This window comes from Mytilus galloprovincialis, chromosome 4, assembly GCF_965363235.1.
Source record: "Mytilus galloprovincialis chromosome 4, xbMytGall1.hap1.1, whole genome shotgun sequence".
NCBI lineage: Eukaryota > Metazoa > Mollusca > Bivalvia > Mytilida > Mytilidae > Mytilus > Mytilus galloprovincialis.
The window spans coordinates 313691-385779 of NC_134841.1; the positions used below are offsets into that span (position 1 = coordinate 313691).

General features: G+C 32.0%; 1 protein-coding gene across 1 annotated transcript; it reads left to right on the plus strand.

Annotated features, from left to right (window-relative positions):
- The first annotated feature begins 6602 nt into the window (after nucleotides 1-6602).
- LOC143070449 (zwei Ig domain protein zig-8-like) lies at nucleotides 6603-27515 on the plus strand. The gene is made up of 7 exons (XM_076244735.1): nucleotides 6603-6888; nucleotides 21495-21610; nucleotides 23207-23420; nucleotides 24195-24218; nucleotides 24608-24910; nucleotides 25987-26010; nucleotides 26389-27515. The coding sequence occupies exons 1-7, from the start codon at nucleotides 6834-6836 to the stop codon at nucleotides 26496-26498; spliced, it is 846 nt and encodes a 281-aa protein (XP_076100850.1). The 5' UTR covers nucleotides 6603-6833; the 3' UTR covers nucleotides 26499-27515.
- Nucleotides 27516-72089: the final 44574 nt, after the last annotated feature.

The window sequence follows — 72089 nt, forward strand, 5'->3', positions numbered from 1 at the left end:
TCGACCAACGCATATACAGAGGAGATGATAATGCTGGTGGGGTTGTGGTACGTGCAAAGAAAGCGGCGCATACACAGATGCAGTAATTAAAAAATGGGATGTACAGAGCCACCATTTTTAAAGCGTTAATGATATCTTTTCATACTGTATATTCTTTAGGTCTGGAGGACATTGTGAACTGATGGAGTTACACAGAGTCACTGCTTAAGCGCATTTATGTCATTTCGTTAATATGAGGTGTAAATATGCTTTAAACGATCTGAGTCAGGTATGAACATTGGATCAAAATTTTTACTGTTTTTATTGATGTGTTCATGTGTCTGTGAAAACAAGAGTGAAACCCGATTTGTTAGCTGCATGGCATTTGGGTTAGGGTTAGCGTTGGGGTTGTTCATATATATTTCGTTTGGGCTTGTATTATATTTTCTCTTCGGTTTATATAATCCGTTCATCCTATTTTGACTCTTAAAAATTCAAGGGTCTATCCTAAATTGAGGTAAAAAAAAAGAGCCTTCCAAATTCTTTTCGATCCCTTACATCACTGAAGTTACGTTTTATTTTTTCGAAATCCGTATATGGTGTAAAAAAAATAGCACCTCATGTTGTGGTTTACCATCTTTGCAGCAAGTTTATTGTTTCCTACTTGGTATTAAATTCGTCAATGGCAGTCATCAGGGTTTAAGAACATCAGTTGTTCGACCAGTTATTGAAATGCGTTTTGTTAAAATAAATTGTTTAACTCTTTTTGTCTTATATATATACGGGACGGATTTGTCAGAAGGGAATCTAACTCTAACACTGTTTGATGTAATGTTCAGACTTATATAAATATTTGTATTAACCATATATCTCTATCACTCTGAGATCCAGTGGACATATATATTTCATGGTTTGTCACTTGTTTAGACTTGTTTGTATAATATACTTATTTCTAGTGACTGTATAATGAAATGAATATGATCCCATATTATATATAAAAATTGTCGAGTTAAATTGCTGACAAATGAAAAATACATTGTGTATTAAAACAATAATATAACATATACATAAGCTTGAATAACACGTGTCCATGTTTATCTCTAGATTTGCCTTCCGTGACAAGGTAACACTACGATTATTGAAGTTTTATTTAGATACCGGATGGGGTCGAGTGGTCTAGAGCGCTGGACATGAGGCTAATTGATTGATGCTGTAGTGTATCAAAGGTGTTACTTTGAATCCCGCTAAGGGACGGAAAAAATTGTCAGTAGAAAATCTAACTCTAACACTTGTAATCTTTAGACTTATAAATATACACATACATGTATTCATATAAACAAGTCTAAACTGAAAACTACGTTCAACCCTATAATTACGTTGGATAAAAACCGCAATTTTTATACGTGTGCAGGTAAAACGAATTTAGTTGTAGAAGAGTCTAAATACAGCACAAGCAACATTTTTCCAAAAGACCAAAAAAGCGATAAAGAGATATTGTGACACCAAATCGCTTGCACTGTAACCACCACACAACCACCTGGGCTTCATAAAAATGAAGCTTTCGATGGTCGGGTGTTACCTTTCCACGTCAGTTTTAATCTAGCGTCGTATTACAGTACATGATATGTTAGGCATGAAGATGATATTTTTACAGATCAGCTAAATTATCTATTGTAAAGAATACTTAATATATATATATATATATATATTTGTAGACTCCTCTGCACATATTTTCCATTTAAATGCCAGAGTATTCATGTCGACCAAAAAAAACGCAAAAATAGTTTTTTTCCGTTAGCAGTCTTGTCCTTTATTAAGAACTGTTAATATAATAAATTTATAAATTATTGTGTTAAGGGCGATACTATTTCCTTATTTTGTTTTATTTCTGTCATCATTGAACTGATGAGCTGTTTTCACTCACTTTTTAATAAACCACAATACTTATATATCATATTATTTGATCTCTGTCCATCTGTCCGTCCTAATAACGATATCTTGCTGTACCCTCATAAGTTTTGGAGGTATTTTATTGATTGTTTGTAGGATGCTCATTCAAATAATGAAGTAGTGCATGGCCACATGCTTGTGATTGTTTTCCAAACATTCTTATAATTTTTTTGGGAATTTTGGATCCTCATTGCTCTTCTTAACGGATTTATAAATATGTTGATATGAGCGTCACTGATGAGTCTTATGTAGACAAAACGCGCGTCTGGCGTCATAAATTATAATCCTGGTACCTATGATAACTATTCAGAAAATGACAGGTAGTTGGACCTAGTAATGTTTGTTGTACTAGCTGCAGAAGAGATCGTGTATTGTTCGGCTATCTCCGCCAATAGATGTGACATACAGCTTTAATATGATATAGTTATCAAGACAAACAAGTACAAAGTTGAGGACCATTAAGTACCCAAAATTCCTTAAAGTTGTGCCGAATACGGATAAGATTTATTGGGATAAGAAAATCCTAAGCTAAGGAACTTTTATGCGTTTATGGTCAATGTCTTATTTTATTGAATACAGTTTTTAATCAATGCATGTACTTTTTTATACGAATCGATTTGTCTTGTATCAGAACACGAAACCATAGAAGAGTCTCGAATATGTAACAGATAAAGTAGGATAATATTCATCAGATCAAGGTCAAAGATATCTAAAAATAGTCAATGTTAACAAAAGATCTTTTAAAATAACTATAAGTTGACGTTCCAATGAACACACCTTTCCTTCAATTAAAACAATATACAGCATTAGATATTTTGTAAAGAACATTGCCTCGTTTTACAAGAAATAGCCGACACAAGGAAAGGCGTTGAGCCATGGAATCAATATTGCAAGTAAGTTTTTTGGAAATTGAATAGTATGAAAACTAGTTTTTTAAGAATAACTGACTATTTGTCTGACAATTCTGTATGACTTTTTGTCTCATGTTATTTATTGATGTTCATTGGTTTTAGTTTGATATTGTTGTTGTTTGTGTTTGCTTTATTGTTGGTTTTTTATCTTTATTTATTTTTTTTTTGTTTTGGGGAAGGGGTGCTGAAGCGTTGCTGGCATATATTTGATTAATTCTCTTATACTTATTCCTACCGACTAATAGAGGTCGGTCATTTAAAGACGTATCAACCGTATCATCTGCAGATATACCAACAAACAGTCCCGAGCTTTAATTTTATGTACTTTCAATAATGCAAATTGGCGACTGATTAATTTCTTATGCAGAAATTTACAAAACCAATTAGGACATATCGAGTTTTTGTGGAATATGTAAACCGACTTTTAAAACTGTTCCGGATATTTGGGACAGTTTACAGGCATGATAGGAGTGAATACGGTAAAATCGTTTGTTTGTGTATGAACTTGTTCTCACGCAGAACAAAATTGCTAATTGACAAACAGAGTGATACTCGGTACTCTTCTATTACCTTTTATGTTAAATTGCAAATGAACACTATACAAAGTTCATTACATGTACATAAGTAGTACATTTGATTTTTTTGGCGTTTATTCATCATAAGAACTTGAAATATTTTTTTAACTAGACTATTAAAGAATAGAGTACAATAGTCGTGTACCTGCCCTACATTGGCTCCTTTTTAAGGGCATGTAAAAGTAGTTGATAGAACCCCTTATTTTACAAAAAACCACTATCACAAATATTGAAAGTGTATGTTTGATTGTTTCGAAGAGATTCCAATTATTTTTTTTATTATTTTTTAAAATGAAGCATGGTCTTATTACTAAGCTCGGGATAACATAATATTTTTTGACAGATCTAAAGATGTGGATAGGTCAACGTATACGATACGGTTGATAACGTTTGTAACTGACCGACCTCTAGTAGCATGACATATTGCATAACCATGAAAATAGAAACATTTGACATTTTATTAGACAGAGCGAACATATTTGATAATAAAATTATATGAACATTTCTTATAACTTTAATTTATTACTAGATTTGACTTTAATCAAGCATGGTGTTCTTTTATTTTTGCCGTATCGATTTTATACGCATTCGTTTAACCTATCCTTAATAGAGCATTTGCATTAATCCAGTATTTGCTGGCGTATCCGTATCGACGTTTCGTATGAGGAAAGAATAAATTAAGGCTAGTTGGTCCTGATGAAAATATTTTATAATGCATTAAATTTTAATTGAAATCGGGGTAAAATCATTATTTTAAGCAAATCTGTTCGATGCGTTTACGTCGATCCGTGCACGTATCCTGATACGTTAATAATGCAAATGCTCTATTACTGTGTCGATCGGTAAATCCATCAAATAATATTTCATTATAGAATAGAAAGAAATGTTCGTGACTGTAGTGTGATTTGTGCCAAAGTAATTAGACGTATGATGTGTATGAACTACATTTACCGAGCAATATTTATGTTTATCATGGGATAGCTAATAATGTTTAATTAAATTTACAATTATCTTCACCATAAATCGGACAGAACATTCAACGTAAAGTGATTGTTGAAAAGAAAAAAGTTTTCCCATCAAAATTTTGTTTTTACTTGTTTATTTTTGTTTCTTTAAACATTTCGATTACCAATGAAAAAGAGCGTTCCGGGTTCTTTTGTGTATTACAAATGTATAGTTTTCAAACAAAAGCCAAAGACAAACTTACAAACTCATTACAAAGCACTAACTGGAAAAGCGAAATAATAACAAAGAACATAATAAAACTTTCTTAGGAATGAAGTTTACCTTGAGCAATTCCAGATTATCAGTATCCAACGAATGTAGGACCGTAAGTGGTTAAAGTACTGTTACGTACATGTTAAAATGAAAGTGTGAAAAAAGATGCCTTTGCTTTATCAAATTAGTGTTTTAATCAGGTTAATCTTGTTTTGACAAATAAGAGTTACAATAGAAAATATCAAGATTTGCATGTAGTGTTCAAATGAAAGTTCTATTGCTTTGTTCAGTTAGTCTTCCACAAGTCAAGAGCCTATAGACAATATTAGTTTTGTGTGTGTGTTTATCCCCCTAAATTTACAACATTTTTTTAGTAATATTAGTATGTGAAGTCCATTTCGCTTTGGCGCAAGTCCCGTTACCATTCCCTATATATTGCTTTGTCAAGTTAGTGTTTCAATAAATGTAATCTTGCTTTGTAAATTTTCTGTTCATTTTCATAAATTTTTATAAAAGAATTCCTGCTAACAAAACTTTGAATTTTCGAAAAACTAAGAATTTTCGTATCTCAGGAATATATTACCTCAGCCGTATTTGGCACCACGTTTTGGAATTTTGGATCCTCAATGCACTTCAACTTTGAACTTGTTTGGCTTTATATCTATTTTGATATGGGCGTCACTGATGAGTCTCATGTAGACGAAACGCTCGTCTGACGTACTAAATTATAATCCTGGTACCTTTGATAACTGTTTTTCAAGTAAGGGTTTCCATAAAGGTAAGTTTGCTTTGTCGAGTTAATGTTTGCATTGTGTTTAACTGGCTTTGCTAGTCTGCCAATACATTAATTTCTATTTATAATGGGTTTTATGTATGGAATATGGAGTATGTCTTGTTGTTGTTGTTTTTATGTATATCATACTATATTGATAGGTTTGACATTTGCTAGTAGGATACAAATATTATCGGAATTTTTTAACATTCTTCCAGGATTAGTAGCCAGGGGTACAAGTATATGTTGGCCATGTAAAACTTGTTATGTCGTTAGGGTGATGTTTATGTTCTGTAAAATGTTTCTAATAAAACATTACACACATCTTTTGATCCTGTATTTGTTAATATTCGTTAGTTGGCTTATATTATTTAAAAGAATTGGTCATTGAATTTTGTGGAAAACTATAGAAAGAGATATTATATTTCTGAGATTATTTTTTATTATATTGCTGATATGTCACCATATGTTTTTGCAGTTTTTGTTGTCCTTGGCAACACTACGCATATATTTACACCATGATACATCATATAACATATTAAGTATACATACGTATAAGATGGAAAAGAAATTCAATTGAGATGCATAAATTCATTATTCAATACTGAAGAAGCATTAATCTTTATTCCATTAAATGTTGCTTTATTTTCATTAAAACCCTACCTAATTATTGTGACCCTGCATAATCCTTTTGTTCCTACGTAATCATTTTATGATAGAATAGTAATAAAAAACGAACTATTCTTATAATAAGTTTGGGTAGTCTAACGGACTTTAGAATAAAGTAATATGCCAAGTCATGCTATCAAACGATAAATCAATATTGACCCAGTGAAATTAATCTGGACATTTTGCTGTAGTGGAAATATAAGTACATAATTTAGAAATATACAACATTTTAGATAGATTTATATTGAAGTTCCAAGTCGCGTGGTTTGTTTTTTTGTCGTTTAAATATTTAAGCTGCAACGGATATCTGCAAAAAAGAGTTCGTTTTATTGCTACTTACTTATTCAATATTGATTCAATGAAGCGTTCAAGAAGTATGCTAAAGGTTATAATTTGTAATTGATAATTCATGTATTTTGTCTCATTGGAATACTGCAGTTCAATGAAAGCCTATCGTTCCATAGCATAAAGAATTGTATAACTTACGCTCTGTTTCAATTGTGTTTTAAGGTTTTGTTCTATGAACAATGAAGGATGAATATACTAATTAAAACTTCTTGACAATATTTATTAATTTCTGATAGATTTTTGTCTAGTCATGTAAAGTGAACGATAGCTGATATTATCTACCAGAAACAAGTAAAGGAAGTAATCATGTCGTTTCCATCTGAACTATCAAAGACATCATAAAGTGTAATTTTCATTTTAAAATGGACACCTGAGTAATTTGGAAGTTTTTATTCACTAGTGGATTTACTAATGGCAGCTGATATAGTATTATGGATTATGATAACATTGTTAACACAACTTAGTGGTAAGTATATATGCATAAAGTCAACCATCTCCTGATTATCAGGATAAGATAACATAAGAAAATAATATTTTGCTGTGTTTGAGCTTTTGATTTTGCAATTTGTTACATACGTTTTTCCAAGTTCGGTACCCCGGTCTTTCTGCCATTTTACTTTTGATAGAGTATTGACGAACAAAAACGTTTAATGCTTTATATTTCAGCTTGGCAACTTAGTAAATGTATTATAAATCAACAAGCCCCCATGTCATATACTGACTGACAAGTTTGTTAATGTATAATAAATCACCCAGCCCCCATGTCATATACTGACTGACAAGTTTGTTAATGTATTATAAATCACCAAGTCCCCTATGTTATATACTGACTGGCAAGTTTGTTATTGTGTTATAAATCCCCATGTCCCCTATGTCTTATACTGACTGACAAGTTTGTTAATGTATTATAAATCACCAAGTCTCCTACGTCATATACTGACTGACAAGTTTGTTAATATATTATAAATCACCAAGTCCCCTATGTTATATACTGAGTGACAAGTCTGTTAATATATTATAAATCACCAAGTCCCCTATGTTATATACTGACTGACAAGTTTGTTTATATATTATAAATCACCAAGTCCCCTATGTCATATACTGACTGACAAGTTTGTTAATATATTATAAATCACCAAGTCCCCTATGTCATATACTGACTGGAAAGTTTGTTATTGTGTTATAAATCCCCATGTCCCCTATGTCTTATACTGACTGACAAGTGTGTCAATGTATTATAAATCACCAAGTCCCTGTGTCATATACTGACTGACAAGTTTGTTAATGTATAATGAATCACCAAGCCCCCATGTCATATACTGACTGACACTTTTGTAATTGTATTATAAATCACCAAGCCCCTATGTCATATGCTTACTGGAAAGTTTGTTAATGTATTATAAATCACCATGTCCTCTATGTCATATACTGACTGACAAGTTTGTAATTGTAATATAAATCACCCAGCCTCCATGTCATATACTGACTGACAAGTTTGTAATTGTATTATAATTCACAAAGCCCCCATGTCATATACTGACTGGCAAGTTTGTTAATATATTATAAATCACCAAGTCCCCTATGTCATATACTGACTGACAAGTTTGTCAATGTATTATAAATCACCAAGCCCCCATGTCATATACTGACTGACAAGTGTGTTAATATATTATAAATCACCAAGCCCCCATGTCATATACTGACTGACAAGTTTGTCAATGTATTATAAATCACCAACCCCCCATATCATATCCTGACTGACAAGTTTGATAATGTATTATAAATCACCAAGTCCCTCTGTCATATACTGACTGGCAAGTTTCTTATTGTATTATAAATCCCCATGTCCCCTATGTCTTATATTGACTGCAAAGTTTGTTAATGCATTATAAATCACCAAGCCCCCATGTCATATACTGACTGACAAGTTTGTTAAGGTAGTATAAATCACCAAGTCCGCTATTTCATATACTGAGTGAAAAGTTTGTTAATGTATTATAAATCACCAAGCCCCCATGTCATATACTGACTGACAAGTTTGTTAATGTATTATAAATCACCAAGTCCGCTATTTCATATACTGAGTGAAAAGTTTGTTAATGTATTATAAATCACCAAGCCCCCATGTCATATACTGACTGACAAGTTTGTTAATGTATAATAAATCACCCAGCCCCCATGTCATATACTGACTGACAAGTTTGTTAATGTATTATAAATCACCAAGTCCCCTATGTCATATACTGACTGACAAGTTTGTTAATGTATTATAAATCACCAAGTCCCCTATGTTATATACTGACTGACAAGTGTGTTAATATATTATAAATCACCAAGTCCCCTATGTCATATACTGACTGACAAGTGTGTTAATATATTATAAATCACCAAGTCCCCTATGTCATATACTGACTGGAAAGTTTGTTATTGTGTTATAAATCCCCATGTCCCCTATGTCTTATACTGACTGACAAGTGTGTTAATATATTATAAATCACCAAGTCCTCTATGTTATATACTGACTGACAAGTTTGTTAATATATTATAAATCACCAAGTCCCCTATGTTATATACTGACTGACAAGTGTGTTAATATATTATAAATCACCAAGTCCCCTATGTCATATACTGACTGACAAGTGTGTTAATATATTATAAATCACCAAGTCCCCTATGTCATATACTGACTGACAAGTTTGTTAATATATTATAAATCACCAAGTCCCCTATGTTATATACTGACTGACAAGTGTGTTAATATATTATAAATCACCAAGTCCCCTATGTCATATACTGACTGACAAGTGTGTTAATATATTATAAATCACCAAGTCCCCTATGTCATATACTGACTGGAAAGTTTGTTATTGTGTTATAAATCCCCATGTCCCCTATGTCTTATACTGACTGACAAGTGTGTTAATATATTATAAATCACCAAGTCCCCTATGTTATATACTGACTGGCAAGTTTGTTATTGTGTTATAAATCCCCATGTCCCCTATGTCTTATACTGACTGACAAGTGTGTTAATATATTATAAATCACCAAGTCCCCTATGTTATATACTGACTGGCAAGTTTGTTATTGTGTTATAAATCCCCATGTCCCCTATGTCTTATACTGACTGACAAGTGTGTCAATGTATTATAAATCACCAAGTCCCTGTGTCATATACTGACTGACAAGTTTGTTAATGTATAATGAATCACCAAGCCCCCATGTCATATACTGACTGACACTTTTGTAATTGTATTATAAATCACCAAGCCCCTATGTCATATGCTTACTGGAAAGTTTGTTAATGTATTATAAATCACCATGTCCTCTATGTCATATACTGACTGACAAGTTTGTAATTGTATTATAAATCACCCAGCCCCCATGTCATATACTGACTGACAAGTTTGTAATTGTATTATAAATCACCAAGCCCCCATGTCATATACTGACTGGCAAGTTTGTTAATATATTATAAATCACCAAGTCCCCTATGTCATATACTGACTGACAAGTTTGTCAATGTATTATAAATCACCAAGCCCCCATGTCATATACTGACTTACAAGTTTGTAATTCTTTAATGAATCATCAAGTCCCCTGTGTCATATACTGACTGACAAGTTTGTTAATGTATTATAAATCATCAAGTCCCTTATGTCATATTCTGAGTGACAAGTTTGTTTATGTATTATAAATCAACAAGCCCCCATGTCATATACTGATTGATAAGTTGGTTAATGTATTATAAATCATCAAGCCCTCATGTCATATACTGACTGACAAGTTTGTTAATTTATTATTAATCACCCAGCCCCCATGTCATATATTAACTGACAAGTTTGTTAATGTATTGTAAATCATCAAGCCCGCTGTCATATACTGACTGACAAGTTTGTTTCTGTATTATAAATCAACAAGCCCCCATGTCATATACTGATTGACAAGTTTGTTAATGTATTATAAATTATCAAGCCCCCATGTCATATACTGACTGACAAGTTTGTTAATGTATTATAAATCATCAAGTCCCCTATGTCATATTCTGAGTGACAAGTTTGTTTATGTATTATAAATCAACAAGCCCCCATGTCATATACTGATTGATAAGTTTGTTAATGTTTTATAAATTAATAAGCCCCCATGTCATATACTGACTGACAAGTTTGTTAATGTATTATAAATCATCAAGTTCCCTATGTCATATACTGACTGACAAGTTTGTTAATGTATTATATGTCATCAAGTCCCTTATTTCATATACTGAGTGAAAAGTTTGTTAATGTATTATAAATCACCAAGCCCTTATGTCATATACTGACTGCAAAGTTTGTTAATGTATTATAAGTCATCAAGCCCCCATGTCATATACTGACTGACAAGTTTGTTAACGTATTATTAATCACCAAGCCCCCATGTCATATACTGACTGACAAGTTTGTTAACGTATTATAAATCATCAAGTCTCCTATGTCATATACTGACTGACAAGTTTGTAATTGAATTGTAAATCACCAAGCCCCCATGCCATATACTGACTGACAAGTTTGTAAATGTATTATAAATCACCAAGTCCCCATGTTATATACTGACTGACAAGTTTGTTAATGAATTATTAATCATCAAGTCCCCTATGTCATATACTGACTGAAAAGTTTGTTAATGAATTATTTTATCACCAAGCCCCCAATATCATATACTGACTGGCAAGTTTGTTAATGTATTATAAATCATCAAGTCCCATATGTCATATACTGACTGACAAGTTTGTTAATGAATTATTTTATCACCAAGCCCCCAATATCATATACTGACTGGCAAGTTTGTTAATGTATTATAAATCACCAAGCACCCATGTCATATACTGACTGGCAAGTTTGTTAATGTATTATAAATCATCAAGTCCACTATGTCATATACTGACTGACAAGTTTGTAATTGTGTTATAAATTTTCAAGTCCCCTATGTCATATACTAACTGGCAAGTTTGTTATTGTATCATAAATCGCCAAGTACCTCTGTCATATACTGACTTGCAAGTCTGTTATTGTATTATAAATCACCAAGTCCCCTATGTAATATACTGACTGACAAGTTTGTTAATGTTTTATAAATCACCAAGCTCCCATGTCGTAAACTGACTGGCAAGTTTTGTATTGTTTTATAACTCACCATGTACACTATGTCAAATACTGACTGTCAAGTTTTATTGCATCATAAATCACCATGTCTCTGATGTTATATACTGGTTTTATTATAATTCAACCCATTTTTTATGTTGATTACTATTTGACAGGTGTTATTGTACTAAAATTCACCATTTACTCTATCCTAAAACTGGCTGTCAAGTGTTATTGTATTTTAAATTACCATGTACTCATTGTCCCATCGATCCAAAACTGATGATTTACACGAATATTATGTTTCTTTTTTTCAGATAATATGTAGTTTATGTTTTACAAGACTTATTCAGTCTAAGAACTTTGCTTTAATGATAAATTACCGTTCTCTTGGTATAACCAGTGATCGATTCAGGTTGAAAAGACTGATTCAGTCTACGAAGTTTATTTTATTAGAAATCATCGTTATCTTGTTATCACGACTGGTTTGCTAGTTTTTTTTTTTTTTGTTTTTTTTTTATCCTTGGTTGACACAAGTCACTGTTATGTATGTCAATTTATTAACAAGTTATACTTGCCTTGGTTGACACAACTCACTGTTATGTATGTAGATTTATTTACAAGTCATCTTTTCCTTGGTTGACACAACTCACTGTTATGTATCTAGATTACTATAAGTCTTCATTTCTTGTTTGACACGACTCACTGTTATGTATCTAGATTACTATAAGTCTTCATTTCTTGTTTGACACGACTCACTGTTATGTATGTTTATTTAATATAAGTCATTCTTTCCTTAAATGACACGATTAACTGTTATGTATGTCGATTTATTTACAAGTCATCATTTCCTTGGTTGACACAATTCCCTGCTATGTGTGTTTATTCATTACATGTCATCCTTTCTTTGTTTGACGCGATTCACTGTTATGTATGCCTGTCTTAAGCCTTTTGCTGCTACAGGATATTTTCAGGTTTCCCCTTGCCTCTTTTAATTCTTTTGCTGCTACCGGAAATGTCGAATACATTCATCAGTACTGTATGTGCTTACACCGTTCGGGGTTTTGTTTTGCAGTTTAGAACTGTTGTTTTTGTTTTCAATAGATAAAACTCGGAAAATATCTTTCTGATTTTCGAAGGATCTCTAATGCAAACGCGCCTCCCACCATAGTACTACGTCAATTAACTTTCTGTGCATCACCTTGTATAGATGTACACATTGATTTTTCTAGTTTTTGCAGTAATAATTCTTTGATCTCTGAGGTATTTTGTTATTCTGAACTATTGTTATCGGAAAGATTGGTTTTGTTAATGAAGCACACAGGACCAGTCCCGACGGAACAATGATAAAATTGCTGTGTATCAGGACGAATTAAGATATATACATGCATTATCCCTTAACTGTTTGTATCAGGACGAACTAAGATATATGTACATACATTAAATAATTATCCCTTCACTGTCGGTATCAGGACGATCTAAGATATATGGATACATATTTTATTACTTTGATATCCACGAGGAAATAATATATATATATATACATACATTTTTTCTTTACTGTGTGTATCAAAAAGGTCAAATTCAAATTTGTACACACATTATCCCTTTGATTGGATTATCACAACAAACCAAGGACGTGTTCACTCCAAATGCTATGAACAGTAAGCATGTGTATTATGAGTTCAATTTAATGTACACTGGTATAACATTAAAATTGTTCACATCTAAACACCTTGTTCAATTGCCTAGCGTGTACACATGGTTTGTTCACACTTGTAAACCTTATTTCATTTAAATGATCATTACATAGAATCGAACTCTGATTTGTAGCAGTTATCAAAGCCATTTTGTTGATTGCAGTACTTTAATAAGAAAAAGGAAAATTGGATTAGAACATACTCACCCCTTCTCGTCCAATGAAAAGTCAGTTTTTCACCCTCTAATTTTCATAGTACATGGTTTTCCATGCACTATGAAATGCTATACATGAATGACTTTTCATTGTCAGTTAATTATGAAAGTGAACTCTTAATAACTGCACTAATGAAGTGTACAATCACCTGAGGCATTTTCCCTTGGAAAAGAGCCTACTGATTAAAGAGCAAAGATTAAAACAAATTATTTTGAATTTTGCAAATTTTCATTAATGTTCTAATGGTACACATATATAGAATAAACAAAAACAATGGGGGTAAGGATGTAAGTAAAATAATATTTATTTATTATAAACCGGGCATTTGAGGGATTTTTTTTTCTTTCAAGAAAACAATTTCAGGCTGCTGATATATAAAGCAAAGGATTTTTTTGCGGAGAAACACACAATACATATAAAGTTATCAATAAAAAAGTAAGCATTTAACGTTGAATGGTCTGGATTTAAATGCTTATACAGAGTTTTATATTTATAAAAAAAAATCAAATTTCAAAAAGGGGATTAATATAACATTCTGTTGCTTTTTAAAATAAAAAAATCTCAAGATATATTAGTATCAAATTTTACCTGAAGCAAAAGAAAAACAATCTATCCGTTCGGTCCTCACAAACTATGTCAGTCCTATTTCATTCCATCCATTGAAATGATGATTACCTATGTGTTGGTTCATTATAAAATGTGAACTCTTTTTAAGGTTTGAATATTACAATGGGAAAGGCTAATTTTGTAAGGCCACTCGAAAGTGTGAATATGTTCTAAATTGGTCAGACAATACTTGATCATGTTTTATGAAGATTTAAGCCCTCGGCTTCGCCTTGGGCTTAAATCTTCATAAAACATGACCAAGTATTGTCTAACCTATAATTATACAATATGCTTAGGGGCTATCATTTGATTTATGTGGAAGGGGCTAGTATGAAATTTAAAAAAAAAACAATGAATGGCAGGAGTTGTATTAAGGAATAGTGTTGATTAAAGTACAATTTCAGACCCTTTTGTTTTCCACAAAATCAATTTCACCAAAAATTTATTTTGACTTTTTGTTGACTGTTCTTAAAATGCCGCACCACTACCAGTAAACATGATATCCATCCACTTTTCTTGATTCAACCCCTCTAAATATGCAGCTTTTTCCTATAATAAATATGTGTTTCAATTCAGCATAAACTTTGATTAAAACTGGCAGCAGAAAAATGTTAAACCTGCAAACTTGAGAGTGCATTTTTTTTTGTTTCTTCCGTCGCCAGGATTAAAAAAAAACTCGTGCTATTGGGATATCGAGACAACACCCCTTCCTCAGTGTCCATCGCTCTATGCAACTCTGCCGTCTATACTGAACAGATATAGACTATTTCTTTCCTCTTTTTATCAGTATGGAGTAAACATATACATACAGAATCCTTTACTGTTTCGCGAACCTGTTAACACACGTCTATTTAATATAAACAGGCAATCGAAAGCGTTTCTGACTCACGACCATTGATTAAATTCTTTATCAGAACCAGCAGTACTGTGCTATATTAATTCAATGGCCAGTGAATTATTTACATCTTTTCGCAAAGTTCTCTAGGCGTTGTCAATTATTAAGCACTAAATATTATTAAATACTGCCGCTTTTACACATAACTCAGTCATTGTTTTTGTTTGTTTTTTTGTTTGTTTTTTTTTTTTTTTTCTTAACGTAATTTAGGTTTGCTGTGTACAAATGGGTCATTCATGTATGTAATTACATTGGTTATAATTAACCATTACTACCCTTGGATGGTGTAAACTTCTCAAAAAGGTGTATGGTGTGATGATGTACGGCATATGGTGTAATGGTAGAAGGTGTATGGTGTTATGGTGTATGATGGAAAAATAATTGTGTAATAGTGTATGATGAATGGTGCGATTGTGTAACGTGTATATATTGAGTGGTAAATAAAGTTTAAAACTATGCAAAATATAAATCTGCGGTTTTTTTTTTATTTTTATTCATTAATTTTCAATATTGTGATCAAAATTCGTCTTCTAAAAAAAATAAAAAAAATTGTAGTCGCACTCTTTCTTTAAAATCAAATTACATTATGGGGAATATCGGATGGTGTAGATATATGTGTAAGGTGTATTGTGCAAAGTTAAAACGTGTATGGTGTCATAACACAAGGTGTATAGGGTAATGGTGTTAGTGGTTAGCTGTGTGGTAATTAAAGTTTAAAACTATGCAAAATATAAATCTACGTTTTTTTTTTTTAATTTTATTCATTAATTTACAATATTGTGATCAAAATTCGTCTTCTTAAATAAATAAAAACAAAATGACGTCGCACTCTTTCTTTAAAATCAAATTACATTATGGGGAATATCGGATGGTGTAGATATTTGTGTTAGGTGTATTGTGCAAAGGTAAAACGTGTATGGTGTCATAACGCAGGGTGTATAGAGTAATGGTGTATGGTGTTACACCATCCAAGGTCTGTACTTAACATAATGATAGTAATTACATTACTTTGTCGAATATCCGTTAAACCATTTGTGGATATAAAGAAAAACCCAGAAGTTACAAGACCTATTGAGTATATGTATTTTCATATAAAACTTTCATATTCTAATAATATGTATGTAATTAATTTTCTAAACAGTGTATGCTATAACAATGATTGTGTCGTCATACTATGATTAATAACAGAAACACTTTTTGGTTGTTTCTTTTTAACGAACAGAGATCAGTGGCTGCTCATTATACAAGGCATAAATAATGCGGTTGCCGCAGCAAATGGAATACATTTCCAAAATGTTTGATATGTGACAATTGATTTCGTACTAGACCTGGCTCATCATTTTCATGTCTTTTACAATCAGTCTGACAAATGAAGTAATCTTTGAAAGAATTTTAGTAGAGTTAAATTGCTGCAATCGAAAACTGTACTTAAGGTCTCCTCGTTAGCTCTGAAGTATCTTTAGAAGAGGATGATATTATTGTAACTATGCGTATTGTCAATAGGATTACTGTGACCTAATATTAAACCATATTAAACTATAAGTTTATAAGATTTGAAAAAAAAGCAATAATTATAAAAATTCTTATTGGATTGATCGCTTGTTTACTTATATTCGTTTATACAATCGCATTTTCTATCACAATACCCGCTTGATTTTATACCTACTTTCTGTTTTCTACTTGATTTTATTTATCCAATACAATACAGTGTCCATCTTATACTTGATACTATAACTGATCTTTTTTTTATCAAGTCCTACGTTCAGGGATGATACTGCTTTGTTTTGAAGCAGTTGATGTTTATTGATCCACATTAAAAATTTTGTTTAAATGAAATATAACTATTGAATGGCATTGTATCGTTGTTGCTTTTATTTTTTAAATTTATGTATATCATGATATGTTTAAGTAATAAATAATGCATCAAATAATATACTATTAAATTTAGCAATTGGTTCAACATTGGCAATCTGGCTGTCAGGTTTCAATTAAATGTATGTCATATGATGATTTTTTTTTTATTTCGTATACATTACCAACTGCTTTGTTAAAGATAAGAAATATCAATTCTTTAATGTGAACAATTGATTTGTCTGCTGTTTCATCCCGACAGAAGTTTAACCAAATAAAGGTTAATCTCTAAGTGATTTACAGTTCAGAAAAAGAAATTTTGATACTTCAAGCTCTATAATCAAGTGTAACTGCATCTATTTACGTATCAGACCGTCGTTTAATCTGACATAACTGTTGCAAATCAAGACCTTTAATAAATGTACCTTTCGATCGCCGTTTAATATGACGTCATCTTTTTCAAAAGTATTTCACAAAATTCAACTACAAGTCATAGAAGAATGATATCTTTTAGATCGAACTTCTTTGATACCAATAGACCTTGAAAAAAGATTCAAATTTGTGTTAAGGTCCAGATGATAGCAGCAACACAAAAAAGAGGAATGACATTTGTTAATGAGCACTTCTTTGATTTTATTGAAGGTCCACACACATTTTTTGTTACAGAGGCACAAAAAACACGATACTCGTTATTATGTCAATATATAATTGTAATATTTATATTAATTGAGAACTACTAGTAGTGTTTTACTGTGAATTCTTCTTGTTGTTGTTATTGGCGTTCTAAGTCTTCTCACAAACAAGCTTGTCTATAGTCTGGGATTTTTGCTAAAAAAAGTTGAAAATTTCATATCTGAATATTTGTCGTTACCTGGAAAGTTACTTTTGACGATGGATCTTGATTGTTTCTGTGGGGATGTTTTTCTCCTGTATATGGCTCACTCACGAGGTAAAAATTGGAAAATTGTCGAAACTAATTTGACTTTTATGTATAGCATAGTCCGAATTATATACTTAAAAGGATTTCAATTAACAAACTAGTTATTTTGCCTTTTTAAAATAAGATTGAAAATCGTAAATGTTTAAGTAAAATTCTGTCTCGAATATCATCGCTGACCAACATTAATAAAACAAAAAATAAGAAAATGCAATGAACAGTAAACTTCTGACAGATATTTGGTTCTCCTTGAAAAAATAATGGGTCATAACATATCTTAATTGCAGTCCCGAGTAATCTAAAGATATTTATTTAGATTTCAATGATCAAAAATGCACAATTATATATGTGTATAAATCTATATGTTTTAATACGACTGCAAAATTTTTTTTTAAAAAATGTCGTATATTGCTATCATGTCGTCGTCGGCGTCACCAAAGACAGATGGTTTCCGGATAATAACTTTTGTATAAGTAAATAGAAATCAATTAAACTTTAACACAAGGTTTATAACCACTTAAGAAAGTTTGGGATTGATTTAGGGGTTATGGTCTTAACTGTTTAGGAATTAGGGGCCAAAAAGGGGGTCCAGATAAACATTTTTGTAGTTTCCTGTCCTTAAGTGTATAAATATCTCTGTAATTATACCACAAGTTTCCATAAAACACAAAGGAATGGTTATGATTTGCTTGGAAAGGTGGATGGAGGGGAGGTGTTAAGACATCGAAAGGTGTACTTGACACACTCAGTCAAATATTCGAAAGGAAATGTATGTGCATTTTTATTCATAGGTATATGTTTAAGTTGGTCCGTTTGTTCATATGTTTTTGTGTCAATATTTGTTTTTTTAAGTGTGTTCATGAACACATAAAACCTTTCAATCGTTTATGGGTGGATTTAACATACATAAATAGAATTCAAAACTAAGAAAGCAATGAATAAGGTTGTTTCATTTGATATATGACTTGAAGTGATACCTCGAAAACCAGTTTGTTCCTCGTCTTTCATTTTTTTTTTTCTATATGCCTTTTAATGTTTCTTCATTGCGTATATAGCGTGAATCATTACTTTTACATGCCGTTATTGCACTATGGTAAATTTGTGTATTCTTGTCTTTAATTGTCACTAACATGCTTGGTCTCTATGCCATTTTTTGCTTCTTTGTTACATATTTGTTTGTTGTGTACGTCATAAGGATTATAGTATAATGTTGCCTGTTGTATTATTTACATTTACGGAGGACATCACGAGTTGGTTTACGGTAGATCCGTTTCACAGATGCACATGATATCGGATATGTTCCTTATGTCGTAATTACAATGCTGTTCCCTTTTCACGAATATGACCTACTGAATTAGACTGTTTACCGGCTTCGTAATAACATTAGTATCACGACGTGTGTCACATGATGAGCAGGATCTGCTTACCCTTCTTGAAAACCTGAGATAACTCCCAGCTTTTGGTGGGGTTCGTGTTGCTGTAGTACCTCTATATGTGACATTTTTACCTATTGTGTCTGTTTGTTTTTATCACACATCGTTGTCAATATAGTGGAATTTGATGCGACTCTCATACAAGTGGGATGTTTGGTCAACTTTAAAACCAGGTGTAATCGACTATTTTGTCATTTGACTAGAGAGTTTCATCGGAGCTCATGTTTTTTGTGATTTTACTTTTTCATTTTGTTTTCAAACTAGAGTTTAAAGCCATCAGACCTTACAGATACATTATATCGCTTGTATATGATTAGTCCATTGTATAAGCATGATTTCCAACATGACACTACACGAATGCTACATAGAAATCAAGCTTTTACAAACCTATAAAATACATGACAATCAATGAACGAAGTTTAAGCTGTTTCAATTGTCATCACATGTTTTGGTTAGGGACGACATCAAAAGTTCAATGTTCAATGTAGGATAAAAAAAAAACTTAGTTCATACAGTTTTTTTCACTGACCCCCTACCCCCTTTCTTACTTGATTTTGGAAAAATTGATTGATCAATAAGGATATATATAAAATCGGTGTCAATTAAACAAGAAAACAAAAGTTGCAGCAAAAAAGTTTTCTAAGCCTTGGTAACATTTGTTGGTGATTTAGTTATATTTTGTGTATGAAGTCTTCATAATATTGGATGTGATCTGATGAGATATGGTTTTGAATTCCTGGTTGGATGCAACTAAATGTAGTATTCAATCTCTTGTTTATATTAGTGACGTGAGGAGGTGTAGTATTCGAACTCTTGGAAATATTGGATGGTGATATAGTTAGGTGTATTATTCAAACTCTTGTTTATATTGGTGATGTGAGGATGTGTAGTATTCGAACTCTTGGAAATATTGGATGGTGATATAATTAAGTGTAGTATTAGATATAATTAAGTGTAGTATTAGATATTAATTCAATCCACCATGTTCTGCATAAGAAAATGCCAGTACCAAGTCAGGAATATGACAGTTGTTATCCATTCGTTTGACGTATTTGAACTTTTGATTTTGCCATTTGATGTGGGACTTCTTTTATATTTTTGTGTTTTTACTTTTTATTCAAACTCTTGATTCCGTGAAATGAAGTATTTGCACTACTCGCTGCATTCGAATGTAGTTTAATAAAACGTACTTTGATGACATTGCAAGATTGTTTATAGAATTGTAATATCATTGGTAACAGTTGTCGATATTGAAGAGTTATTTCGAGTTTTCCTTGCAATTATTTTTTGACAGTGTTTAATTAGACAAAGTTTCATTAGATGTTTCTTAACTCAGATGAAAATCAATTCGGAAAGTCTATAATCACATTGCAAAATCAAATAACAAAACGTATCAAAAACGAATGGACTTAGAAGTGTTATGAACTTAAGTCTTCAAATTACGTGTTAACGTACAGAAAATAGGAAAACATGTTTCAAGAGTATACCATATCAAAAGTGCAGAAATTTGTATAAGCTTTGACAGCTCTGGTGCAAGTTGTCTTGTTTGTTGTGTTTGTGAGTACATATACAGTGATCATATTGCAGTACAACTGGTAAATATTGTCCCCAATTTGCACCGATATATTTACAATGGAAAAGATAAAAACAAACTTTTAAAAACGGACGTAGCGTCGATAATATAATTTTTTATTTTTATTGAGTAAAATGATAGCATATTACACGCTTACATTTTGCTACGTTCAGTGGGCATTGTTATTCTGCTATACTATATCCTGATATTCAAAGATGTTTACTTCTTAAAATGTCTTAAGCATATATCACCACTGCACTATCAAACTACTGAATTTATTTGAAGTTTCCATACTTTTTTTTAATGATAGACGTATGTTGGTCAAAACTGTTAAGGCAATGCGTTTCACTTAATCAAACATAGCTTGGTCATATAAATAAACTGTCTGATATTTTAACAGTAGAACGCCAAAAAAACGAACTTTGTGTTTCCGTTTTTTTTTTCCATCATGCAATACTTTTTGTATTTGAAACATTTTGGCTTAGGTACACGTATAATCAAGATGAAAAGAGTGTTTATTGTTTCTTGCAATTTACAATTCTATCTTTATTACGAGCTATGTGTATTTTAACAGTACTAAGTGGCGTCAGTAAAATTTTGAAAAAAGAGTAAATATTTTCATTGTGAGTATTTTTCTGTTTTTTTTTAAGGACATCACACATTGGATACACCATCTTGATGATGTTTATCACATTTGTTCCTATAAAATATTTATCTTTTTCTTTTTTTTTTTCTATTTTAGCATTTTCTTTGCATTCACATTACCCTCGACTTTTGCCTGTTAATACAACCGTGAATTTTCACAGAGAGGAAACTGCAACACTGAAATGTGCAATAGACCACTTAGGGAGAAAAACAGTGAGTAAAATATTTGTAGCTTTGATTAGAATACCTAAGCAATTCAAGAACTTGAACGACTTATCAATGTATTTAAAGTTAGTATAGAACAGTATTAAGGATTCCGATGACATATAATCAAAGAAAAGATAAAAATAACATAATTTGATAGGACCTAACTATATGATACTGTCTTCCACATGATGATACTGTAGCGAAAATGAAATCTTTAACCATTAGCATCTGTCATATACGTTGATCCCATTTTTATATTTTAATACAGATAGGTTCACAAAGTATTCGAAGTTTGTTATCATGTATTATAAGTAACACAATTTTAATGAATTGTTATGTTACAATCACACAAATTGACCAAAATAAAGTCACTTGTTATTGTTATAGTAATCATCAAATAATTCAATCGTATTACCAATCTTATTTCAACTGATCGGGCGGACCTTACGTACGTTTTAATTTGCATTAAGACAGTCTATTTGAAGATGTGAGTGATAAGGATTATTGTCGTTATAATAATGGTTGATTTTTAGTCACCTATCAGTGTGATCAAAGGAATTTACAAAAGAATGACTGGACACTTCATTAATGATTTTATCTTAAAACACCTAACTATAGATGGAGTGGTTTGTTATGAGCGAACCGGTTAAACCCTCCAAGTCAAGTGAAATAAATCGAGTAATAGCAGTGGTTTTGTTTACACCCTTTACTGAAACTTAAATTATATATTTTTAATGCAAAAAAGCTTGAATAAATGGTTAGATAAATAATTCTTTTTTTAAAGGAGGTCAAACATGAAACCATCTTAGTAAATTGCACTATTATTGTTAATAAAACAAGATGCAAATGTGATGATAACTCGCTTTCAACTATCACGGCGGACGAATTGATTGGAGCGTTCTAACATATTTTAAAATGAGCTGTAAATACTCCTAGTATCTGCAATTGTATATGCCATACCGCCTTAGTGGCAGCACTTATCACTTTTAAAGTAAATGTTCAATATACTTATCACCTGTTAACAGCTGTTTTTATGGAAGTGATTGGAGATGCTACTCTGTTGGATTACCGTCAATGTAGCATCTCCAATCACTTTCAAAATGCATCTGCTCAATATTCTTATAAAATGTTAACACTTATGTAATACCGTTAGAGTGACACCTCCAATGACTTCCAAAAATAGCTGTTATTTATTCGTGATAGCACCAATCACTTACAAAAGTGGCGACTGAATTTCCTGATCATCTCTTTACAATATGCCATAACTCAAAACACTTACAAACGCTGCTGTTTGATATCCCTGTTAATTTTTAACATACAATAAATACTGTCAGAGTAGTAGCTCTAATAAATTCCATAAATGAACTGTTCAATATCACTGTCATCTGTTAACATATATGTCACACAGGCAGAGCGGCAACCGCAAATGGAATTAATATTCTGTAGTGTTAATTTCACAGAAAAATATAGCAGAATGTATTTCTTGCAAAATGAAGATTGTAGGAATATGTATTCCAATAGAACAGATATTTTTGCGTTTTGAAGACAACTGTAACATATAAATAAAACAATGGGATTTATACATTGATTCTATGTTTTAAGGTATCCTGGCGAAAGCTTCCATACATTACTCCAATAACAACAGGAGTGACACGTTTTGCACAAGATAGCAGGTATGAAGCAGTTCACGTTCCATGGAAAAAACAGTGGAATTTAAGAATCAAAAGCGTACAGTTACATGACGCAGGTGTATATGAATGTCAAGTAGGAACTCATCGAAAAAAAATACGACAAAAAATAACGCTGCATGTTAAAGGTAAGTGTGTTAGTTATAGGGAAGTCAACAAATAAAAAAAAAACGCTGCATGTAAAAAGGGAGTGTGTAATTACTAGGGATATCAACAATTCCGACAAAAAAAAACGCTGCATGTAAAAGGGGAGTGTGTAATTAGTAGGGCTGTCAACAATTACGACAAAAATAACGCTGCATGTAAAAGGGCAGTGTGTAACTACTAGAGATGTCAACAATTACGACAAAAATAACGCTGCATGTAAAAGGGCAGTGTGTAACTACTAGAGATGTCAACAATTACGACAAAAATAACGCTGCATGTAAAAGGGCAGTGTGTAACTACTAGAGATGTCAACAATTCCGGCAAAAAATAACGCTAATAACCCTAATAACAACAACACCTGTGTTTTCCGACTTTCTTTTTGCAACACAATGGAGATACCAAATCACGATAAAAGGATATTACAAAAAAAATGACTAAACAGTAGAGAAAAAATATATACTACAACACTCACAAAAAACGCTGAAACATGTATTTATTAAGATAACCGTGAACAACGTCAGTACCTAGAATTTATACTTCAGGACCAGCATTTATGTTTTGTGAAGTTGGTATTTGTATTTGTCTTTAGTCGAATTGGAGGTATAATTCTACATAATGAGGCGGAAAAGCCTTGGCTGTTGTTTTTTTTTTTTTTATTTCTAGTTCTGATGGTTTCTTAACGGAAGCAATCAGAAAAAAATACACTATCTTATTAACAGGAAAATACAATATTTATGTTGATATTTACATTACAGATGCTGTTTTATATAGGAAAGCTGGTATGTTGTAAATTTATTGAAATCATTTAGATAATAAAACTAAAAATGATCTGTAATTTAAACCAATATGTATATGTTTGTATTTCATTTAAATAATGTTGAAGGTTCTTTTGGTCGATTTGACGGCCTAGTTTTATTTTATATTTGACATACCCGGTTTGATCCTTAAATGTTCAACCGACACTAATAAAAAGCAAGCGCGTCTTAAAATAAAAAAGAATACGAATTAAAATACAGATAACGAATATTCTCGTTTTGTAAGCAGTATGTGCATGCCTTCGCTTTTATCAGACACTTACATGTATTGTTTTGTTAAAACGAATGTTCTTTTGTCGAAGCAAATATGTTTTATGACATATTTTTATATATCTGATATAATTTATTTGCAGACATAAAAATAACAGGAACGCAGTTTCCTGAAAAGGGAGGTATCATGTTTCTGTTTTGTAACGCAACAGGCAGGAAACATGCTCCCAATAGAATCGATTGGTTTAAAAATGGAGAGAGACTGTTTTCTAAACGATTAGAAAAGATGGCCATTAAAAAGACTATATCTATTAATGCCGGTGTCATGACCAGCTCATTAGTGATAACAGATGTACAACCTGACGATAACGGAACCTATGTATGTAGGGCAACTAGTCTGGAGGATGAAACTCTCATAACAAGTTTGAAGGTCAATGTTTCAAATGGTATGTAGTCGATATTATCGTCTAGTTATTAAACTGTGATACTTACGTTTTTTGTATTGTATACTCTTTATTATAGGAAAGCTTACAATACTTATGGGGGTTGATAAGTTCATAGTTTTGTCTTGGAAAATGTTTTCTGAATTTCTTAAGATGAAACTTAGAACAAACGTTTAAATATTTTCAATTAAACATAGTCCTTATTTTATCTTCAATACATTGTAGTTTTTTGCGCTCATTTGTGTATACAAGTCAAACCCTTGTCTTATGATTTAAACAGTATACTGTTTCTAAAGATTACAAGATACACATGTAGTTAGTTGCATTTTTAAACAAACAGTATTGGTTTGTTGTAATATAACCAAACATGGATTTTTAGTTGCTTCAAACATAGGTATTTCTATGGAAAGTTGTCTCTTTTTAAACCATAAAATATATTTTATTTTGATTTTTATAAGAAAGAAAGTTCATGTTTGTTTTTAAAAATACCCAGTCATATTGTATAATTCAATGATTATATTCTAATGGATATGCGTAGTAGTTTTGTTGGGTTTTGATGGTCTTTTGTTATTAGCATACCATTTGTTTCGAACGTCAATATTAACTTCATAACACAAAATGTAAATACAAGATTTGGAATTCATTATAATGTAGATAAAAGGAGATGTGAAATGAATGCAAATAATACAGTCCCCCATGTGACAACTAAATGTTATATTGAGCCTTCCCCAACTAGAAAAGAGCATACTGTATAGCTAGCTATAAAAAATTCCGACATAGGAAATTTGAAAGCTAAAATAAAGAATATACTGGACAAATAAAGGCTGGAAAGGGGTATGTATCTCTCAAACAACATTATAGCTATCACAAAGGTTCCTGGTTCGATCCCGCTCCGGGGAGAACATTTCAGGGACTGAATTTTCAAATCTCCTTTGATATCTTTGATTCTTGAGAAACGATGATAGTCCATCGGAGGGTGCGATAATTTGCTGAACCGAGTTAAGAAGGAGGTTATAACATTTACATTTTGTCAAAGGTTTTGCTAATTATTATTGTAATATTTAATTTTCAATTTTCAGGTGGATCAAGTTATCCAAAAAGAGGTAATTATGTTTGCCATATATTTTGATTAAAGTTTAAAGTAATCATCTTCTTCATATATAAAAAGTTATTACATCCAAAACTGTATAATATCCTATCAGTATATATGTATTTCTACCTTACAAAATTGTCTGGACTTGTTTCTTGTCCAATTTCATACTTTTAGAAGCTTCGTCCAGATCTGAAACATCGAAACAGCTCTTAAACTGCTGAGCTTATTACGTCAAAACATAAGCCGTCTGAAAAACATAACTGAATATTAATTGTACAGACTTTTCAGATCCTGTTAAGTTAAGAAGAAGAAAAAAACTTTTCAGAATAATATTCCTTTACTAATGTTTTCTTCCTATAAACTATGTTACATGTTAACCATTTTTCAGATGTCACAAGAACAGATACTCTTGAATCCAATTCTGCTCAAATAACTGGTATGCATCTAAAAGTCGGATTGATTTATTTCTTCCTGACATTTGTACTTTTGGTATGGTGATACAATATATGCAGTAACATATAATTCTAAGGTGCCTTAATAACTATATTTATTCTCCGAAAGACACATTTTGTCGATGCTTGCCAACAAAATTCTTCTCGAAACAGAACTTGACGTTGAGTACTCGAGCGAATATGTATGACGACATACAAAATAGAGAACATGCAGTATTACTAGATCGAAGAGCACGAAGTTCATCGATGAGCTTAAAGCAAAAGTTATGTGAACGTAATCGAGGATGAAATACACAAATGTTATCGATTAGTTTGATGTATAAGCAATGTAGATTTGAAATTATGAGACTATCCTAAAACATGCACATAATTATTTGAGAAGTTTGAAGTAAAGATTATGTAAACGTGAACGCATTAGATTACTACAATAAAATGCACAAAGTTATTCGAGGAGTATGAAGTCAAAGCATTTTCACCAGGTAAGACAACTAGAACACAATTAACATTAACGACAGAACCATGATCAGTCACATCAGAGTGATTTATGAAAATGCGCCATACATGGACTTACATATTTTGCAACTTGTAACAGATTGAAAATAAATATGTAAATGACAGTGAACACAAAGACAATTATTTCAAGGATGCAAAGACTAAACCAGCAAATGAATAGTCAGTTATCAAATTGTATTTTGTGTGCTCCTTATATAAAGGAAAGTAATAATAATGTGGCTTAATATTGTATGACCTAATTTCTTTAGTTTAAATGAAAGAAAAATAAATATGAATAAAAGCGCTAGCTAAATATAGACAACCTAAAGGTAAATGAAACACATTTTAAGCTCACCTGGCCCGAAGGGCCAAGTAAGCTTTTCCCATCACTTTGTGTCCGGCGTCCGTCGTCTTTACCTTTTACAAAAATCTTCTCCTCTGAAACTACTGGGCCAAATTAAACCAAACTTGGCCACAATCATCATTGAGGTAGCTAGTTTAGAAAATGTGTCCGGTGACCCGGCCAACCAACCAAGATGATCGACATGGCTAAAAATAGAACATGGGGGTAAAATGCAGTTTTTGGCTTATAACTCAAACACAAAGCATTAAGAGCAAATCTGACATTGGATAAAATTGTTTATATTGGTTATTATCTTGAATATTATAATAGATATAGATAAACTGTAAACAGCAATAATGTTCAGCAAAGTAAGATTTACAAATAAGTCAACATGACCGAAATGGTCAGTTGACCCCTTTAGGAGTTATTGTCCTTTATAGTCAATTTGTAACCATTTTTCGTTAATCTTAGTAATCTGTTACAAAAATCTTCTCCTCTGAAACTACTGGGTCAAATTAATCCAAACTTGGCCACAATCATCATTGGGGTATCTAGTTTTAAAAATGTGTGGCTTGACCCTGCCAATCAACCAAGACGGCCTCCATGGCTAAAAATAGAACATAGGGGTAAAATGTAGATTTCGGCTTATAACTCTAAAACCAAAGCATTTAGAGCAAATCTGATATGGGATAAAATAATCTATTAGGTCAAGATCTATCTCCTCTGAAATTTTCATACAAATCGGACATTTTTGGGTTGCTGCCCCTGAATTGGTAATTTTAAGGAAATTTTGCAGTTTTAACATATTATCTTGAATATTATTATAGATAGAGATAAACTGTAAACAGCAATAATGTTCAGAAAAGTAAGATCTACAAATAAGTCAAATGACCAAAATTGTCAGTTGAGCCATTAAAGAGTTATTGCCCTTTATAGTCAATTTTTAACCATTTTTCTAAAATTTTAGTATTCTTTTAAAAAATCTTCTCCTCTGAAACTACTTGGCCAAATTTAACCAAACTTGGCCACCCACAATCATCATTTAGGTATCTAGTTTAGAAAATGTGTGGCTTGACCCTGCTGACCAACTAAGATGGCCGCCATGGCTAAACAAAGTACATAGGGGCGAAATGTAGATTTTGGCCTATATCTCTGAAATCAAAGCATTTAGAGCAAATCTGACAGGAGATTAATTGTTTATAAGGTCAAGATCTATCTGCCCTGAAATTTTCAGACAAAACAGACAACCTGTTGTTGGGTCTGCCCCAGAATTAGTAATTTTAAGGAAATTTTGCAGTTTTTGGTTATTATCTTGAATATTATAATAGACAGAGGTAAACTGTAAACAGCAGTAATGTTAAGCAAAGTAAGATCTACAAATACGTCAACATGACCAAAATTTTCAGTTGACCCATAAAGGAGTTATTGCCCTTTATAGTCATTTTTTAACAATTTTCATAAATTTTTGTAAATTTTTGTAAATTTTTAGAATATATTTTATATATTTTATATATTTCCACTTAAGTATTGGGCCAAGTTCATTATAGATAGAAATAATTGTAGCAAGAAGAATGTCCAGTAAAGTAATATCTACAAACACATCATGATAACAAAAACACAATATTGTCATGAATTTATCTGTGTCCATTGTTTAATATGCACATAGACCAAGGTGAGCGAAACAGGCTCATAAGAGCCTCTAGTTGTAGTAACCTATTCAAACCATAAAACTATAAAACACAATGAGACATTATAGGTTTACACGTACATATGCGTAAAAATGAGTATTTTTACATTTATAAGTATTCCTGTACATTTTGAAGTGAACCCAAAGGTTGTACAGGGTACTGAATAGTGTTGAATTGGTAACCTTTTATAAAGAGTTTATTTAAAGGATCGATAAATTTACCAGGATCGTTTCTGAACTGCATGGTACGGTAAACAACATTTCGAAAAAATGAGGATGTCTCATCTCGTTTGAAATAAGAATTTTACAGGTACAACCGAACTTCAAATCATTTTTTTATATATCTATGGACAAATTTAGTAAAAGTTTTAAGCAATTTATGATAACGAAATTCATAATTAAACTGTAACACATTTGAAAATGCCTGTATCAAGTCAGGAATATGACAGTTGTTGTCTGTTTTGTCGTTTGATTTTGCCATTTGATTAAGGACTTTCCTTTTTGAATTTTCATCGGATTAAGTATTTTTATCATTTTACTTTTTTCATATAATATTTAATTTTAGTTTCTTGTGTACAATTTGGAAATTAGTGTGGCGTTCATTATCACTGAACTAGTATATATCTGTTTAGGGTTCAGCTGAAGGACGCCTCCGGGTACGGGAATTTCTCGCTACATTGAAGACCTGTTCGTGACCTTCTGCTGTTGTTTTTTCTATGGTCGGGTTGTCTTTGACACATTCCCCATTTCCATTCTCAATTCTATATATACAAATTTTGAAAAGAGATTGACAGGTAAATAGTAAAGGAGCGAAAGAAATATGTAGAAAAAACTATGCATTCCTTCTAATCCATTTCAATCATACATTGATAGCTAATATATTATATAAACTGATTCATTAATAAATGCAATTTGTTATTTAATAAATTCATAGTAACAAACCTGTTTTAAGAATACAATTTGTAAGATCTGTTGTTTTTCAGAAATTGTAAAGAGGAACTGTTAGTATGTTATATTTTACAACTGCAAAACTTTGTTAAGGGCAGAACCGTCATAACTTATTGTTTCGTAGAACTATCAGGATCAGAAGTATATTAAAACTATAAGAAATAAAGTCATCATAGATACCAGGATTGACATTTTATGTTTGCGCCAGACGACCGTTCCGTCTACAAAAGATTTTTCAGATACGCTAGAATCAAAACATATTTAAAAAGTTGGTTGAAATCTCAAAAAACATGTTAAACCCCACCGCATGTTTGAACCTGTAGCAAATCAGGAGTTTCTGACCTTTGTTAGTCGTGTATGCTTTTCAAATTTCGTTTATATATTTTTGAGGTTAGTGTGACTTCTATAGATATTTTCGCTGAACTGGTACAAAATTTTATTAAGGGACCAGCTGAGGACCACCACCGGATGCGGGGATTTTTTCACGGCGCTGAAGACCCATTAGTGGCCTTCGGCTGTTGTCTGCTCTTTGATATATTCCCAATTTCCTTTCTCAATTTTATTAAAAGGCAAAACAATGTCTCTTTCTAAGGTCATGTTGGTAGAAAAGCCTTAGTATTTCAGTAGTTCAAAGTTTTTCAAACCCTTTTTTACATTAAAACTTCGTCTGTTCTAAACTATTATGCTAACAGATTGTCAAAAAGAAGTGAGAACTAATCCCAATAGAAAACGTACGTATTTTGGCAATAAGTCTTTTGATCATAATAGTGAAATGAATAAACAAACACATATTGTATAATCTTGTTCAACGATCAGATATTTGTACATTTATTATATTTAGTACAACATTCATAATCAATGTCAATTATTTTTTTACACTTTTGTACAGCATTACCTGATAAGGAATTGATATTGATGTTAGCGTACTTATTGATGTGGTTTGTAATTGATTGCAGCTTATAATTTTGTTCCTCATTATCATCTCATTTCTCTACATCATCTTTCTTTTAAAAATGAACGAGTGTTTAGTGGTTTAGATGAAGAAACCTCTTTCGATGATTGATACAAGCTTTTATCTCTAAAGTATCACTTGAATCTAAAACACTCAAGTGATATATATCTATCCATGTTGATTGATTCTATAAAGGAAGCTAATAACAAAAGGGGATTAGACCAGTGTCAAACACCTCACTATTGTCTAATTAAACATTCAACAGCATGGTCAAAGTAAATCGACGATATGACCAACAGCATGTCAACAACTAAAACATAACAGCTAAGATATATAAGTCTGCCATATATAAGTTAAATTATTATTTCTTTTGTTTACACTTCAATTTCTTTATGTCAGTATAATCTTCAACAGATTGAAGAACTTACATCGACTATTAAAAAGTGTTTTTTAAGCATCCATCACACATGCACCGTCGCTAGACGTTAAATAAGGACTACAATGACACTGAATAATTTGTTTAAACTTTGTATCAGCAATACAAACATGTCGGCCCTAGTAACTACTTTTAAGAACGGCAGACATTATCTGGGTTGCGTTCAATATTGTAGCGGCTACGAAGTGCTACGTAGATTTATGACTATTGAACGTGTAGCTAGCCTAGCTGCTACATAGATATTGAAAGCAGCTAGGCTGGCTACTCATTCAGTAGACAACAATCTACGTAGCACTCCGTAGCCACTACGATATCGAATGTAACCCTGGTTGCGTTCAATATCGTAGCGGCTACGTAGTGCTTCGTATATTTTGACTATTGAACGTGTAGCTATAAACTAGTTGTTACATATATGTATATTGATAGCAGCTACGTCGTCTGTTTTTGGTAATAATTAGATATAGGAAGATGTGGTATGAGTGTCAATGAGACAACTCTCTATCCAAATAACAATTTGTAAAAGTAAACCATTATAGGTCTGTAACAGGAGGGTCGGGCGGCTTTACGTCACAAAACCCTGCTGACTACTAAAATGTCTGATATTGCTACAAACAGCAGACTGACAGACTGACGAACGACAGATGCGACAAGTGATGTACTTTTGTGTTATGTTGCAATCAGACTGGTTCTTCCGTGTTGTACTGAGACGTATAATACTGGCAATGAGACTCTAATTCCAATCAGTTTTACATACTTTATTATCACAATGTGAATTATAACAAGTGTAAAAACAAGTGTAACAGTTTAAAGTATAACAAAATATATCTGTATAAATATTTAACAGTATTCTCAAAATGTAAATTTAGTAGTAAACATAGGTAGTACTGGCAAGGACTACAGCATTCACGACCCTATCGGATAATCAACCGCGAGAACACACTGTGGTAGTTAGTGAAAGTTGAATATTAAGCAACATTTCAACGGTTTCCTAAAGATTTAAAATGAAATTAATAAACTTAAAATTGTATGAAACTTGTTCATAAAGAGAATGAGTTTACATTTTAGAGACAAATTTATCTAGAAGCTTCATTTATTGGTCGGATTAATGATGAATCCAGGTATTAAGAAACGAAGGGCGGAATAACGATAAAACCAGGCGGTCATTTTACCTTTAAAGCAGTAACGTATTTCAGAAATTAACTGAGAGACACATTTACTCTAAGAAAGAAAACATAATATTTTCCATATGCGGTATAAAACCGTATTTCAATCTACACAATATCATCAAAATCTATTATAAAGATATAAATACTACTTAAATTTTTTACATAAACAACTTATTTAACTAAATGACATGCTTTATTTAGAAAGTTATACACAACACACAGAATTATTAATCACATTGAAAATCCGGCATAATAAGGGGAAGTAGTACTTGGTGTTATTCATAATAATTAAATCCACCCCTAATAAATAACCAATGAAAAACTTCGAATATTTAACTGCTATAGTGAAAGGAAAATGTCAACAATGAAGCATGGGAATTTTTATATCCAAAAGATCTAAAGAATTACGAACGAAAACAGGTAAAATTAAGCACCAAAATGTATGAAATTAAAAATCAAAATGTGTGCAACAATCACATCTGCCACAGGTCAATGTACGGCCTTCAACACGGAGCCTTGGCTCTCACCGAACAACAAGCTATAAAGGCCCCAGAATACTAGCATAAAATCCTTTCAATCCGGAAAACTAACGGTGTAATCTATATAAAAAAATAGAAACGAGAAACACGTATAAATTACATAAGCAAACGACAACTACTGTACATCAGATTCCTGACTTGGGACAGGTGCACACATTGACAGCGGGATTTCACGTTTTAATGGTACCTAACCTTCTCCCTTTTTCTGAAACAATAGTATTACATAACAACATAGAAAAACATACGATAAAATATCAATTGGAAGACTTGACTCAATCACAAAACGTAAATTAAGACACTATGAACGAATACATTTGATCTGCGATACCTGAATCCAAATACTTACTTAATAAAAAAATTATTAGAGATACACATCCAAGGCCAAAAGCAAACAAACAAGTCCAAACAAAGCCATTGCAAGACACCACCGCGAAATATCTAACAACCCTTAGAAAATCATCATTTTTGAAAAAAACGGTTTCATAATATATACAGTATCTGAAAAATAACTTTGTCGTTTTAGGTATACTACTTCTGTGTATATAAAATCATCCAATAAGGAATACCAAGAAAGTTCTGTAATGTAAATAAATCTTATTTTTAAAACACTTGATACATATGGGGTGAATATCAACAATACAACTATACAATAAGAGCTATATCAAACTTCATGTACAGATTTAATAGTGGAGTGACAGATCAAGAAAAAGGTGCTTATTTTACGACTTTAATGGACCGGCATACCTGCAGGCTAATACGATTTTTTTTAAAAAGCCAATACCTTAAGCTAACTTTTTTGCCCGGTCGTAGACATTTTATGCGTTGCAGTTTTTTTTTATAAAATGGAAAGGAAAAAGACATTTTTTTTTTTTTTCAAATTTCAAGATGGAAAAAAAATTTATATTTTATAACTTTTTTTTTTATTTTGTCTTTTGACATATGAGTTTGCATTTTATACAGAGTTTAATTGTTTATTCATAATGTAAAACTAGAATCCCTTATTTTTTTTCTTAATTTTGTCAATTTTTACTAAGTTTAGCGGAAGCACACTCTGTATTATTTTAACGAAGTGGTTACACCATTTTTTAAATTTAGACTACATTGATAATTTCATGATTTTCCTATTCAAAATGTTTTAAACTTCCTATTATAAAGTTTCGAAGCCATTCCAAGTCAGTATTTATTAACTTTAATGAGGATTTTTATCTTTGCATTATAATTCAATGAATATGATATGGACCTTCTCGTTATGTTGATGCTCATTGAAAGATTGTAGTAAAATGTTTCTAAACTTCCTGTCAACAAACTGCGAAATAGGCAATAACAGAATGCATACTTGCTTTAAACATAAACCTGTTAACCCCATTTCATCTTGCTTTGACATTACAACTACACCATGAGTTTGGCTCTTAAATTTTTATTGAAAATCCAAACTCTCATGGTTTTTGTGCATCCTATTCTGAAGTACGTATATACATCGGACTAGTTTAGCAAATTTGGTAATAGACTTAATCCAAGACATGTCCTATGTACCTAATGGTATTGCTGTATTTAGAAAAGGTGATCGTATTATACAGGAGGGAGCAGAAATATTGACTTAAATGCTGAAACAATCGATGGTTAACATACATTTTACTCCATGGCTAGAGTTGTATTCAAAACGAGTTATCAAACGCCTACATGAGTTCCATAAAGGTTTAACGGGGACTAGAAAGATCTTTGACGTTGAATGATTCGAAAACCAATCTTATGGCATGTTTATCTTTGGACAAGCCAACAGAGCGGTATGGACCTCCTCGTTATTCTAATAATTATGGGAAAATTGTGTCTTGTTTAAACGAAAACCGAGATATATCTGTCCTGTCGTTGGTATTTTTGCGACGTCTTTCGAGACAAAACTAAGATTCGATTCCATGTTCTGCAAAAAGCACTGAACAAATTGTTCCATTTTGAACAGGTTCTTACAAAAGGCTGTTTGTCTGTAGCCTATGCTCCGGTTATAGATGCCAAGCCTCCACATGGCAATAGTATTTACAACTATGAAACAATGTTTAGATATGTAAAAACGTGCTGGTCGTCCATATGCTGCGCAAACATTTGACAATTAATTGTATGCTGTTGCCAACATGTTAAATGGTCTATTCCAGACGTGTTCGAGGATGAACTTTGATATATGAGGCTAGCTCTCATGACTCTTTTGTTTAATTAAAATGCATTCTTCAATTGGTGTTAAGACGAAAATCGTTAATTAATATTGAACCAAATGTATGTCACAGTTCATTTGCTGAAACACCCACAAACGCTGAAGGTATTACACTTTTTTTTTCTCATTTCAAAGAACATATGTTGTCAATTTTTGAAGAATTCAGAATACACTCCAGGGGTGTGGAAATGCTATGCCCGACTCGCCCGACTCGTACATTTGAACAACCGGACAAGTAATTATGTTTGTCTTGGTTGCCCGTGGACAAGTAAAAAAATATACAACATGTACAAGACAAAGTTCAAATCTAACAAAAACATGAAATTAATTTCAAAACGTATAAGATGTTTAATTTATGTAAAAGAAACAAATCTTCAGTAAGTAAAAACATCAATGTTCATGACGATAAATATTACATGATACTGGAAATAGATCGATTAATTTACCAAAATAAATAAAAATAAGTATGCGAACCAGAGTCGCGTAACATTGCATTGACTTTGTCCATTGACCCTGGATCGTCGATTAAGTTTTATCCATCATTTACCGGTTGTGTAATTTCTTTAAATTTTGTATCGAGATTCAGATTGACAAATACTTAATAAAAAGCTGGGCAAGCAAGACAAAAAGAATTATGAGTCGAGTAGAAAACCTTAAATGCAAACGGAGGACACAGAGTATTTAAAAAAAAAAGAAACGGAAGATAGAATCACTGTCCTCAAATTTAGTATATTATGTACCTACTGGCTACTATTTTTATTCCAAAACTGCTGCAAAATTGTCCTTTACATGTCTTTTCATTGGTTGGTTTCCTGTTAGGTTTCTGTCCCACTGATGTTAACCCATTTCCTACTTTCCTAATTGTTTACACATATAAACAAATCGATTTCATTCGTTTGTGATGCACAATAGTGCCAAGTAAGAATCATATATTAGCTAACAAGAAATACTTCAATATTTATTGGGATCATCAGGGCAAGTAAATTTTTTTCCGGACAAGTAAAATTTTTAGTTTTACTTGCCCAGGGACAAGTGCTCACAACAAATATTTCCACACCCCTGCACTCTTGTAAACTATCATCAGCCTTCGCATTTTTGGATATGTTTCTTCGTGCTGTTGAGTTATGTTACAGAACATTAAGGCTGAACAGAATGGGTAGTGGTTTTTACAATTGAAAATGGTAGCTGCAATGTTACGATGCTTTTTCATCACTAATTGGACGAATTATGCTAGGTAGACACCAGCCTACATATTGGATATGTTGAATCTGTCTGAATTGGTAAAATCTGTCTTTATTTTAAGTGAGTTTTCTATCATAACATTAATACGGAGCCTTAAAGAGTATCTGGAGTAATCTGGCAACAGAGAAACCTAGTATTAAAGATTCTAAAGGTTGTAGAGGCACCATAGGATTGACAAGGGAACAAACGCTGTACTTCGATGGATGCTTACAAAACACATCCTTGCGCATTTTCGAACTGAAATGAGATCAAGATCGGGATTAGACACAGATGCAGAAATGGAACACGAAGGAAACAAGCCAATGATAAGGACACGAGAAAAGAAGAATGTCTGGTTTAATAGGGTATATAAATTCAAATACGACTGATCCATTTAATGTTGCCGATCATCCATAGCCATTGATAAAAACTAGTTTTTCTACAGAAATGAAAGCCTCAATAAATGTTCATGATTCTCTTCTTAAATCTCTTGAACGTGGCAACCAGATGGTTTAATAAGTTGTGGAAGGCTGCTCTAATTAGTCTGAAACTCTAATCTTCTACAGTCCTATGCCGAGGTCTCCTCTCAGTTCTTTCGATGATACGACCAAGACCTTAAAAGTGTAAATCCGGTAAAATATCTTTGTATCTATGAAAGAATTTAGTCAAAGTTTTAATTAATCTATGGAATCGAAATCTCTCACAAAATAATTTACCAAAGTTGCATTGATTACGTTCGTTACAATCTATGACATCAGAACACACACGGGACAAACGAGTTGGGATATATAAACACCGTATGATGGTGACAAAGGCAAATCACCGTCTAAAAAAGGAAAATTAACAATAGGACATGAAAAATCGTCGCTTTTGTCGTTAATTTCAGTATGGTGTTTCCCTTTAGAAATTGAAATGTCTAAATCTAGAAAAGGGCAATTGCTGCTGTTTATGTTAGATTTAGTTAAGGTGGCTCGTGGGTACAAAAATTTCAGCAAAAAATTAAATCTTTATTTTTTCATTACAAATTTTATTTATTACACTATTAGTTATTACTTTATAATATGGTACAAAAATCAACCCAAAAAATCGATTCGTTTTGGCCCCAGGTGACTTTTAAAATGTTTATATCATTGAACAAGCTCCAAATTATCTCCCTTTGGTACAAAAATGCCATTTTTGGCATTAAATTTGAAATATCTTTTTTAACTCATCGGTGACCTATATTTTTTATTATTGTTTTCAAATAAGCTGTACAAAAACTAAATAATTGTAAAATTTAAGCGATTTCTGTAATTAGGTTTTTTTTTATTTCGATATTGCCTCTATTTCTCCTATTAGTTCAACAGAAAAAAAGGACATTAACAAAAATGTATGCTTCTTCCGGAGGCAGATTGTGAGCTTAAATGAACGGTGACCCCATTTTTCTATTTCAATCTTCTTTTAAGTATATGATCAAGTTTATTTATAAAAAGATATAGCGAAATCCCATATTAGAAAAAAAAATTGATTTATACCCAGGAGCCCCCTTAAAGTAAGATTTTTTGGTTTGATTTCGGAAGAATACTTAGAGAACTCTGGATTATTTAACGAAAAAAATATCATCCAGATAACGGTAGGTATTGTTGAATGTATTAACCAATTGAAATAATGACGGGTCTTTACTGAGTTTGGTCTGAGATCAGGGCCGTAACTACCTATGAGCAGGGGCGGCAACTGCCTGAATTTTCTACACCAAATTTTTTTTGGAAGTAATAAAATGAAGTTTTGACATTATGTAAACCAAGAACTTGAATTTATATAATAAACAACACAAGTTTACAGTTTTAACAGTGTTATCATGAAACGTGATATATGCGTCATTTTCCGGATTTTTGATCGAAAGTGAACCGTTACAGTATTTGTATTTTTGGGGGTTTTTTTTGTGTGACCGTCCGTCTGTTATTCAGTATTCGTACGGAAACACATATGAAACTTTGCTTTCGACAATTTTGAATAAAACTTAACTATTCACATTTATTTAGGGCTCAATTAAGCAGAGGAAGTTCCCTTTGAATTGTGAATCTTTTATGATATCGGAAATTCGTTACCGGCTGAATCAGCTGTTTTAACCGCTTCTCCCGATCGTACGAGAACATTATGGTTAATGCCTTAGTAGTTCACCCCCATTCGTTGTAGCAGGGACTTTCTATACTAAGTATATACTTGACTGTATTTAAAGTCCCTGTTTTTAGTTATATACATGTCTGTTCAGCATTCAACAATATTGAAATTCAAGGTCCTCGATAAAAAAAATTATCTTGCGTTCCATGATCTTAGTTGCTTTATATGGTTTTTTTTAACTTACCAGTTTGATTTCTAATAAAAAATATCTTTAAATACAGGTAATAATTGCTTGCATAAAAATTGCTTTCAGGATCCAGCATTACTGATATTTCTTAAAGTAAGGAAATCGAAGAAAAACGGGTCATTTATAGCCATATTGAGAAAAAAATCCATGGTCACAATGTATTTAATGTTAATTATTATAGGCCAAATAACAGCATTTAAGAAGGAGCCTTGGGTCACCCCAAACAGCAATCTCAGCTTGTTTTAACATAAAAACAATTATTTCCAACTTCAAGCAATACTGATGTCTCTTAGAGTAAGGAAATCGAAGGAAAATGGGTCATTTTTAGCCATTTTACCACCCCCACCCCCTCTTTTGGGGGCCTCACTCAGTCGGCGGCCCAAATCCCTGCCTCCCCTGAATAAGAACCCTAGTTACGGCCCTGGAGATTCATAGCAATATAGGAATAAATCTGCTATTAAAGGGGCAAAGTTAGTGCCCATATGAATACTTACTACCTGACCATATAACTAACAATGCAATGACAAGAAACGTAAAACAACATACTACAGTACAGGAAATGCCACATAAAAACTAACGACCGAGTAACACGAGTTTCACAACAACATAAACACGTGGATGATCAAAGATACTTCGGAAGGGTAAGCAGATCCGGCTTCATTTTTTGAACCCTTTTTGCTGTTCGTGTAAATAAAACCTTGTGAAGTAGATTAACTTCGAGGAAAAGATGACGGGATTATGGCTACGAGGACAATTGGAACATGTTTATCCAAGCCAGTCAACCAACTCGGAATGGCGAAGTTAAAATCGTCGATGGGATGATTAACTTCATCATTTGGAATTTTTGGTTTGATAAATAACATCCCGAAAAAATTGTCGTTTGGTTGAATAACTTCCGCGTTTGTGACACCTTACTGGTATGAGACAGAGCCGAATTATTGATATCGTTTTACTTCTACAGCTATTTAGCTTGTACCATACGTTTTATGATAATTCATTAGAAAAGGCAATCTTTTTAAATAGTTAAAAGTGTGTCTTACAATGAAAGATATTCTAATATGGCGTACAAAAATATGAAAATGTTTTAAGTTTAAACATGCAAACAATTTGATATATATGTCGTGTACATTTTATTATTTTGTACAGGTTATTACTTGTATAAAATCTTTGTACGAGTAATTACTTGTATGATGCCATCATACAAGTTATTACTTGTACAAATATAATTATACCAGTAATTACTTGTACAATTTTTGTTGAGAAAATGATAATAACTTGTACAAAACAATATTTTTGAGGTCTATTTGTTCCTACTTTTGCTTTAAACAAAACGTTTTATTCAAAAACTCCTTTCTATGAGTTTGTAAGTCTGTGATTTTTTGTTAAATTGTTGGATATTTTGTTTTCTTTTTTACTATTTTTTCGTATTTATTTGTTTTTTCTTTTCATAGAGCGTATGTATTTTTGAAATCTATATTGTGTTTGTTTTTTAATTATTATTTTATTTTTTTCAAGTGTGTATTCTGAGCTTAATGTTTTTTGTTGTTGCAGGAGATATGTAAGTACCCGGCCACATCTACTCTGTGAAGTATTTCTGGTTGTATCCATCTGATGAGTCAAGCCTTTTTCAAATGATTTTTATAGTTTGTTCTTATGTTGTAATGTTACACCACTGTCCCATATAAGGGGAGGGGAGGGCATTCTGTATGTATGTGCCTGTCCCAAGTCAGGAGCCTGTCATTCAGTGGTTGTCGTTTGTTGATATTACAGATTTGTTTTTGTTCATTTTTGTACATACATTAGGTCGTTAGTTTTCTCGTTTGAATTGTTTTACATTTGATATTTTGGGGCATGTTTTAGCTGACAATGCGATATGGGCTTTGCTCAGTGTTGAAGGCCGTTCGGTGACCTATAGTTGTTAATTTCTGAGTCATTGGCTCGTGTATAGATTTGTCTCATAGACAATTATACCACATCTTTTTTATATTAGTATTATTTTTTAAATGTTAGAAGATTTCAGACACGGGGCAGTCGCAAAATAGCAACATATGCTAGCATGACCTCTTGAGCAAAATAAGCTAAACAGCTTGATGCCACTTATGTACGGACTGTAAGTGACAAAGTTGTTAAAAGCAAAAATAAAAACCCTTCTACCATTTATTTTCAAACATAAATCATGATAAAAAATATGCATACTGTGGATTCACTATTATTCATATGCCAATATTTTGTGGGTTGCGTGTGCCTATCGTACAGCTACCATGACAACTGCTATCATGGTCTTAGCTATAGTCGCCACTTAAAGAAAGCACATGTAGTGCTTTCATGACGTTAACCTCAGCGCTCTAAGTTATGTCCAACATTGTCAAATCCTTTCTCGGAAATTTTTCAAAAGGGTACAGTTCATCAACTGTACAATATATATAGTTTCGTCTCCTTTGCAAATGTGTTTTTCAATTACTGCTACATTCAAAACACCATTCTGTAGTAAGAAATCTCTTTGGTGCTGTCTTTTTTGAACTTAATTTGGCTTCTTTTACATTACTAATATTATTTCTGTAATATCTTATTACTACCACTGGGTCGATGCCTCTGCTGGTGAACTATTAGTCCCCGAGGGTATCACCAGCCCAGTAGCCAATACTGCGGTATTGGCATGAAAATACGGATTTTTGTGTTATTATGTCACCCGATCGACAATGTCGGGTGACATATTGCTTTTCCTCTGTTTCTTTTTCTGTATTATTATTATTATTATACTTCCACCTATTTTGTCCGGCAGGTTTTTTTTTGAGTTAAATGGAACCAATCTTAATGATAGTTGACTATAAGGTGGAACAAAAAATTTCGGGGTGCAGGTGGGTCTAAGACCATAAAAAATGGCTGCCGTTTCCATGGAAATAGAATAATTGTGAAAAATTCCAGTTTTTGGTTTTGGTGAATAATTTGGAGATTCTTATACTCAGAATCATCATATTTTGATACAATGTAGGTGCCAGCCATATACTGGTTTTGGATGATTTTGGCAATCATTGGAACTACTATGTTGCCATGGAAACTGCACCAAAAATTTCAAAAATATCAAAATGCTCCAAATTTTTTGAAACTTCATGGTAACGATGAGCAACATTGGTAGATGTGGAATTTGGCGTTTGAATTTCCAAAATGTCTGCCGTTACCATGGAAACAGAGCATAAGTGTCAAAATGCTCTAAAAACTTTAGGGTTTTGTGAATAATTTTGATATGCTTGAACTTGAAATCAACAAATTTTTACACAATATAGTTATCCACTATATACAGGTTTTGATTGATTTTGACAATCATTGGAACTACTCTGTTACCATGGATACAGGATCAAATATCTCAAAATGCTCCAAAATTGATGAAACTTAATATGATAGTTGACTGGCAAGTCTGGATGAGACTTTTGACTTTGGAATTTCCAAAATGGCCACCGTTGCCATGGAAACTGCAAAAAAGTCAAAATTTTTCAAAATGCTTTGAACTTAATGAAACTTGATAGTATTGTTAACTGGCAAGTACAGATGAGACTTTTGACTTTGAAATTTTCAAAATGGCTGCCGTTGCCATGGAAACAGCAGAAATGTGAAATTTTTTAAAATGCTCTGTACTGAAAATTTTCAGAAAGATGTATTGCCATGAATCTATGTGCATTCACTGTTAAACCATTTTGAAATGGCTGCCGGTTAGTGGCAATAGGGGAAGGGTGACATCCGCTATTGCTTGAAATGGCAATTCTAGTTAAAATTTGCTGTTACAAAATGATAGAAATTATTATAAATTAAGGAACGTATCTCCCTCATGCAAAGCTCTGATTCCTTTCACGGATTTGGCTATACTTTTTGGACCTTTTGGATTATAGCTCTTCATCTTTTATATAAGCTTTGGATTTCAAATATTTTGGCCACGAGCATCACTGAAGAGACATGTATTGTCGAAATGCGCATCTGGTGCAAGAAAATTGGTACCGTTAATTTATTACTACCACTGGGTCGATGCCTCTGCTGGTGGACTATTAGTCCCTGAGGGTATCACCAGCCCAGTAGCCAGTACTTCGGTATTGGCATGAAAATAATTCATCTTTTATTTAAGCTTTGGATTTCAAATATTTTGGCCACGAGCATCACTGAAGAGACATGTATTGTCGAAGTGCGCATCTGGTGCAAGAAAATTGGAACTGTTAATTTTATTACTACCACTGGGTCGATGCCTCTGCTGGTGAACTATTAGTCCCCGATGGTATCACCAGCCCAGTAGCCAGTACTTCGGTATTGGCATGAAAATACGGATTTTTGTGTTATTAAAATTTGCTGTTACAAAATGATAGAAATTATTATAAATTAAGGAATGTATCTCCCTCATGCAAAGCTCTGATTCCTTTCACGGATTTGGCTATACTTTTTGGACCTTTTGGATTATAGCTCTTCAATTTTTATGTAAGCTTTGGATTTCAAATATTTTGGCCACGAGCATCACTGAAGAGACATGTATTGTCGAAATGCGCATCTGGTGCAAGAAAATTGGTACCGTTAATTTTATTACGAGTGTGAAAGCGAATTATTAGAGTTAATTATTTCTTGATATTTTTTTACACTGTTTTCCATCTTAACACTTAAGTTTTGATTTCTTTAAAGTTTTGCTATTAAAACAGTCTTTAGAGCTGAGGACAGGGGACTCTTAGTTAGTTTTACTTGTATATATATAGATATGTGTGTGTTCAACTCAGTTATGTTATTGTTGTTGTTACTTTTGTTTATTTCACAAGTATAATGTTACTTATATGACAAATAAAGATTATTATTATATTTGTTATTCAAAAAGTACACATGCACATGTTGAAAGATGATACTTTTATGTCTTAGTTATAAATTATTTGTTTAAAGGGAAACGATTTGCTGAGAACATCAAATATAATGATTTGTACAAGTTTTTATCTTTTCTCGGTAAAAATTGTACTAGTAATTACTTGTACAATTGTATTTGTACAAGTAATAACTTGTATGATGGCTTTATACAAGTAATTACTTGTATGAAATGTTTGTACAAGTAATAACCTGTACGAAATAATTACATGTACACGACATATACATATAAATGAAACAGACTCAGTTGTTTTTACAGAAGTTACTGAAAAAAGTAAACATATGAAATATTATTTAAAATACCGAACTCCTTGGAAAATTCCTAAACAGACATTTTCTAAGGTGGAAAATGGTGGATTACACCTGGTTTTATATTTTTAAGCGTTTTTGTTACAAATCTTAGAAATTATTTAAAATTAAAGAACATATCTCTGATTCCTTGTCCTTTTTTGTTTCTACTACTGGTCCTTTTTGTTTTATAATCTTTTCTGTTTTGGATTTTTCAATTATTTAGGGCTTGAACATCACTGTCAAAAATCTTATAGTCTGGTGCAGAAAATTTGATAAGTTAATGTTTCTATCCAAATAGACGTTTGGCTTATAAAGGGTGTTGAATATTTTTTCTTATTGTTAAAGGCCATAATGTGACCTACAATGTAGCGATACATTTTTAAAAATCAATTGCTCTAAAACTAGACAAATGATTAATGTACAAGTAGAAGAAATCAATTCATAGTCAAACGGTTTTAGTATAGATATATATTTTCTTGATCCAGATTAATGACAGCCAGAGACGGACAATAGCCTAAGCAGCACCTTCAAGCATTTCTCGTGATTTAGAAACAAAATGATATTAAAAACCCATTAGTATAAATTTAGAGGGAGAACTTGTCTCGCTACATCAATATATATCTGTATTGGGAATAAGCAGGATCATGTTTCATCTTGCTAACTACTGTTGACACGGAGTCTGTGCATTTTCAAGATAAAATTGGTGTCTGTGTGAATGTTTTTTTGTAATTTCCATTGTTGCTTTTGCTATATGTAAAACAATGAATAGACTTATTAAGAAGGGATATAATTACGATACTGTTGTCAAGTCATTAAAGATTGCATATGTTGGCGTTAATATTGAGTCACTGATAAGGTCTTTGCATCGGAACTAAACACATTTATTCTAAAAACAGTTGTTGGCATGACACGGGTTATGTTCTTCTCATATATGTTATGATGGTATGATACTAAACCCCTAACGGGAAGGATTGTGCCTGATGTTCATATGATGAAATCATAATCTTTCAGTCAGTTTAATTAAAGTCTGGAGCTGGCATGTCAGTTAACTGCTAGTAGTCTGTTGTTATTTATGTATTATTAGGTCTTTCAACCTTTCGGTTGAAAGACCTATAGGTTTTGTTCTGATTATTATTATTTTTTTTTTCTTCCGCCAACTTTTTTTTCCTTCACAGTTTTTTTGTTTCGCAAGATGTCGCTTAGATATATGGTATATGATATCGAACAGTTAATACGCTTCTGAAACTGACACCGCGTAACAAAAACCTTTACCTTGTAAGAGTTATCTCCCCGAACACTGTTTTTCTTGTTATCTCTAAGGCTTCGCAACCGTATAAGAAACCGACAGATTTATTTTACCAAATTGCTCGTTACATCCTCAAGATGATATGATTAATTTTGACCGAAGCTCTCCGGAGACTCCATATGAGAGTTATCCCCCCTTTTATATATGATATAGGTGATATGCATTTCTAACTGGTAAACCATAAGTGATAGAGACCCAGGATCTTTTGATTTCAGATCCTTGGTCCAAAAAAAATGAAAATTAGGTCAAGGTCAAAGGTCAAGGTCAAATTCTAAATTTTGATTTTGGCTTATTTTCACTTATTTTCATTAACCTTATAAGATATCGACAAATTATTTTTACTAAATTGTTAGTTGCGACATGTCGTAACTTATAAATTTTGTTTGCAAGGGTGCGTAGACAATTAATGGGAGTTTTCGCCCCTCTTATATTTAGAATTATGCTTAAAGTGATATTACTCATGAACCATACATATTAAGGAACTAGTGTCTTTTGATTTGAGATGTTTAGTCTATGACCTTGAAATTGAGGTCAAGGTCATAGGTTAATTGGACGTTCTAGATTTTGACCTTTGCTCGAAATTCATATTTATACATCATAAAGCCATAGGAACTGACATTTTCAACTGAATTTTAATATTTTCATATCAAAATAGATCCTTTTTGGTTGAAAGACCTTCAATTGTTCTCTGAACAATTGGTTTTTAATTGTCATTTTGTTTATTTTCTTTGGTTACATCTTCTGACATCAGACTCGGACTTCTCTTGAACTGGATTTTAATGTGCGTATTGTTACACGTTTACTTTTCTACATTGGTTAGAGGTATAGGGGAGGGTTGAGATCTCACAAACATGTTTAACCCCGCCGCATTTTTGCGCCTGTCCCAAGTCAGGAGCCTCTGGCCTTTGTTAGTCTTGTATTATTTTAATTTTAGTTTCTTGTGTACAATTTGGAAATTAGTATGGCGTTCATTATCACTGGACTAGTATATATTTGTTTAGGGGCCAGCTGAAGGACACCTCCGGGTGCGGGAATTTCTCGCTACATTGAAGACCTGTTGGTGACCCTCTGCTGTTGTTTTTTATTTGGTCGGGTTGTTGTCTCTTTGACACATTCCCCATTTCCATTCTCAATTTTATGGGATATGTTAATGTATTTTATTTTACTATTTTTATTTGTACTGCTATAATAAGAGTTTATTTTGTTTTGTTGAAGGTTTGTTTCTTCTATAGCTATGTAAGAAGTGTCGCTCTTACTGTACATGCTGTATGTGTGTTTCTTTATCAACTGTTGATACCAAGACAACAAGCGTGTTCAACAATTAAACATGTTAAAACAATATTTCAAGTATTGTGTAGTTTTAGTTTAAAAATAAGCTAAAATGAATTTAAATGATATTGTAAAATTATAGGTTTGATGCTTCCATTTACAACAAATTTCACTTGTTTTGTATCCCTATCCTATTTCAACGCATAAATGTTATTAATAAACTCATTATAAATACCAGGATTAAAATTCTGTATTTGCGTCAGAGGCGTGTTTCGGCTTCTAAATACTCACCAGTGGCGCTAAAATCAAATGACGTTAAACAGGCAAAATAAAGTATAAATTTGAAGAACATTGAGGAAAATTCTAAAACCTTTTGCCAAAAACAGCTAAGGAAACATATTCCTGAAGTGGAAAAGTTCACGTATTTCAAAACAGTTATCAAAAGTACCAGGATTATAATTTTATACGCCAGACGCGCGTTTTGTCTACACAAGACTCATCAGTGACGCTCAAATCAAAATAGTTAAAAAGCCAACAAATACAAAGTTGAAGAGCATTGAGGACCCAAAATTCCAAAAAGTTGTGCCGAATACAGCTAAGGTAATCTACTCCTGGGGTAAGAAATTCCTTACTTTTTCGAAAAATTCAACGTTTTGTAAACAGAAAATTTATAAAAATGACCATATAATTGATATTCATGTCAACACCGAAGTGCTGACTACTGGGCTGGTGATACTCTCGGAGACGAAACGTCCACCAGCAGTGGCATCGACCCAGTGGTGTAAATAGTTATCAAAGGTACCAGGATTATAATTTTATACGCTAGACGCGCGTTTCGTCTACATAAGACTCATCAGTGACGCTCAGATCAAAATAGTTAAAAAGCTTAACAAATATAAGTTGAAGAGCATTGAGGACCCGAAATTCCAAAAAGTTGTGCCAAATACGGCTAAGGTAATCTACTCCTGGGGTAAGAAAATCCTTAGTTTTTCGAAAAATTCAAAGTTTTGTAAACAGAAAATTTATAAGAATGAAAAGTGTTTAAAAGAAATTTATTTATAGTTATGACCATATCAATGATAATTCATGTCAATACAGAGGTGCTGACTACCAATAAACCTTTTCAACATCTCTCGACACCGACTAATGACACCTACAGTTTACAGGTAAAATGGATGGGTCGTCTCAAAGACAAAAATCATCATGTTTATCATCACGTAACATATTGGATTGGCGGTTTTATACTGTTTTGACTATATAGTTTAAGAATATATATCAGCCAAATAAATAAATAAATATATGTATGGTGGCCGGATGCGGCCATTTATTTCGCCTTTTCGCGTTTTCGTAAATTCTCCGTTCATTTTGCAAACGCGAAATTGGGAATTCGAGAAACCGAGAAATTGAGAAAATCGGGAAATCGGAAATCGAGAAATCAAGAAAGCAAAAACGCCAAAACACGAAAGAGGAAACACGAAAACGCTAAAACGCGAAATGAATTCTCGATTTTGCGTTTTTGCTTTCTCTATTTCTCGAATTCCCGATTTCTCAATTTCTTGATTTCCCTTTCTCGATTTCTGGATATCCCCGAAAGGGGAAACGTCTACCATACATATGTCTCTGTCATATAATATTCTTATTTCGTATGTATTTGCACGACATTTCATGTTGAATTGATTAAACAAATATTCCAATCATTTAGAATTCTAACCCATTTTCTCTTCACTATTTTCACCAAAAAGTATACAGATCATTTGACCATCATAAGAAACAACTATATTAAGTTTCATGAAATTTAGATAAGTCGTTCTCAAGTTACGGTGCGACATGTTTACGCCGGACAGACAGACGGACGGACACCGGACATTTGTATACCATAATACGTCCCGTCAAAATTTTGACGGGCGTATAAAAATGAAAAAGAATACTGGTCCGTCCGTAACACACTTGTGAACACGACCAACTTTGTGTTTTTCCACCGATCTTCACCTCAGTCGATGTACATTTTCAATTTTTACATAATTACATATTGATTTTTTAGGTCGAAGGAAAAGATCACGTTTTTTTTTTACTATTATTATCAACGACGGTCTTCTCCGCTTCAAGATATCTTGTTCGAGGTAAAGTTTTTCCTTGATGAATTTTGAAAAAATATATAATTGACCCCTCGTTTCAATGCTACAACATTTAAGCAGTGATTGGTGAATTGAAATTTTTAATGATACAAAGTATTGAGTACATTATGGAGGCATCCAAGGCCAAAACTAACAGACATGTGCCGCCCTTGTAAACCAACATAATCATTGTTTAATTTTGAAATATCAACTACAATAAAACATGATTTGTTCTTTTCGTTTTCCAAATTCAACTAGGACAGCTAGAAGCTAAATGTCTAAAAGATGAAATGTGACTTAAAGTCGATCATTTTCTTTATAACAAATTAAAAAAAACCATGTCATTTGGACTCTGTATGAAAGTTTTATCATTGTCAATGATTGAAAGCAATAAAATCAATAAGGATCTCATTTATTTTTTTTATTTTTGAGACGACCCTTCACATTTTACCTGTCGTAGTCGTTCTCAACTGTTGGTGTCGAGAGATGTTGAAAAGGTCTACTAGCAGTGACATCGACCCAGTGGTTGGAAATAAACTCCATGATACCATGATAAAACTTCATGGAATTTTCTCATAATTGTTGGCTGCATGGCGACCTATAATAGACTTATTTCACGTCATGTGACCTCTGATGAAAAGTTGTCACAATGACAATCATACCACATCTATTCTTTTATAGGTCAATTAATTTGTTCCCTTCTTACATAAAATGTACGTTATACCTGTAGAGTCTCGTATAAGCAACGGGATATTATATCCTTATTCTAGCAGTTACTATTGTTGATAAAACCCGTAAACATAAATTTGATCCATGTTAACTCTTTGGATAAACTTATTCTAGGCGCGTTATCCACGAATAGATTTTGTTTTTTAAATGATTAATGAAATCGAAAAAGTAAATTATTATAATTCGACCTCATTTAATCAGTATTCATGTGTGCTTTAATCTAAATCCTTTGCTGGAGTAAGGTTACAGATATGTTTAGTTATTTATCGGAACAAGCTATCAACATTGGAGGTGAAACAAGGATGAATAATTCGGTTGTTGATTCGATACACAAAACAAGCATTTTGTCAGTATAAAAAGTAGATAAACACACATTTAACGTACAAAATGAAATCAAGCAGACCTATTAAAATCCTCTTTCATGTGTTTGCTATCTATGTATTTGTACGTTTAATTGCATTCCTGGGTGAATGACCGTCGGCAGTCTTTCGAGGTTATATCGTTAGTTATTATATGACGTTAAGATAACAATACACGCGAAATGGTGATATGTATCATCGAGTACATGCATTGTTATTTTGTTAATTTACGACTTTTTGTAATTTGCAAATATGAGAATTTTTATTAGTCAAATTAGTGAACTTGATTTCGACATCTAATGCCTTTTTAAAGCATAGCAACAAAATACCGTTGTGCAATTTTTACTGGTGTTTGTAACAAAATTGCAGGTTTTGCGTTTTCTAAAATCAATAAAAAAAATGTAAAAAACCACAAGCAAAATATAAACTCAAGATGAAAAGCAGGACACAAAAAAATGACAGATTTTTTTTTAAATTAAACAGTTGCGAAAGAATTTACACTCAATTATTGTCTACGCTAGTTCATAAATCTCACATTTGAATGTAAGCAACTACTGTTATATTTACTAGTTTTAAAGTAAGAGTGAAATAAACTAGATCAATTACATGTCCTGAGTTTATTGAAAAGATGACGTAAAACTTCCCTTTTTAATGAAAACATTCATATGTCTAATGTACTATAAGCCTTATACATGTAGCGTGTGGTTATCCGTAACTATACATACATGATGAATAAAGGATTCAGTTATGAGACAGCAGCTTAATGACCCAGAACAAATCCGATAAACCAAAGCCTAATCACAGCAGTCTACCATAATATACTTGTATTGCTGCATTAAAGAGTTTCGAAAATCCGTGCATAACAATTGATTCCCATCGTAATTACAGGTAACCATATACAAGATATGCCTAGTGCAAATGTTATTTGTGAAGATGTTTTTAATTGATGAAATTGGTTGAAGGTGATCAAAGTGGAATAACGACGATATTAGCTAATGATAATGGTATAAAGGTTATAATGATCAGTAAAGTACATATAACTCTACTAAATGGCATTCCGATACAATAATTGTCAAGACGACTCTGGTAATTGTTTAATAACTAGGGACTAGGATAATATTCATATAAAAAAATAGTATATTATGCTGAGAAACGATTTTCATACATTCACGTGTTACTTTGATGTCAAAATTAAATTGCATAATCAACTTGGATACATTAAGTGCATGTTTGGGATTCTTTTTATCTGTTCTGTAGTTCAAACAGAACATTATATTCTGTTTTATACTTCTCTCAGAATCGAAAGCTAAATGTATGCTTTTAAATTGAAAATACAAACTGTCACAGTGTACTCCCTCCGTTGTACTTTTTTATGTGATGTTTATTGTTTACTCCAAATTTTGTGTTCAATCATTTACTAACCTCTCCAAAAGAACCGGTCTTTTTATTTAGTTTCAATTTCAAGCAGATTTTTGCATCATTTGTTTAGTGTTTGCAGATTCTGCTTTTTCATGTATAAAATATAAACATGCGCCATGAACTGTTTATAAATAATTGATGCTTGCGTGGACTACGTATAAAAAATCATCAAAGAGATAAAATAAAGAAACTTAAAAAGCAGTAATTCCACATCAATTTTATTTATAGTTGTTAAAAAACTTCTTCCGGTAAACTTGAATTTACTTTTGTCGTTAAATCATAGGTCTCTTATAATGATCAATCTATATAAAAAAGTAAAATCACAAAAATACTGAACTTAGAGGAAGATCAATTGGGAAAGTCCATAATCACATGGCAAAATCAAATAACAAAACGCATCAAAAACGAATGGACAAGAATTTGCATAAATAAATAAATATTATTTTTTTTATTATAGTGTCCCATATGTTTTGACAAATATTTACAAATCACTGTATTCAATAAAACAATCAATAACCAGTCATAAATTTGACTTATGAGACACTTATAAACACATGTTATATACTGTACTGTAACATATTAATATAGTTTCACGGTAAAATTCATAAATTTATCATCGAAAAAGTTAAAACATGTTTATGCATTTAAAAGCATATATACTTGAGAAAAAAATAAATATCTGAAATGAATGTTGTTTAAAAACTATGGAAAAATACGGAAGCGTATTAGCGCCACACATTTTTTTTTTATTTTTCTTCCTATTATAACGCAAACCTTTGTTTTATCTTATTTCTTATTTATGATTCAAAGGAAACAGTAGTTATTAACGGAGGAGGCTGTATATAATAAAATTTATCACCTTTGTAGTAATTGCAAAGTAAACTGCTTGAATAATTAGATCATATCAATGACTAATAATGAGCAGAATAATATAAGAAGATGTGGTATGAGTGCCAATAAGAAAACTCTCCATCTAAGTCACTATTCGTAAAAGTAAACCATCTTAGGCCGAATTACGGTATTCAACACGGAGCATTGGCTCACACTAAACAACAAACTATAAAGGTCCCCAAAACGATATCCAAGTTACTACTAGTATATATATTACAGTAAATAGGTGAAATTAGGAATTACACGTAATTACTAAACATTTCAGTAAATACCTGTAATTACTAGTCAATTTAGTAATTACATGTATTTACTAGTTGTGTCAGCGATTACTGGTATTCACTGATTTTTTTGGTCATTTTTACAGCTATTTACTAACTTGGGATTTTTGTTTTAAAATAAAAGACAAAATTCAAGAAACCAAATAAGAAAGCAAAGGGGTAGGGATTTTTAGGGCTTAATTAAGGATTAAGGAACATAACGTTACATAAGGCACATCAAAAGTGCATACTCTTTAGTGTTTGAAACTGGAAAATGGTTGTTCTATAAGTTTTGAAACTCTTTAAAAATCATTTTCAGCATGCAAGACAATGATATCAATCCAAAGTTTAGAAATACATGTGAGAGAAATTTATAGGCAACTTCGACAGCTCTTTTTCGTGATAGACATTCGATTATGCCAAATTAGGTGAAAAGATTTAGATAATTCTTAAATTCTCATAATTTTGTTCAATTAAAATCTCCATCAAACATACTTTGCATAATAACTTGCCCAATGACATGAGTTAAATTCCTTTTACAAAAAAGGTCTAACTACGACTTCTTTTGTCAGACATTTGCCATGAAGCTGACATTCTTCACAAGCAAATTTATACAAATTGACGGCTTCATTTTCATATATATGTGTGTCTGTGTTTCTCAAGACCTCCAAACTTAAGCTTACATATACCTGCAACAAAATTTTATCATCTTTTTACCTGGATAAGAAGGATCTTTTTGTGGATTGAATAAGTCAAATGAATTGTCCATCCCTTTTGTTTTACTTTCAATGTTGACATGATTTTCCTTTTTGTTGATCCTTCAATATTTGTCGCAAAAGCGAGACATATAGCCAACCAACCTACATTCCGTCAGCGGCGTCCAGAAATTTTCACTCTGTGGTCAAAGTTTTTTTTTTAATTATTTTCTTAGATTATCTTGGATTTTTACCAAACTTGAACAGAAGCTTGTTTATGATCATAAGATAAATTTCAAGAAGAAAATTTTTGTAAAAATAAAATCATGTTTTTCCGTATTTTACTTATAAATGGACTGAGTTTTTATGCCAGTTTACATTACATTCACACTGTGGGTAAAGTTTTTAAATTTAGATAACTTTCTCAAAATATCCTGGATTTCTACCAATCTTTGACAGAAGTTTGTTTAACATGTTTATGATCATAAAATAATATCCAGAAGTCAATTTTGTAAAAAAATCCTTTTCCTGTATATTAATTATAGATGGACTAGTTTTTTTTCCTGTTAACATTACATACACTCTGCAGTTAAAAGTTTTTAAAACGTTTATTAGATTTCATAAACCATCCTTGATTTTCACCAAATTTTGACAGAAGCTTTTTACAGTACTAGCTGAATACAAATGTACATCGGTCACAGCTTATTTATCAAAATAGAACCAGAATGGCTGCTAAAAGTGAATTATAATTTCACTCTATTATTTTCATTAAGATTTAACAACAAAACAATCATACTTTTTTTTTTGTATTTTTTTTTTTTTATATCTCGTAGGTAATGCACCTATAACAAAAAGATACACTTTAGGCTGATCACTTATTCAGAGTACTCACTGATTTTTTAGTTAGTATAACCATAAGTTTGATCAGCTGACCATATTACATTATTATTTTAACAGTTAGTAAATAGGTGTAAAAATTCATTTTAAAATTAGTAATTACTGGTAATAACTGGGCCGTTTAAGGAATTACATGTATTTACTAAGTGCATCGGGAATTACATGTAATTCCTAAATTTTAGTAATTACATGTAATTCCTAATTTCACCTATTTACTGTAACATATATATTACAAAGAAAATTGAGTAAATTGAGGTTATACCCAAGAAAAAAATCAACCCTGCTAATATAGCTATAACCGAATATAAATATACTTCCAAAGTAAGCTCTCGTTTGAGAACTGTATAAAGTAGGTTACATTCAAACAAGCTACCCTTTGGCAATAAATGTATAGAATGAAGATGTTTTATTAATAAAATTATGTTCTCTCTATTCAAATTGCTACCAAAGCATCTTAAAAAGACTTCATTATATTGAAATGAAAATTCAATGACTTTCTATCAAAGAATCTTGATCATATTCTGAGATTTAAAAAAAATGTTTCCTTATTAATAATTCATTTTAAAGCAGAAAGATCATTTTGTCTATTTGACTTGGAGGTTTCACAATTGTATGACATTATTTTTGATCTTTCAATTTTAATATGACTATATACTAAACTATATCTATTTTCTTGTTAAAGTATGTACTTTTCTGATGCACAAATCAGTCTTAATTTATGTATAATTGCACTTCAATTATTCCATTATTCCTATGCATATTTATTATAATGATTTGGCCTTGTATGCATGTTTCTTTTTTATCTACTAGTAAATCACATCCGAAATGAATGACAGACGGACGTATATACAAAACTTAATGAATAATTGAAATAAAGATATTTGCGTTATATCGCAAAGGTTTGCGTTATAACGCAAATGTTTGCATTATAACGCATAGGTTTGCGTTATAACGCAAACATAGGAAGAAAAATAAACAAAAAATGTGTGGCGCTAATACGCTTCCGTAGAAATAAGTAAAAAAGAATAAAATACATATTTTCATTTTTAAAATATTTTTATCTAAAAATTAACAATTTGCATATTTGATGATCTTATCATAAATTAATCATAGTGACTTTAAAATCATAAAATAGACTTTTACAACGAGTATGCTACTAGTAATAATTAAGAAAATAATTTTCGTCTCATAAAACTCTTGTGTAAACATTTGCTTAAACATTTTTGAATATCAGAACATTTCATTATTTCAACAAGTTTGACATCATCACTTAACATTGAGAAATGGTCAATATATTTTGAACATTCGAACAACAATTCAAACCTAATGTCATCATATAAGGAACATTTTAAAAGAAAATGTTTTTCAGATTCAACACTATTTAAAGAACAAAATTTTATATAAATTACAAAGTCTATTTTCTAGTTCTGTAGGCGGCCTGGTGTACACATTCAAAATTACATCTGGTAACGTTAAATGACTGTGGGCGAAAATGTACAACTTTAGTTTTATCTGCGTTAAAGGATAACTTCCAGTTAGAACACCAGTATGTCATCACATCAAACATATTTTGTAGACTGTCTTCGTTGGGCGCAATTAAGGGTATGTCATCCACGTACAACAATATGCTTAACATAGTCTCATTTACATCAATTCCACAATTCAACGCATTTATACGATCTACAAGGTCGTTAATATATACCGCGAAGAGCGTAGGTGACAGTATACAGCCTTGTTTTACTTCGGACGTCACACTGAACCAAGGGGTTAAGTCGTTATTCACACGTACAGTACATTGAACATCTTCATAAAGCAATTTGATTGCACCAAGAAACTTCCCACGTACACCAACAACTTAAAGTTTATACCAAAGTAAATCCCTTTTAACCGTATCGAAGGCATTTCTCATATCGACAAAACACACATAGGTTGATTTCCTGGCAATTTTTCGGTCATTTAAAATTGAATAAAGTGAAAATAAATGCTCCTCGCAACTGCGACCTTTTCTGAATCCGTTATGTTCATCGCACAAGCAATCATTAACCTCTAACCATTTACTTAGTCGAAAATTCAGAACAGAACAGTAAATTTTACGAGGCACTGAGATTAACGTTATACCTCGAAAGTTCAAAGGGCATCTACTATCCGTAGAACCCTGTTTCAATTTGGATTTATAATTCCACTGATCCACTGACTGGGCACACGGCCAAGTTCGAAACACCCACTTATTATTTGGTATAAAAGTTCTATCGCCACTCCATTTTTCAAAACCTCGGCAGGAATATCATCAATTCCAGCAGCTTTCCGATTTTTGCCTGAGAAGCGGCTAACAGAACTTCATCTCGGGTAATTACGCCATCTAAAGAATCAAAATCTATGTAAGAGTTGAAATCCGTTTCATCAAGATGGATTTCGACTCTAACATAGAGGTTGATTCTTTAATATATACTTGTGCCTGTTAAAAATTATAAATTTTGTATATACTTATACATGTAATGAGGAAATAATGTATTAATCAGGGTTCATAGAGCGTATACGTAAGCCCATTTGTGTCGCCTTCTATTACGGATACGGAGGAGATGCACTCACAAGGACAACAATGTTCTAGGATAGCTCCTACAAAAAAAAATATTCAGTTACGCAGGGTGAATTTCAAAGGCTCATAAACTGGTCGATAGCATACCCCAAATCTTTAAGCGACATTATGCGAAAAAAAATATGCGCACGAAATAAAAGTGGCGGAAGAAGACCAAAATATAATCAGAAGAACTTCAATAGGTCAATAGGTTCAACAAAAAAAGTGGAAGTGGAAAGACCTAATAATGAAAAGAAATATTAAAGGTCTTTACACAGAAAAGTGGAAAGACCTTATAATGATAATCAGAGCAAAGACAATAATTCTCGCGACACAGAAAAGTAGAAAAAACTAGTAATGATACTCAGAGCATAGACAATACGTCTCGCGACACAGAAAAGTGGCCCTAGACCTGATAATAACCAGAACAAAACCAAAAAAACTTTCCATAGAGAAGCGGAAAGACCTACTAATCAGAACTAAACCAATCGATTGTCATGTCCAGTGCGCTATGTAGTGTGTTAAGTTTATCAGATACACTACTTGTATATTAAGATACATATAACATACATACCGAGCAGCCCGTCTTTGGACCATTTCAGTCTTTGGTATTGATGCTGTGTTGACAAGACATACCAGCGTGCTTCAGTTGTAAGCAGATAGGTGATTAGTATCTCTTTATGTATGATTGCTTGATTTTTTTAGGTTGCATTTAAGGAACACCAAGAGTTTTCATAATGACATCATTCAAATGTTTGTCCCCTTTTAGATTTGATTGAAATGTTATTTAAATGATGCAGTTTCTAATGTATGAGTGTTTGGGATGTTGTTATGTTTAATTAATTGGTTTATTTTCTTACGTTTGTTGCAGCCACTTTGTGATCTAATTAACATGTAAGTGATTTATTAAAAAAGTATAAAAATCGGTCTTATAACCTGTTACAAGAGTCGTATATATTCAAAAAACTGTTTCTAACGTTCACTGATATTAAACAAAATAAGTGAACATCAACAGAAATATCAATTTTTATCTTTGTTAAAGAAAAAATGCCAACTGACGACCACTATATGCTGTTGTTTATCGAGTGGTGTCTATGATGCCAACTAGCGACCACAATATGCTGTTGTTTATCGAGTGATGTCTATGATGCCAACTAGCGACCACAATATGCTGTTGTTTATCGAGTGATGTCTATGATGCCAATTAGCGACCACAATATGCTGTTGTTTATCGAGTGATGTTTATGGTGCCAACTAGCGACCACAATATGTTGTTGTTTATCGAGTGATGTCTATGAGTGAATACCAACTAGCGACCACAATATGCTGTTGTTTATCGAGTGATGTCTATGAGTGATACACTCTGTGCATATTTCCAACAATTTGATGAGTTTATATCTTCATTCAATGACATATGTACATGATGTTTACTTTTTTTTTACAGTAATACATGTAGCTGTACATGGTATTGTTAAATCTATTTGGTATTGGTTAATTAATTCAAGCCATGCAATATAATAATAATCATGTTGATCGCTGACCTATATTCTTATCCCACTCAGTCCATAGTTAATATAACCAAGAGAATCAAAAGCTAGTTTTATATTCCAGAGCGTTATATCGTTATACATCAAAGGGTTGTTGTCTTGTGTTCATATAGACTATCTATTCTATTATTCAATACTAACAGTTGTATGACAGGGTTGCGAACCATTATAATGGTGCTTGTACCCAAAACAACACCTTAACGCACGTCAATTGTTAATATTAATGGTAGTGATAACCCAAAGCTATCATTTAGTCAGATACTATAGTCTACGTATAAGACAAGAAATTCTTCTCATTTATACTTATGGCACAAATGGAATTTTAACACAATTATGTTTTATAAAACTTGTGTCTGTTATATTACGATGTTCTATCCTTTAGTTAGATTAAGTACATTTCCTTGTAGCAAAGTATTGATCAGAGTTTATATGAAAGAAAAGATACTTTGAAAACTTAGTCAATATCATTCTAAGTCTTCCAACTGTCAAATCTTCATATAATATTTCGGAAATAAATGGATGGGACATACTTCAATACTTCAATGTTTAATTAAACACATTAATTAATATAAAGAGTAACGATTCGCTTACGAAAGCTCTTTCAGAAAATAAAATAAGCGTCCGCTAACTACAGCATTTTTTTTTCTATTTGACTTCAAATCTTTTTAATAATGAAGATATATGGTATGATATCTATGTGTCAACCTATTTCTCACGTCATTCTATTGTTTTAACAGGTCGGGACCACTACCTTATATGGAAATGCATAAATTAGCATACTGATGTTCTCGCACATGTAATTGTTTATTTACATGTGACGCAATTTATTTTTACCTAGGTTTTGACCAATCCACTAAATGAGTCACAATGCATGATGGACTACTACCTGTTTACAATCAAACAAGAACACGTGTTATTTACTGAAATACAACACACTTTTTCGTGCAATGCGGGATTCAGAATTTCGCTTAGTTTTTCATTTTGTGTATCCTCATTTATAGTTCGTGATATAAAGTATAACTTCCATGCTCAGATTAACGAAGAGTTGTTTTTATGCGAAGAAAAAAGGGTTTGAATTACCCGATATATAGCCATTAACATGTTTGATGATGGCACAGAGATTTCATGTATTTGTCCACCAGAAGCAACGAAACAACAGCGAAAAGACACAATTACCCATGAGACAAACTTACTGGTGTAAAGTAAGCCGTCGATAACAGCTGATAGTCAAGAGTACAGCAATGTTCGTATAGATAATTAAAGGCAAATGTGGGATCCTTGAATTTTATGTTCGTAAAAAAGGCGAAGAAATATTTACCTAGTTACATGGCAGTGTTAACAAAATCTATAAGTATTTTTGTTGGTCACATTTCAGTATATGGGACTTCCAAACTGTTCCCTTTTTACATCAGAGGCCCCTGAGGGGCCTCGGGTGTATTGCCATCGCCTACTTTTCAAAGATCTTCAAAGATCAAAGAAATGCATATATAATTGATCATAATTAGTGTTGGGAAAATAACCGACATTATGAACCCGCGGACATTAAAGTGCAGAATAAAATTCCTTGTCGCTTCTTTTAAATTCATGTTTTCAATGGATACTAAGATTTTTTTGATTTTTTTAAATGCAAATTATTATATGAAAATGTTTTGTCGTTAGAAATATTCGTATATTAATCAAACGATCTTCAATATCAATGATATACCGAAAAATTGTTGTTGCGGATGAATATCACGAATGCATATTCATCAAGTGAGCAAGAGCGAGAGAGAGAAAATCAATTCACGCAATTACACACAGAAAGGTAATTATATTTCAATTATTTGATTTAGAGTAACATCTTTAAACCGGTTGTAGCATAATTGTCTATAATATTAACGTAGCAAAATCAGGAATATTTAATCTGACACAATATTAAAATATTTTCCAGGCCGCGTCCCCAGCAGCCATTCTGTTCTGTTTGAGAAAATCCCTCCTTCAAAGGAGCACTTCGCACAATGACGAATAATGTTTATATAAATATCTAACAAGACATACTACGTACGCCTCGTGAGATGAGTGTTGGTTGAAAATACCTACAAGGCCCTTAAAGATAAGTTCCTTTCTTCATATTCTTTAATGCAACTATTTGTTTTTTTTAAAAGATCTCAACATTTTTTTAAGTTAAATTTCTTTTCTTCGTAAATAACAAGTAGATTGATCACTTGGACACACACGTGGAACTATTTTCTGTTTTTTAAGGTACTGTTTCGGATTTTCGCTCCTTTTCCGACTTGGTTACTTGCATTTGTATATTTGAATAATTATGTCCCTTGACTAGAAAAAAAAGCGGATTTTGTGAATGAATTTGTAAGTATAAATTCTTATATATAATTATTGGTTGAAATAATTGTATTTTATGTAATAATCAGAGATTCTTCGACTTCTTATTCTTCCAAAAGAATGAAAGAGATGGATTATTTTTGAGTGTGAATTATGACTCTTGCTCTCTCGTAAAAGCAAAAGTCTTATTTTAGTCTCAGAATTTGGGTAAATCACATTTACTGAATTACAATTAATGGCGTTGTCCGTACCATTTACTAGCCTCTAGATATATTTAGAGAATCCTTACAGTTTTAGAGGTATAAATGTAGATTAACTGTCATGTTTTTTAAGTCTTCCTTGTAGTATTGTATAATTTTGGACCATAAAATACATGTCACATGTACATGTATTGCCAAAATTATTAAGTTGTGTAACCATATCAATGAATGTAAAATTTTAGGTATTTGAATTAGACATTTGTTCACGCATACATGAGTACTTGAGCAAATACAATCAGTTAACTGTCACTACGAGCACCCATGAGATCTTAAATTGAGCAAATATGATCACTTACATTTATGAGTAAAATTTGAAATAGATCTACTCAATTGAGTTAGATATATCAATTTTGAGACTAATCGAAATGGTTATTTGAGCACACATGTGGCTATTTACACTAATGAGAGCGATATTGGGATTCTGCATGAGTAAACTTAGCAAATCTTTATAGCAGTTAACTGACATGCCAGCTCCAGACTTCAATAAAACTGACTGAAAGATTATGATTTCATCGTATGAATATCAAGCACAATCCTTCCTGTTAGGGGTTTAGTATCATACCAATGATACTATCATAACATATATGAGAAGAACATAACCAGTGTCATGCCAACAACTGTTTTTTGAATAAATGTGTTTAGTTCCAATGCAAAGACCCTATAAGTGAATCAATATGAACGCCAAAATATGCAATCTTTAATGACCTGATAACAGTATCGTTACTATTCAAAGGTTTTGTTAGTTTCTGAGGTGAATACTGACACCTTTGTGCTATCTATAGATATTTTCATGTATAAATTGATAATTATTTTAACCAATTTATACATTTTTTTAAATTTGTTTTTGACAATTTTTTGTTCATTTAAAAAAATAGGGACAACAGAGTTGGTGTATGTGGGTTCGATTCCCACCCTAGGCATTCATTTATATTGGCTGGTGCAAAGCGGGCAGTTTAGCTTAGTGGCCCCACACTGACTCTGTTGTTCATATGTCACTTAAAAAAATCAGGCGGCCTTGTTCGGGTCTTGCCATCTCTATTTTTCTTTTTGTAAATCATACACAACAAAACTATTGAATAATTGTGAAAATTATACCACAGATAACTATGGTAAAACTTGAATTGTTGTTGGCATAATTAAACTTGGCAGCAATGGCTGCCATCCAAGATCCAAAAAGTTTTTATATTGATGAATGATATATCAGATTTTGATTCTTTTGGTCACAAAACATTTTGGATGGTACACTGTAGGTGGTGGCCAAATTTTTATTCTTATAGGCTTAAAGCTTTCGGGTCTGAAAATTGCCCAAAATCATCATGTTTTGACAAAATTTGGAACATAAAATGTACTCTTATGAAAAGAACTGATTTATTGAGCGTTAAGACTTTAGAAATATACCCATTTGAGAAACCAAATTGTGAACTTTTTGGAGCTTTATGTTAAAGTTTATATTTTAGGCCATTTTGGACAAGAAGTGAAACTTGTCCTTTAAATCAGTGGTTTCACACTAATAACCATACTATATATAGATAATACTAAGTATGATATCTGTTAGAAGATAGCTCTTTCACAGTACATTGTTAAACTTAAAGATAAATGTATACCAACAATGACCAATATTAATGATGGAATGAGATTATACACAGTAACATGTATATTATACTGTCAGTGGCGGATTAAGAGGGGGGCGTACAATGTACATGTATAGCTGCAGATTCTTATTTTATTCTTTTAAATATAATGGATAAATAATTGACTGTGTTGCAATAAAACCAAGATAACTCAGTGAAGCTATTTCTAAACATTAAAACAGTTTTTGTTGACTGCAACAAAAATCTAGAATAAGGGATAGTAATATTGCTGTGTTAACATCCACTCCATTAGTGATTGATCCAAAAGCTAAATGTTCCAGAAAGTAGAAGACCCGGCCATGGATACTACATGAACAAACATTGTTAATAAATGTCATTTGTAGAGCAGGATCTGCTTACCCATCCAGAGCACCTGATATCACCCCCAAGTTTTTGTGAGGTTCATGTTGCTCAGTCTTTAGTTTTCTATGTTGTTTTTAGTGTACTTTTATTTGTCTGCATATCTTTTTTAGTTTTAGTCATGGAATTGTAAGTTTTGGTTTATAAGTTTGCTGTTCATCTGGTATCTTTAATTTACAAATGTAGCTCCAATATTACAATTTGTCTGTTTTAATATAATGATTGTCTTAAACCTCTTTATCACATGATCATAGTTCAGTGAGCATTGGTGAGTGACTATATACATGTAGCTACTCCAAGAATTGTTTGCTATGTTGATTCTCTATTATAAGTTATATGCTAACTATTTTGGTATGTGTGCAACTATATGGTTATAATGCCAATCTAACAGTTCTCATTTGACCACATAATCATTGATAATTCACAAAGTTAAGTATCCTAGTTCAAGTCAGTATATCAGATATAATATACAAATATATATATATATATATATAGCATAGCAAATTATATTATTTGTACTTTATTGTAAGGTGATCATATCTGTCCGGCAAGTATAATATAAACACCTGTCATTTATCAATAATTCAACACAACTTGAGGTCCTCTGATGTTCAGTACTTCAGTACTTTGATTTTAAGGTAGTGAAGTCAGCAACTGTAGTTTCAGTTTGTTCGTTTTTTAACGGGCTCGGACATTTGCCAAACTGAATAAAATCATTACAGCTGATTTCTTAAATTTGCAAAGTAAAACTTTGGTTGGCTTGCTTGCTTTGTTTGTATAGTTGTTTATACAAGCTTTGAAAATAAGATTGACATCTTTAAACAATATATAATAGGCATGATAGTTTAACTTGTATATTTTATATTTTGTACAATATACCAACAAAGCAAGCAAGCTAACCAAAGTTTTGCTCCACATGCCTTAGAAATAAGCTGTAATGATTTTATCCATATGTATGTGCGACAAGGTGGAAAATTTGATATGTTTTGTGAAAATTGCAGCGTTGGATCTATAATAAAAAAGAAGATGTGGTATGATTGCCAATGAGACAGCTGTCCACAAGAGACCAAAATGACACAGAAATTAACATTTATAGATCACCGTACGGCCTTCAACAATGAGCAAATCCCATACCGCATAGTCAGCTATAAAAGTCCCCGATATGACAATGTAAAACAATTCAAACGAGAAAACTAACGGCCTTAATTATATAAAAAAAAATGAACGAAAAACAAATATGTAACACATAAACAAACGACAACCACTGAAATACAGGCTCCTATACAATATCTTTTTTTTATGGGATAGATTTCTTGTCCTTTTATATATTTAATTGGGCCGTTTTTTTTTTTTTTTGTTTTTTTTTTGTTTGGATTGTTTTACACAAGTAATTTTGGGTTCATTAATAGCTTACTTTTCAGCATTGGACCTATGACTGCTTACTTTACTAAATTATGTCTTTGTTGGAAAGATGTCTCATTTGGCACTCATACCTCATCTTCTTATTTCTATATATACAAAGCACGTTTTGGAAAAATAATAATAGGTAATATGACACCCACTATGATCCAGAGACTTAATATTGGAGATATTTTACATATGTGAACAGGACAGCAGCCGAACGATAAAAAAAACCTCTGAGGTATATTTTGTGATAAAATTAGCAACAAACGGATATTATCGATGGATGAAACTATAAAAAATGTATTGAGCTATATACCGTACCCGCTCAGTGGCGGATCCAGGGGGGCGGGGTTTCCGGGGGATGGACCCCCTTTTTTGGACGATCAGTGCATGCATTTGGATGGGGACATGTAGTTGGAACCCCCTCCCCTTTTGTCCAGGGTTAGGACCCCCTTTTTAAAATGGCTGGACCCGCCCCTGCCGCTTTCATAATACTTCTTTTTAGCATACTGAATATTATGATGTTCTTACTATTAGTTCAGGTCCTGATAAAATAAAATACACATTCAGTACAAAAAGAAGTGTTTCAATGAAAGTTTCGTGTTTTTGATAGGCAGAAATGATTTTGCGATGACATTATCCAGGTTTAAAAGAGCTCAAATGATTTTCTTACTGGACAGTGGTCAGTTCATTGGATATTTCACTGCATCATGTTGTGAAATTAATGCAGGTTCAATTCATAACAATGCACAAAACCGGTTCAACTACTTTTGTAAGGCGAAAAAGAAAGTCGAATCGTGAAGCCAATAAACAATATTTTTTTAATCTGAGCATGCAAATTGAAGATTACGTTATATATTTTACATGAAATATATTTGCAGAATAAAAACTTTGGTAATGAGAGTCCCAGACAATATATTAATTGACTGTTTTCCCACTAATTCCACGTGTTTTAAGTAGTAGTTAACTCGTAGTAGCCCACAATGCATTGTAGTTCATTGAGTCGATTGGTCAGTTTTTCAAGGCCATATTGGCCTTGTGTTTTGGAAATTACTATGCAAATATATTCTGACGTCAGAAAATCTAGAGTTCTCGACCTGTTTAACTGTAGATTAAGGGATGGTTATGTTCAATAAAGAAATATAGTATGATGTCCATGCGTCAACCTATTTCTCACGTCATTCTATTATTTTAACTGTAGACTATTTCTCACGTCAGTCTATTGTTCTAACTGTAGACTATTTCTCACGTCATTCTATTGTTCTAACTGTAGATTAAGGGATGACTATGTTCTTATAAAGAGATATAGTATGATGTCCATGTGTCAACCTATTTCTCACGTCATTCTTTTGTTCTAACTATAGATTTAGGGATGACTATGTTCTAATAAAGATATATAGTATGATATCCATGTGTCAACCTATTTTTCACGTCAGTCTATTGTTCTAACTGTAGATTAAGGGATGACTATGTTCTAATAAAGAGATATGGTATGATGTCCTTGTGTCAACATATTTCTGACGTCATTCTATTGTTCTAACTGTAGATTAAGGGATGACTATGTTCTAATAAAGAGATATGGTATGATGTCCTTGTGTTAACCTATTTTTCACGTCAGTATATTGTTCTAACTGTAGACTATTTCTCAGGTCAGTCTATTCTTTTAACTGTAGATTATTTCTCAACAATTAACAGACAACTGTTTCAACTTAAATATTATTGTATAAAAAAACTTTTAAAACATGATCTTTATCCTCTCAAAACCGAGTTTCATAAAACTTATGCGCATTGACTTTGATAATTATCAGACTGGAGTCTATGAAAAATATCACGATTTTTTTCTTAAAGCTCTAGCTTGTCAACAAATTAGTTGCATTTCTTTCTCATTTATAATTTACATTAGTGTGATTTATGAAAAAAACATATCATGTCGTGGTTTTCAATTTTGATTTGATTTATTTGATTTTGGGTGTATTTTTATCTGTTTCTTTGTCCTATATGTTCTCCTATTTACTTATATTTGTATTGTAGTCCTGTCATGTACTGTTATCATTGTAATGTCATATTTAACATTGCAATTAAAGCGGGAGATTTTGCATGCCACAAAACCAAGTTCAACTCACCATTTCTTTTCTTAAAATGTCCTATACCAAGCCAGGAAAATGGTCATTGTTATATTATAGTTCGTTTCTGTGTGTGTTACATTTTAATGTGTTTCTGTTGTGTTTCAGTTCTATATATATTATATTTGATGCGTTTCCCTCAGTTTTAGTTTGCAACCCGGATTTGTTTTTTTTTTTTTTTTTTCTCAATCGAATTATGAATTTTGAACAGCGGTTAACTACTGTTGCCTTTATTTCTAACCATAAACGTCAAAATCATTCAATCGCGTAGTGGAATTTACTATTTGTGGATTTATACAAATTCTATATATAACTTTTGGACTATTTTCAATCTCGGTCTATTTCTGATATTTAGTCTTACATACTTTTGATTTTTTAACCCTATATGCTAACATTGCCTATGTAAATTTTAAAATTGTTTGCATGCACATTGAACGACAAATTTATGTGACGCATAAAATTTTCTGACGTCAGACACACAAATCAATGCATGTGTTTGTAGATATATGTTTTTGTGTTCTGTTAAAATGTCCCTTTTAAAATTGTTATACGGTGATGACTGATGCACCCATATTTTGACTATTTATTTATTGTGTCTGTTTAGTTAACGTATCAATGTAAATATAACGGAATTTGACGAGACTGTTATCAAAGTGAGAGGGTTAGCGCTATAAAACCAGGTTTAATCCACCATTTTCTACATTTGAAAGTGCCTGTACCAAGTCAGGAATATGGCAGTTCTTGTCCATTCGTTTTTGATGCGTTTTGTTATTTGAAATTGCCATGTGATTATGGACGTTCCAAATTGATTTTCCTCTAAGTTCAGTATTTTTGTGATTTTACTTTTTTCTGTTGTTTCGTTGTCCAAGTTTCCTTTATTGTTTTGTTTTTTTTTTTTAATTTGCTTAATTCTTTGCCGTAATGTTGTACTGTATTTATGTCATGTAATGGTGTTATTTTAGTGTTATATTTACCCTTGCCACAAAAGTGCGAAGTTTGGCTAGCCACAAAACCAGGATTAACACACCATTTTTTTGTTTGTCTTGAAATGTCCTGTACCAAGCCATGAAAACGGTCTTTTTATATTATAGTTCGTTTCTGTGTGGGTTACATTTTAGTGTTGTGTTTCTGTTGTGTCGTAGTTCTCCTCTTATTTTTAAAGTATTTCCCTCTGATTTAGTTTGTAACCCGGATTTTTTTTCTCAATCGATTTATTAGTTTCAAGCAGCGGTATACTACTGTTGTCTTTATCTAAATAACCCGCTACGCGAGTTATTCAGTGTGCACCACATTTTTTATATGTGTCTTATTATATAGACAGAAAAATATCATAGTGATTCCTTAAATAGAATGACAACTAGTATGAAAAATGTATCAAACATTTCCTTTAAAAACGTGCGTCGATTTTTAACATTGATGTTATAAACATATTCGAACATGCGTTGCATTTTAACATATATAGTTCTCAAATTTGTTGTTAATTTTATTTGTATATTCTACATTTATTTATGATCTATCTTTAACGCGTACATGTTAACTAAACAATGGTTAATATACGTTAGTGGCTATTACACCAATTCTGTAAACATTATCAAATAAATATGCATATGCCAATTACAATGGTCATTTGTAACTTTAAAAGATTCTCATTGAATCTCAACATTGACGACTTCACGTCTAAACCTCCTGATTGTACCTCTGCTAGTTCCAAATTCACAAATAATCCTGCTGGCCACGTTTTTACAGGAGACTTCAACATTGTTAATAAAAGTTATCAAAGGTACCAAGATTATAATTTAGTGCGCGCGTTTCGTCTACATAAGAATCATCAGTGACGCTCAGATTAAATAGTTATAATACCAAACAAGTACAAAGTTAAAGAGCATTGAGGACCCAAAATTAGATTATTTGACGGATTTGTTATAACATACGCAGCACGACGGGTGCCACATGTTTAGTAGGATCTGCTAACCCATCTGGAGCACCTGTTATTTGTCTGTTTGTCCTTTAATTTTTTAGCCATGACATTGTCAGTTTATTATCAATCTATGAATTTGACTATCCCTCTGGTATCCTTCGCCTCTTTTGTTTCCAAAAAAAAAAAGATTTAACATGTTCATTTCGGTTACAAATGCAGCAAGAAAAAGTCCCGCACCCGGAGGCGTCCTTCAGCTGGACAATAAATAATAAATAAATACATGTATATATACTAGTTCAGTGATAATGAACGTCAAACTAAACTCCAAATTACAGAAAGTTTCTTTATTTTTTTGTCTCATACTATTTTGTTGATTTATATAATATAAATATATATTATGATCAGATTTATAGTCTTAATTCTTGTTATACAAAATACTTCACAGATATGATTGGATTTGTACCCTTGAAAAAACGAATGGAAGCACTTCAGCTATGATAGGCTATGACGGAACAACAAAAACACTGAACTACAACAAAAATTAATGACAACATACATAGAAACGGACTGTAGACAAAACCCGCCATATATCTGACTTGTTACGGGATATTGTAAGACAAAATGGTAAGCTGAACTAGCTTTTATAGCTAGCCAAAGTCACGCCGATATGGCAGTGCTACGTTACAGGAATAATTTAAAACTGACAGATTTAATTTTTTGATATGGTAATTTGAACTTTTCTTATAGCAATGCATTAAAAACTTTTGATTTAATTTTACGGCTATTCATTTAAAGAGTGTACTTATTACATACATATTCGGATATAAGCATTTTGTGACATGGAGCGATTTGAGATGAGCCAGATGTTTAAGCGGTGAACATTGAATGATTTAATAAAAAATGTGTACCCATGCTTTTTAAACATCTAAAGTCAAGCGAGGTGTCGACCCACTTCAGGGTAAAACTAGGTAAAAACGATTTTAATTTTATTATTTAAACGTATATCATAATCAAACAGACCTATAAAATCATATTGCACGTAGTCGCTATCTATGTGTCTTCATGTTTATGTTTATACCAGGTTATGAACAACCAATTGTACCTTTAAACATTACAAGACAATGTAATGTTTGGTATAAATATCTATGTGTGCACTAACATGTTGTTTTATTTCAATTTACCTATCTAATTTGTTTTATAATACATGTATAATTAATGACGAAAATAAGAAAGTCTGTCAACATGTTTTGAAAAACGATCGACAAAATAATTAGCAAATGTTCAATATTTCAACTACTACATTCAATCCAATGCGTATCAAATTGGATTTATGAATGTCATTAATATATTAATTTGAAGATTTTTATTGAAATATAATCAACTGTTAATAATCAAATTAAGATTTTTACTAATTGTTGTTTTCAATCTCTAAAAAATAAAATCACGTGTCACAGATGTTGGGAAAAAATGCGACTGTTATTTTACCCCTTATACACTTTTCATTGAAATATTGAAGGATTTTTGTTTGCTTCAGAAATTTGAAGCGAACCTGTCCGATGATATATATATTTTTCAAATGCTCAAACTTCACAGCAATACAGTAGGTTAGGTTTAATATTTTGTCAAACAGATCACGTTGAACAATTTATTGAAAGAATAAATAAACGAGTTTTTTCTTTCCGGCGTAAATATAAAATTTCAATCCTTGTATCTATGATGAGTTTATTTTCTGCTATTTTGTCTCTGTTTTAGTAAAGGTTCCTATTCTGACTAAATCTATACCCAAATAATTTAACTCCTTTATAATGTCTTAGAAGTTTCCATAATAAAGATATGCATGTTGTAAGTATTATCCTGTGGGAATAAGATCTATTTTATTTTTGCAATATTATCTTTTTTATTTACAACTCGCACAGTATTCGCCTAAATCTTTCTTATTGGTTTTGAAGATCGTTTTACCTTCTGATATAATGGTGGTATCATCTTATAACGCAGAATAAACAATTTTAAGTACACGTTGAGATCATTTTCTAAACCTAATGATATGGAAGATTAGCTAGTTATATGTTTGCTACTTATGTAATCCAGGGGCGGATCCAGCCATTTTAAAAAGGTGAGTTCCCAACCCAGGATAAAGGGGCGGTTCCAGCTATATGTCCCCATTCAAATGCATTGATCGGCCAAAAAAGGAGGGTTCAAACCCCCGAAAACCGCCCCCCCCCCCTGGATCCGCCAATGATGTAATCAGTTAAAAATTTATATAAAAATAAAAAATGTTAATGGCGATAGCTTTACACCTTGTCTAACTCCGATATTGTACGAGAAAAAAATAAATATTCATTGTTATATGTTATCCGCGAGTTGATGTCATTGTACATATTTACAATAACGTCATACGTTTAACATTTAAAAAAACTGCCCCATTATAATAAAGATTGTATTGTTCAAATGTAGCCACTGCCTTATTATATTAACGAATGTATTTTTCAAATGTAGACCACTGCCTTATTATATTAACGAATGTGTTGTATTAATTTAAAACACTGCCTCCTATATTTACGATTGTATTGTTCAAAAGTAAACCACTGCCTTATTATGTTAACGATGGTATTGTTCGAGTGTTCAAATGTAAACCACTGCCTAACCACTGCCTTATTATATTAACGATAGTATAGTTCAAATGTAAATGTAAACCACTGCCTTACCATTGCCTTATTATATTAACGATGTTTGTTTAAATATAGACCACTGCCTTATTATATTAACGAATGTTTTGTTCAAATGTAAACCACTGCCTTATTATATTAACGAATGTATTGTCCAAAAGTAAACCACTGCTTTATTATGTTAACGATGGTATTGTTTAAATATAGACCACGGCCTTATTATATTAACGATGGTACTGTTCAAATTTAGACCACTGCCTTATTATATTAACGAATGTATTAATCAAATGTAAACCACTGTCTTACTATATTAACGTTTGCATTGTTCAAAAATAAACCCCTGTCTTATTATATTAACGATTATATTGTTCAAACGTAAAACACTGTCTTATTATATACATTTCCAAACACAATTATAAAACACATAATAATATCTAGTATGTTTTCGTTAACAAATAGACTTATATTTGTGTCTCTCTGAAAAGACTTTAAGGCACCAATCAATTGCTTTAGAGAACAAGAGGTTTTCCTGGTAAACAGTATACCAATGCAATAAATTGTTTACAAACCACTTTTGAACAAAGACCTCAGAGTATCATATATGATCAAACAACGATTTTGGGTCCCTTTCGATGGAATAGATAACTTGCATACACAAAACCTGATAAACCAAAAAGGTTAATAAAAAGAGCATATTCAATCATAAAGGTGCAATTAGTGTAATTGGTGTTCAGAGAATTGGTACGTATGTATATGAAGCTGTTAATCACGTGATTTTATAGAAGTATAATCTTCAATAACATTCCCTATATAACTTAATCACTTTTATGTAACTTCACTATGTCATACCAGCAAGAACAATTTGTTCGATAACTAAATTATATTCTAAAATTTAATGTTGAAACTTCATATCAATCAAATTACAGATAGCAATCTTATTAAAGACTAATATTGTGTGTAGATTGATGGCTTTTCTGTTTATATTAACAAACATTTGAAGCAAATAACATTCCAAGTGTCAGCGAATGCATTGGTATTATTGTTTAATGTATTTTGATTAAGAATAACTTTCATCAACATTACTGTACTTGAACTGAAACCTTGATTTGACTCTCCCTTATCGAAATCCTTAGATTTTAAAAACTGTCGCCTGAAAAGGGAAATTGCATTGATTGGCTGAACAAGAGCGATTGTGTTCCGTTATAATTTTTCTAAATCATAATAATACCAACAGCAAAAGGTTAAAGTCATCCCCACTGGATAAAATCTTCAGGAAACACACGATAAAAACTGTTTCAAGCAAAATCTTATAGTCCACGGTTTTACCAGCGGAAAGTAAAAAAACTTTGATTAAGGAAATATGTTGTATAGTTTCTAGGATATTGA

Coding starts and splice junctions, on each gene's coding strand:
- LOC143070449 (XM_076244735.1), top strand. CDS start 6,834: ATGGCAGCTGATATAGTATTATGGATTATGATAACATTGTTAACACAA. Junction 21,611..23,206: donor ACCACTTAGGGAGAAAAACA/GTGAGTAAAATA, acceptor CTATGTTTTAAG/GTATCCTGGCGAAAGCTTCC. Junction 24,219..24,607: donor TGTTTTATATAGGAAAGCTG/GTATGTTGTAAA, acceptor ATTTATTTGCAG/ACATAAAAATAACAGGAACG.